The sequence below is a fragment of the Glycine max genome, chromosome 7 (genome assembly GCF_000004515.6).
Source record: "Glycine max cultivar Williams 82 chromosome 7, Glycine_max_v4.0, whole genome shotgun sequence".
In the NCBI taxonomy this organism is placed as follows: domain Eukaryota; kingdom Viridiplantae; phylum Streptophyta; class Magnoliopsida; order Fabales; family Fabaceae; genus Glycine; species Glycine max.
In genome coordinates this window covers 39,881,756-39,953,844 of record NC_038243.2, presented here as the reverse complement: position 1 = coordinate 39,953,844, position 72,089 = coordinate 39,881,756, and the positions used below count along the sequence as shown (strand labels likewise).

Genomic DNA, 72,089 nt, shown 5'->3' with positions numbered 1-72,089 from the left:
TAGAATTAATATTTATTACGGGATAATTTTATTAAAATATCATTTTTTCTCTTAATTTTAATAAATATATTATTAAGTCTTTCTATAATATTATTTATCATAGAATAAAATTAGAATGGATATTTAAATAATTCATTAAAAAGTGAGAACATCAGTAATTTTAAAATTTTGTTCAAGAGCTAAAATTAAAGTTACTTTGAGAGTTGAGACGGAACAAGTATGTTGGAAAGAATTACTAGTAACCATTTTTTTTATACAACACGTGCTTTTACTTTTCTCTAAACCTAACTTATTTTTCAATCCTCTCTATTTAACCGATTTTCATCCAAACAATCTAGAAAATGGACAGTTTAGCAACAGTACGTTCTACTGGAAAACAATACAAACCTAACTTATTTTTCAATCCTAACCGATTTTCCTCCAAACAATCTAGACTATGCACAGTTCAGCAGTTCTTTTTACCTAGAAAACAATAACGGAAGTAAATTTTTTCTTTGTGTGAGATTGTAAATCATCCTTCTAAATCTTTTTATTGGGACACCGACTTTTGTATTAACCAAACTAAAACGCTACTCATCAAGTTTGTACTTGTATTTTCTTGATTTTAGAAGAGTTGTAATCAGTCGTGGATCCATAAATTGTTCTCAGTAGAGGTAAAAAATAATTTCTAATATTTTCAAAAAAGTAAAATATCACACTGTACGACAAAATATATAATATTATAATAAAAGAAATCTAAAGTATTTAAGTTTTTATAAATTACAATTGTCCTCTACTCATTTTTATACTTTGAAAATATTCTATGATTTTTTCATTGTCAATACTAATTTAATTTGTGAAATGTAACACCCTTAATTAAAATAATCAACCATAAAACACTATTAATCCTGATTTCTTTATATCAAGAACATAGTAAAAGAAAAATACTCTTAAAAGAATTATATCATAGAAATTTTAAAAATATATGTGTTTTACTCACATCTTGAAATAAATAATTCGAGTTTTTTGTTATCTTTATCTCAATAGAATTTCTCCATTTTCTTCATTCTTTTCGATCCTTGAGAAACTCATTAATGCCAAGAGACTGTTTATTTGTGTAATTCTAGAAAAAATAACTATATATCCTTATATAAACATGATACATAATTTGAAATTATATTTTTTAAGATTTGTTTAACCAATATTTCTTTATCTCTTATTTTTATTATCTTTATCCAATCTAATATATTATTATACTAATATCTTTTAAAAAATATAACAATCTAATATATTAAAATAATTTAATCTATCTTTTTTTTATTAAAAGATATATTTAGATAATCTTTATCTAAATAATTATTAGATTATTAGATAATCTTTAACAATAATCTATCTGTTCTCTACAATGTGTCGTGTATTTCTCTTTTGTTATTTCACCGATAATGAGAATTGGGCTAAATAATTTTGGCTTGATCATGTAATTTTTGTATTGAATGTCTTATATTTATTTGGATTTTGGGTTAAAAAAATCTTTTATATATAATTTTTTATGAGAGCAATTTTTTTTATATATATTAACAAATAAAAAAAATCTAATTGTGACAATTGCCCCACAGCATATAAGGTGATTCCAGTAGTGGTTGCAATCTATATTTAGTAGTGGTTACAATCTATATATGACAAATGCATCTTGTTTCAACTTTCTACTACTGTCAACTGCCCCTACTCCTTTTAGCACTTTATTAATTAGCCTTGATAGTTAATATATTAGAATGTTGTGTGTTCCGTGCTCATGATTGAGAACTGTTAACTTTTTTATTTTATTTTTAATCATGATAACGTTACAAAATAGTCATTATCAGAAGAAATGATTAATTTTCATTAGAAATTACGAGATATATAAAATATATATATATTTTTTCAATAGGACTTATTTCATATCTGATAACCAACCATAATCCAATGAATTATTAGAAATTTGTTGAAGATAAATACTATTATAAAAACAGGAAGATATGGGAGGTTTTATCGGACTTCAGACACGTGGCCTTCTTTTTCATGATGAACAATGCTTAGTTCCTCAAGATTATCAATGTTTCTTGGGCACAAAAGTATTGTGATTTAGATATACAATATAGAGGAAAGTTATTTAGGCATCAAATTATTTCTTAAAACAAATTATACAAAGAAGAAGAGATTGGAAAGAAAAAAGAGAGAAGAAAATGGGTAATAGATAAGTGATTTGATAAAGATAAAGAAAAAATGTAAATATATAAATAAAAGTATAATTTATGAGTTTAAATTTTATGTACCATTAATTAGTATAAATAAATTTATATTATCAACCAGTTGTTAGTATGAATTTTAAAATAATTATTATAAAAATTAATAAATTATTATATATGACAATTTGTTATTGAAATAGAGTAAGAACATTTACATTATGAGTACATAAACTATTTACTCATCTTCTTATTAATAATTAATAATTATAAGGTTTAATTGTAATTTTAACTTCTTTTAATTTTTTATCTGCGATTTTAGTCTTTTGTTTTTTTTTTCAATTTTAATCTCAACATTTAAAAAAATTTATAATTTTGATCAAATTCTCAACTTAGCATACATTTATTCATTTTATTTTTATATTTTAATTAATTAAATTATTTCTTGATAGCATCTTAAATAAATATGTTTATCTATGATTGAGTTGCAGATGTTTAATATATACAAAATTGATAATTGAATCAAAATTGTAGATTTTTTTTTTATATGAGTAGACTCAAATAACCAAAAAAATAGGAAAACAAAAATGCAACAGAATTAAAGAGAATAAAATTTCAAACAATCATATATCACAAAGTGAACTAATCGTATAATCCAGTTTTATAATGAAACCAAAATTACCATTGAAGAACTCATGTTGTGCATTCTTTACAAGACCAAGCTTTCAAACCTCACGTGTGGTAGAGGTAGAGTTCTTTCCCTTATTTTCAGTTATTTGATGTTATGTTATTGTAAAAGGTTTAACAAAGAAAGCAAAATGTGGCAATGATAAGACTAATACAACGGAAACAAGGTTAAAATACAGGATTCATGGGTACCAGAGAGACCCTATAAAATCTAGTCTCACAAGGAAAAGACGATGGGTGATGTTGGAAGAAGTTCCCATGCTAAATTATTTTCTGATTAACTAAATGGTAAAAATCAAGTTGTAGAGGGTGGTTCATGTGCGGCTCTTGTAGAATCCAATGTCTTCTTATTTACTAATTGAGCCACTAATTTGTTTCCTCTATATAGTACAATATTATATACTCTATTATAGGGAAAAAAAATTATGAGTGCAACTTTTTTTAATATATGCAAATACAATAAACTAGACAGGATATAGTTTCTAATATATCTTTTCGACCCACTTTGTATTATTAATTAATTTTATTAAAAACATAAAATTATAATTTAAGTAAAAATGTATTAAATAAGAAGTAATATATACTCACACAATTTTTTCACTTTTTGTGATTCTTAATAAATTTGGTAATTAATAAAAATATATTTAAAAGAGTGTCTTGCTAATATTTAGCTAAAATATAAAAGGGAAAATACGAAGTTAAATAATCCCGAAGGATTGTGTCAAACAAAATATGATGCATATGATAAGAAAAAAGGCGACCTAATAAGTTACTATGTTTGCTAGTGAAAACTGTACGAGTTTATTGGAGTTAAGCTATTTAAAGTCCTATTTCAAATGAATGATCTTGTGTGTGTGGACAAATGTTACTAAGATATTTTTTAATATATTTTCTAGAGCAAATTACAAATATCTCTGTTGAGGTTTACTCATATTAAACATGTATTCTTTCCTTTTTTTCGTATTATTTTGGCCTTCCCTCCCCTAACGCCCTTAATTAATGTTTACATCTTTTTTTCCAAATCGAAAACTGCCATTCTCTATTGTCAACAGACTATGGAACAACCAAACATTGATGCTCTTTACACAAGGAAGAGTCGAGCCATGCCACACTATGACAGAACCCTTGTCAGCAGTCAGCACTTGCTTCTTGATCTTACCCAAGGGTGAAGGTGTCGTTAGGGTTGAAGAATTGTCGAAGGAGCCGAGGGTGACCCCGATGGTGCCACGTAGGACGAGAATGGTGACGAAACCGCAAAGGAAGGTGATCTTGATGTTGTTGAAGGTCTTATGGATCTTGCAGCTATAGGGAAGCGCATTGCCGCGGCTTCGTGTGTTTGAGGTTGACAAACCTGCACTAGTGTTGTGCTTGTAGTGGTTGTCTTGCCCCATCGAAGTTGAGATAGACAGGAAACTCTCGCTCCTATGATCTAGACAATATATATTTTTTTCCTTTTAATTCATTAATCAATATCTTAAAAATACTAGTTATTAGCAAAACCTTTACAGTGTGTTTGGATAGAGCAATTCAGTAGGGGAATTCATTTTTTCAAAGAATTTAAAAGGATTCATGATAAAATAGTTTATTTGGATAGAATATTTGAAAGGAGATTTAATTTTTGGTATTTTTATGAATCATTTTGATTGACTTAAACAGTCAGATTTCAAATTCTCTGAAAAAATATAGAATTTGAAATTCTTTTTTCGGAGATATTCACTCTAACTCACGTTCTTGCTCGCGACTCTTTCTTGTTCAACACTCTCAACTACGGGTGACCAAAGTCTTTAAGGCCGACATCGACATAAGTTGTTTTTCAATGACGTTGGCCGATGTTTTTTCGGTCAGAATTTTTTTGTATGATGTCAACCAAAACTATTTTTTGCTGATATCGATTAAGATTTTTTTTAGATTATGTTGGTTAGGGTTATTTTCTCATTGACGTCAGTCATGGGAATTTTTTGTTGACGTCGGCCAAATATTTTTTTGCCGTTGTCATCCAGGTTTTTTTAGTTGATATTGACCAATGATTTTTTTGGCTGACGTTGGCTAGATTTTTTCTATTGACATTGATCATGACTAACTTTTGAGTAGATACCTGCTAGGGTTTTTCAGTCGACGTCAGCTAGGTTTTTCCAGCCAACATCAATCAAAACTATTTTTTAGCCAACATCGACTAGGGTTATTTTTCAGTCAATGTTAGCTAGGTTATTTTGGCTGATGTCAACTAGATTTTCTTAGTCGACGTCGGTTAGGATTTTTTTTGCGGACATCAATTAGGGTTTTCTGGCTGACATTAGCCATAGTTATTTCTTAACCACATTGGCTAGGTTTTTTGGTTGATGTTAGCTAGGGTTTTTTTTGCTAACACCAGCTAGGTATTTTTTACCGATATCGAACATGACTATTTTTAGTCGACATTGACTAGGTTCTTACAGTCGACATCCACTAGAATTTTTTTGGTCGACATCGATTAGAGCTATTTTTTAGCCAACATTAGCTAAGACTATTTTATAGTCGATGTTGGGTAGGTTTTTTGTTTGAGATTGGTCAAGGCTATTTTTTGGCCAACTTAGACTAGGGATTTTTCGGCCAACCTTGACCAATGATGTTTTTCGATCGACATTGGGTAGGTTCTATTGGTCGGCATCGATCAAGTTATTTTTTAGCCGATATTGGGTAGATTTTTTTGTCAACATCTGCTAGGATTTTTTAGGTTGACGTTGGCTAAAAATATCCTTAGTCAATGTCGTTCAAAAAGACCCTAGCCAGTGTCGGTCAAACAAACCCTAGCTGACGTTGGTAAAGAAACCTAGCCAACATCAGCTGAAAAATAGACTCAACCAACGTTAGCCGAAAAATAGTCCCGACTTACATTAGCTAACAAATATTCTCGACATACTTTGACAAAAAACCCTATTTGATGTCGACCGAAAAATAGTCTTGGTTGATGTCGGTCTCTAAACATCACTGGTTGTGGTCAAGCAAAACAACCCTAGTTAAAATTATCAATATTTTGTATTTTTAAATTATTAAAAATTGAAAAATATTTTTTAATTAATATTTCAAAATTAGATTGTGTTTGTTTTCTATAAAGTTTAATATTAAAATTTCATCTATTTAAAATATAAAATTAAAATTTTGCATATGGAGGAAATTGAATTGTCCTATCCAAACAAAGAATTTAAAATTGAAGAAATTTGAATTGATTTATCCAAACAAAGCATTTGAAAAATAAAGGAAATTAAAATCAAAACAATTCAAATTCCCTGAAATTTTGAAATTCCTGATCCAAACACAAGGTTAATATATTGATATAAATTATTACACCTATTCTTAAATTCTTTTTTGTAGTCCTCTCATTTGACAAGTGAAGCATTTCAAGGAATCAGCTTGAAATCTCTCATTCCGTCACACCCTTTGTGAGGGGCTCAACAATTTCTATTATGCTTGGACTCACTGCCTCCCTCAGCTCTCTATCCTTGTTTTAGCTGATGGAAGAGATGCAGTTCATCTTAGATCCTAGTTTCCCTTTCTGTTTTGTGTTTTTCCTTCCCACACATAAAAAAGAAAATCTTTCCTTTAATTCACACATGTGTATAAGTAGAAAAATGATGTATGTGTGACACAAGAATAAAGATTTTAAGAAATGAAAACATAAAGGATTAAACATGCATTTAAACCATTAAATTAGTCTCACTGTAGGACTAGGACATTCGAAGAAATGAAAATTATTGACTAAACACACTAAATACTTGACGTACGTACCACATTTGATAGAGAGAAAAAACTTTTGATTAATAAATGAAATGATATTTTTCTTTTTTGGTATTTAGAAATGAAATGATATTGGCTTGATGTGCAAGCCAAGTATGCTAATCAATGGCAGAAATAAATGCTTCAAAGATACAACACTTGGCTTCAAAGTATCAAATATTTCCCATCACACTAATCACAATCGTCCCAGTAGGCACTACCCTATGATTCATATTAGATATTTGTATTAAAAAAACACATTATGTGACACTACATAGGGGTGTCAAACGTCTGGCCTGGCCTGGTCCATTCTCCAAAAAAATTGGATTGGGTTGGAATTTGAGACCCGCAAACCGTTTAGGCCCGTCCCATTTAGCCCGCAAGCCTGGCGGGCTAGAGGCGGGCCAAGGTGGGCCAGCTCGCAGGCTAGTGTTTTTTTTTTAAAAATAGATTATGAAAAATTCAAGGTCTTTTGATGAGTTGTGTAAGAGATGAGGATGAAGTTATTAAGAGAATGGTTGAAGACATGATGACATGATGTTGAAATTTGATAAATATTGGGATGAGTATAGTGTTGTACTTGCATTTGGTGTAGTTTTTGACCCTAGGATATGTTAGTAAATATTTGTGTTATAATTTAAAATTTATAAATATATATATATATATATATATATTAATTATATTAATTCTATTTTATAAAATAAAATATTTATTTTAGAATCTGTTATGTAAAATTAGATTTTTTATCTTTCTAATATTTTGTTTTAATGAGTCAATAATTTGTTACGTTTGTTTTGACACCTGTAAGTTGGTTTCCAACGGTCATATTTGGTTTCCAATGGTTATATTTTATCATTGCATAAAGGGGTTTATGTCTGTATATATCTCTTTCCTCCTCTCTAAAAAAAAAACAAAACAAGCAGACATTTCTTTCTTCCTAAAATTTTCTCTTCCTTCTCTTATAAAAATTATTTTTGAGAGCAAGAGCATTGGTGTTCAGAAGGTTCGGGGATCCTTTCGGTGCACACAATCGGAACCAACGGGTTGTCGTATCTTGGGAGATGAGCACAATCAGATTTTTCTACCAGTGCAGTGGGGACGTTTTCTCTCTAAGGATAGCATTTGCGCGCTTCAACCTAGGCTAATTATTTCTTCCCCTAATTTATTTTTTCCTTGTGTTTATTGTATGATATAGTGCATTGTTGATTCATGTGGTGTCAATTAAAATTATTTTCTACTGTTATTTTGTCATTTAATTGAAGGCTTTGCATTTTTCTTCTTATTTATTTCTTTCATTTTATTTTATTTTCCAACAGGATAAAGTTTGAATCATTGGGTTTTTGCTATAAAAAGATTGATCCACTTACATGGGAAATGAAGGTTGAGAAAGTCAAGAGAAAGTTGTATGAACCAAATTTGGACAATTATTTGTCACTTCTCACTTTTTATTTTTTTATTTTTTTTATAGATGATGATGATTTGTTTGATGAAGATTCAATTGTGAAGACAACTTCTTCCAAGGGTGCATCCAATGTTGTTGATGTGGATTAGAGGCACACAAGGTGACAAGGTCATCTATATTCTAGATATTGAAGTTTGTGATAGGTTTTATTCTTTTATTGCTTACTACTAGTATATTATTATTTTTAGTTATAAAAACTTATAAAGAGACAAGAGTTAGATTCAAAATTGATGTTATCAACAACGATAAAGGACAATGCTAAATTGATGTTACCAACAACGATAAAGGACAATACAAAAATTTGGAAAAAAATAAAAATAAATTGGTGGGTGGCCCGCGGGCTAACTTGAAACGGGCTAAGCTAGGAAAGGTAGCCCGTTTTGCTTAACGGGGTGGACCGGATTGACCCGTTTTGTAGAAGCAAGCTTCATGATGATGAACCAAGGAATTTTGATGATGCCAAAAGCCCAAGTAAATTGATTCAAGACTTCAAGATCAAGCATCAAGAATCCAATCCAAGATTCAAGATTCAAGAGAAGAAATCAAGAAGCAACAAGTCAAGACTTCATATAGGATAAGTATTAAAAGATTTTTTCAAAAACCATATAGCACAGTTTTGTTTTACAAAAGAATTTTCTTAAATTTTCTAAGTTACCAGAGTGATTACTCTCTAGTAATCGATTACCAGTTGGTAGTAATTGATTACCAGTGACCAGTTTGGTTTTCAAAATGTTTTCAAATGGTTTACAATTTTACAAAATGATTTTCAAATAGTGTAATCGATTACACTATATTAGTAATTGATTACAAGTGAATCTGAATGTTGGAACTCAAATCCAATTGTGAAGAGTCACAACTTTTCATAAAATGAATTGTGTAATCGATTACACCTTTGTGGTAATCGATTACCAGTGAACAGTTTTGAAGAAAAAGTTAAGAGTTATAACTCTTAGCATGGTTTTCTCAAAAGTCATTACTTTCCAATGGTTTCTTTGACCAGACATGAAGAGTCTATAAAAGCATGACTTTGGCACACATTCAAAAAAGACATATGATATTCTTCCAAACAATTCTTTTTCACAATCTTTCTCTAACCATTGCCCATTGCTTTTTCTTTGCCAAAAAGCTTTCTAAACTTTGTTTTTATGCAAGTGGAAATTCTGCAGAAAACAAAAGTGTGCTATCTTTTCATCCCTTCTTTCTCTTGCCAAAAGATTCAAAGGACTAATCGCTTGAGAATTCTTTTGATTCTTCCTTCTTCCTCTTGCCAAAAGATTCAAAGGACTAACCGCCTGAGAATTCTTTTGATTCTCCTTTCCCCCTCTTGACAAAAGATTCAAAGGACTAACCGCCTGAGAATTCTTTTGATTCGTCCCTTTCCCTTTAAACAAAAGATTTCAAAGGACTAACCGCCTGAGATATCTTTTGATTCCCCTTACAAAGATTCAAGGGACTAACTGCCTAAGAATTCTTTGTCTTAACACATTGGAGCGTACATCCTTTGTGGTATAAGTAGAGCGTACATCTACTTGGGTTGTTATACTGAGAACAAGAGAAGGTACATCTCTTGTGGATCAGTTCAAGTGGAGCGTAGATCCACTTGGATGTTCAAAGAAAACAAGGGAGGGTACATCCCTTATTGATCTTTGCTTGTAAATCATTTTACAAGGTTATTGGAAATCTCAAGAACCGGTGGTTGCTTGGGGACTGAATGTAGGCACGAGTTGTTACCGAACCAGTATAAATCTTATGTTTGTCTTCTTCTTCCCTACACTGTTTAATTTCCGCTGTGTACTTTTTATTTCCACTTTACTTTTTGTCTAAGTTACTGTTTCTGCTATTTACTTTCTCATAACTTAGTAGTAAAGCCTAATTGAATCTAGTAATATTAAGAAGGATAATTTTTTAATTAGTCAAGACACATTAATAATTAATTCAACCCCCTCTTTTTAATTATTCCGAGACCACTTGATCCAACACGTTTATGGTGGGCCAAAAGTGGACCGGGCCAAAATGGGCTGGGACGACCCTTATTGACAACCCTAATGCTACATATCATTATTGTTCTGTAAAGATGGTTCCACCCACTATCCCTTACAATTTATTGTATGTGCCAGGATAGCAATGGCATGGCTTGGCAGAAGCATTATATATGGAACCAAAAAATTAAGATAGATTAATTTATGTATTCTTATTAAAATATTTTTAGTACAACGGTTCCATGACCCACCAATAATCTACATATACCTCGTACTGTGGATGTCACTGGATGCAATGGCGTGGTTATTACTCTCTTTTTAACCATCATATATAGCATTGCTGATATTGGGTGATATATTTTTGAGTCTATGCAACATAATTATGAAGCCTATAAACAATTGAGTTTCTGTTTAATCCTAACAATACAATTAATTATAACTACTACTACTATTATTATTATTATAAAATACAAAAATTTTAATGATATTTTAGGGTGTTAATCTCCCCTTCCTATTCAGCCAAAAAATATATGATATTTTTGTCATGTAAATAAAGTGAGACTATCCATATAACATTTGAGTGCTTTAAAATATAGATTCACTTTAATAAATATTATATAGTGAATGTATATGCACCATGTGATGCCCCTAGTAAGTGTGTCTTATGGGAATATGTCAAGCAGCTCAAATATCTTGACCTTGGTGGACTTTGGTGTATCCTGGGAGATTTTAACAGCATCAGACATCCATCTGAGAGAGTGAGTGTCACTCAGAGGGAGGCGGATGACAACAATATCACTGAGTTCAATGATTGGATAGCGGACTTAGAAGTCGAAGAAGTATCGTGTGTGGGGAGAAAATTTACATGGTACAAACCAAATGGGGCTGCAAAGAGAAAACTTGATAGATTCTTTGTTTCTGATGAATGGATATCTAAATGGCCTGGTGTTACTCGATGAATACGACTAACTTTTGTGTAAGAAATCAGTGAAAATTGTATCTAACTCCTCCCGTTTATGGTTATTTTGTAGTGTTGTAATTACTTTTTGTTAAATATAGGTAATGAGTACTTAGTACTCCCATTTTGTGTATTTAATAATCATTTCCTTTCAATTTTAGGTTAATTAGGAAAGTTTATGAAGTGCTTATTTTCAGCTTCTCGCTAAGCCAATCTGTCAGCTTAGCGAGCCATCCACTGAGCGCACCACTCTTGCGGCTGAGCACGAGGAAGAATCTGGAAGAAGGATGAGCTGGACACACATGCTTACTGAGGGCTCATCCCACTAAGTGTACTGCTTGCATGCATCCGCTAAGCGAAAAGACGAGCGCCAAGCCGAAATTCACTTATGCGCGCTAAGCGAGCCGGAGTTGCGCTAAGCGCGCAAGCACCAACAAGGCCACCTATTTAAGCCTGAAATCAAAAATGGAGATGGAGTTTGGGCAATTCTCAAAGCTTCTGCATGTTTAGAGATTTCTAGACAAAGAAAGATCCAAGTTCCAGAGAGTTTTGATAGCGTTTGCTCTGCGAAGACTGGCAGAGAACTGAGCTTGAAGAGAAAGCCATCCTGAGAGCATGAGATGAGTTTGTGAGTGATTGTGAGGTTCTAGAGGTGGAGGAGACATCCCCACTACTTGTATTTATTCAATCCTTCATTTTTCTCTTCTCTTTGTTGTAAAGGAAGCTTCCCAGATATGGAAAGTTAAATCCTCTGTTGGTTCTTCCTTGTAGGTACTTGATGTAAATACCCGTATATCTATTTAATGATGTTTTATGTGTTCTCTGTGTTATCAATACGTCATTTTAGTGTGCTTTTGCCTCGATCACGTAGATGCATGCTTTGTTAGGATCATTCAACAATGGGAACTGGTTTGATTCTTAGAACTTGATAGGACAAGGCTAGTTTATCGTATTATCATGAGGGATCGGGGTACGGTAACCTAGTTGTTTGTATGTTTGTCTTAATGCGGTTCTGGTCGAGTTTAGTCCAACAAGAGGAATATGGGAATGATGCTTGATCAAGAGTAGGCTAGACTATCACGAGGGATCGGGGTTTAGCATTTCAGGAGATACCATAGAACACATGGAAGTCAATGTGTTTTTAGAAAAAAAAAATTCCGCATGATTTTATTTTCTTTTATTCGTTATTTGTGAGGGTAGAAAGTGTCACAAGGGTAGCATATTGCAATGCACCCACCACAGATCTGTATAGAGTAGGATCATCAAAACCACCAGTACCATGTCTAGATAGTTTGCAGTTAGAGACCATTAGAGAAGAAATGGAGTGAGCCTCAACTATGTTAGTTTTATGAAGTAAATCTCGAATGTATTTGCTTTGAGTCATCAAGATAGAATTGTTGGACAGATGCTTGATTTCTAGGCCTAAGAAATAGTCTAAATGACCAAACTGCTTAAGGGAAAAACAGTATTAGGTCTGTCTATAAGCTGCTAAATCAGAGAGGTTGAGCTGCCTGTCAGAATTATATCATCCACATAGACTAACAGATAAACAGTGTACTTAAGTTTGTACTGAGAGTGCCTGTCACTCTTGCTTCCAACAAAACCAAGTTGTAGTAGAGTGGACTTAAGTTTGTCAAACCACTGCTTGCGAGCCTGCTTTAAACCATAGATGGCTTTATTGAGTTTGCATATCAGTGACTTGTCTGTAACTTCAAAGCTAGGAGGTTGTTTCATAAAAACATTTTCTTCAAGAGTCCCATTTAAAAAGGCATTATTCACATCAAGTTGAAACAATTTTCGCCCATAGGACAAAGCAAGAGTAAGAATAATTCGAATGGTGACAGGTTTGATTACAGGAGAAAATGTTTCATGAAAATCAAAACTATGAACTTGATGGAACCCCTTGGCTACCAATCTTGCTTTAAATCTGTTAATAGAACCATTAGCATTTTCCTTTACCCTGTACACCCATTTACAGCTAATGGCCTGCCTATTAGGAGGTAATGGTACCAAGTATCAAGTATTATTCTTCATCAAGGCATCATACTCTTGCTGCATAGCAGAGAGCCAATCATGATTTGCTAGAGCTTGTTTGACAGTCTTAGGATCAGAATGAGTGAGAAATAGTGAAGGGTGGAGTTTAGGATTGTGAATACCAAATTTAGACCTTGTTTGCATGGGTGAGTGTTAATTGGGAGAGAGGTGGGTGCAGTAACAACCTCTGAAGTGGATGTAGGAAGGGTAGTGGACTCAGAATTTTGAGGTTTGGCACAAATGGATGTAGAAGAAGTATATGGTGGAGAGAGTAGCGATGGGAGAATGAGTAGGCAAAGGTGAAAACCCAGGGGGAATAAGTGGAACAGAACCTGAATTAGCAGGTGATGCTTGAGTTACCTGGGGAATAGTTGCAACACAAGGTAGAGAGAGGTTAGGACTGAGACTAAAGTAAGAATCCAGACTTTTTGTGGAACTAGAGGAAGAGGGGAAAAGATCAAGGTAAGGAAACCTTAACTCATTAAATAAAACATCCTTAGAAATGTAAACTCTTCTAAAAGATGACAAGCACTTGTAGCCTTTGTGAGAAGAAGATTAACCCAGAAACAAGCACTCTTGAGACCTAAAAGTGAGCTTGTGTATGATATGGTCTTAGCAAAGGAAAACAAGCACACCCATAGGTTTTAAGAAAGTGATAATCAAGCTCTTTATTAAACAAGGTAACAAAAGGAACAACAAATTTAAGAGTAGTAGTAGGTAGCCTGTTAATTAGGTAAGCAACTGTTGTAAAGGCATAATCCAAAAGCTCTAGTGGCAACGAAGCAAGATGCAATAAAGTTAAACCCAAATCAATTATGTGTCTTTGTTTTCTCTCAACCACATCATTTTGATGATGAGTGTGAGGACAAATTAGTCCTATGAGAGATACCAAAGGAAGCTAGGAGATTAGAGAAAGGTTTGTATTCACTTCCCCAGTCTGACTGAATACTCTTGATCTTAGTATTAAGCTGTAACTCAACCCTGGACTTGAAATTTTGGAAAGCATCTATGAAGGAAACATAATATGTATAACCAGCATATGAGGGAACATGTGAAGGTCCACACAAGTCAGTGAAAATAAGTTCTAAAGGTGAATATACAAACGTAGAATTGTGAGAAGGTAATCTATGAGCTTTACCCATACAACAAGAGGAACAAAATTTTGTGAAGCTTTTATTCAAATTGGAAATGTTACAATGATTAAGAACAATTTTCATAACATGATCATTTGGATGCCCTAACATAGCATGCCAAAGATTTAGCCAAATTGGAAGAAGAAACAACAGATTTTGAGCCTATGTTAGACTATTATTGACATTAGGAGTTGAATAAGAGAGGTCAGTATTCGTAACAGGGACAAAAGTAGACATCAGCAGGGAAGGATTGCCTTGAAGTTGAAGATTTTGAAATGAATAAAGGCCATCAGCACCCACAACTCCTTGAAGGAGGACCTTATGTGTCTCTTGAGATTTGACAAGACAGATATGAGGATGAAATTCAAAAAACAGAGTTATCTTTGGCATACTGACTCACACTTAACATGTTTTATGAAATAGAAGGAACATGTAACTATTTCTGAAGTTTAAAGGTTATACCAGTGTCATTAGGAGAAATAAAGGTTAAGGAACCAGTTTTAGAGAATACTTAAATCTCAACATCAAGTTGCTCATCAGATGAAATTGGGACTCCAATGGAACCAAGAGAATCAACTATAGTCTGTAGGATTCTGAATGGTGGAGGTATTGTAGGATTGACCAGAAAGTGATGAAGGCAATGACCTTTCAACACAGGTTCAACTTGCTGACACCACAGCAAGTAGTTTGAGTTTGTGAGTTTCGAAGACGCAGCTGTCGGAATCGCCGTCGGAGTAGGGAACAACTGAAGCGGTGTTGCAACCACTGGAGTCACCGTCGAAGTGAACAAAGGAACTGCCATTGAAATGAAAGGAGGGACTTCTGTCGGAATGAATGGAGGCATCGCTGTCAATGTGATCAGTGGATCCGCTGTTGGAGTGAACGGAGGAACTGTTGTCGTCGTCGGAGTAGCTGAGGAATCGCTGACACCGTCGGAATCAGCACCGGAATAGAAGGAATCGAAGACTCTGTTACCGGAGCTGAAGAACTCGGTGGTGGAGGGGGAGGGTGAGGTTAAAAATTTTTTGTGGAAGCCATTGAAACTCAGGATTGAAACAAGAGCTTTATGATAGCATAAAAGGATTTAAGAAATGAAAAGAGAGAAAAATCTCAGAATTCAGAAATGTTGTTTTTGATATTAACTATAGTTATCTCTAGTATTTATACTAGAGCTAAACAGTTGTTACAACTAACATTAGTAACTGTCAACTAACCTAACGTTAGTTGAGGTCAACTAACTCAACTAACATAGCTAACTATAGTTACAACAGAATAGGGAGTAATTCTACTCATTTACTCTAATATCTGACATCTTCCACTTGCAGGGACTAAATAGTCGAAGTTTAGCTTAAACTTTCCAGTGATTTGGGGCTGTAAGAACGGTTTGGGTTTTTCAGGTTTGAAACCTGGGAACCCGAAGACTGAACTAAACAGTATTGGATTGGCTAACATTAAACTGAATTGATCAAGTGATCCAAACCAAACCGAGTTCTTATTTGGGTCAGGTCAATTGGGTTCATGGTTTGAGTTGTTCCCCTCTTAAATGCCTGATTTAGAGGGTCAAAGTGCGTATAATATTCACCTATTGAAAAATTCAAGAAGTAGATTGGCACATATTCATGATCTCTTCCCGATGTTTATATTTTATAAAATTATTAAGTTATTGATTATCTCGTCAATGGTCATCAATGCTGCACTTTACACTTGAAGTGCACTACTCAATTTTGAGGATCCAGTTCCAACATTAGTCGCTGTTCAAGTAATGAATCAGTGCACGAAACTCAAGTCTTGTGACTTATATGCATCCACTCCCACTATACCAAATTGTACTGTTTCTGAACCAAATATCATTCATTCTGTCATTGTTTTAACACATCAAGCTATTTGTGCAGTACATGAGAGAATGCATTCTTGGCAACTTCAGAAGAAGATTGCTTGGTGTTCTGAAAACTGATAATGATCTTCAACGGCCAACTGTTCTGGAATCACTGATTAAGAGACATATTAGCATTGTGCATCTTGCAGAGCAGCACATCAGCATGGACATTACTCAGGGAATTCGGGAAGTTTTGCTTTCAGAAGCCTTTCCAGGACCAGTTTCTTCTCTGCACTTGTTTGAGAAGCCAACAGATCAACATACAGGATTGGCTACTGAATCTGTATGCAATTGGTACATTGAAAACATAATCAAGGATGTTTCAGGTGCTGGGATTTTGTTTGTTCCAATTCATAAATGCTTCAGGAGTACAAGGCCAGTTGGTGGATATTTTGCAGAATCAGTCACTGATCTCAGGGAATTACAGGCTTTTGTACGTATTTTTGGTGGCTATGGTGTGGACAGGTTAGACCGAATGCTAAAAGAACACACAGATGCTCTTTTAAATTGCATTGACACTTCACTACGCTCAAACCGAGATGTGATAGAAGCAGTTGCTACCAGTCTGCATGCTGGTGATAGAATTGAAAGAGAAGCTTCTGTGAAGCAAATAGTTGATCTGGAAACTGGGATTGGTTTTTGTGTTCAGGCTGGCCTTGCACTGGCTTTTGATCAGCTACTAGCTGAGGCTTCTGGTGCTATACTCGAAGAAGGTGCTCCCTTGATACATTCGTTGCTAGATGGGGTTGTTAAGCATCTACCCGATGGAGTACCAGAAAAGGAAGAAATCAGGAGAATGAGAACAGTGGCAAATACTGTAGGTGTTAATAATCATGATTCAGTTTGGGTAAGATCAATTTTGGAGGAAGTTGGTGGTGCAAGTGATGGATCATGGGGCTTGTTACCATACTTATTTGCCACATTCATGACATCTAATATTTGGTCCACCACGGCATTTAACGTTGACACAGAGGGTTTTAGTAACAATATCCATTGCTTGGCAAGGTCAGTATGGTTATATTTTGGCTGAAATTACTTGGTATCTGTAAACACTATGGAGTTTAATACTTCACAATATGTTTGCATGCTTATAACTTGGTCCAATGCCAGTGGCTTAACTTCCATGCAGTAATTCTGTAGGGTTGGATTTGGTATCTGTGTAGTATTTTGGTTCCATTGTGTAAACTAATATTACTTCCGGTCTTACATATAAGTAATAAATTGACTTTTTCTTTGGTCCTAATTATAAGAAATAATGACTAGTTTTCAAACTTATTTAGGATTAATAATTTATTGTTAACTTTATTTACTAGACACTCATTCATTGGATTATAAGTACTAACATTAAATGTAACCATCTCTTACAACATTTAAACTTAAGGGTATTTTTGAAATGAAATTGAAATTTATGATAATATTAAATGTGAATACGACTTTCCTTGGCCTGGATGATTTGTCCTATGTTTCTTATATATTTGACCCAAAGTAGTATTTGAGAAGCCAAACTACTTATTTCCATTGGCATATACTGATTTCCATATTTTCACACTCTAACCACATAATACCGTGCAGGTGCATTTCTGCAGTGATTGCCGGAAGTGAGTTTGCTAGATTGGAACGGGAACATCAGCATCGACAGTCTTTAACAAATGGACATGCTAGTGACAGAATGGATCCTGAATTATCAAGTCATATGTCAGCCGAAGCAAGTATTAAGTCCACACTGCAGTTATTTGTGAAACTCTCTGCAGATATCATACAGGATTCTTGGAGCGAAACACACAGGTAAATATATATATATATATATATATATATATATATATATATATATATATATATATATATATATATATATGTACAGATCTCATCTCGTAGCACAGCTTATCTTCTTAGACCAACTTTGAGAGATTTCACCTTACCTTCGAAGAAGCTCGCTGGAAACCCACGTTCCATATGCCATTCTCCGTTCAGTATACAGCCAATACTACGCGGATACTCAATCCACTCCATTGGCAATACTAAACACATCACTGATCACCCCGTCATTCACCTGCCGTGTTGCTCGCACATGCTTCTCCTGTCTTAAGGCATCCTCGTGGTGGAGACTCACCACAGTATTATGGGCACGAATCAGGGTACTTCGAAGGATCATCGTCACATAGCCAGGAGCACCTCTATGAAGCTGATATTGGCAGCTTGAGGAGCATGGACAACAAGCAAAGGAACGTTCGCTGTTCTGGGCCTTAGGATTACAGTGCCAGCCGTAGTAGGGTAAAATCTGTTGAAGGCTCAACTTCAGGAAGCACTGGCCCCAGTCCACTTCCTAGGTTTGCAGTGTCTAGATCTGGTCCATTAGCGTACAAGTAGTGAGTTGTTTGATATAATATCCAACACAAGCTGATAAGTTATTCACCTTCTGGTAGTGATCAGTTGTCTCTATAAGCACAAATCGTTGAAGATTTGCATAAATTTTAGCAAATGTATATCGCACTAAAGCGTCCTTTTGTAATCGCCTGGATAGTTTAAATCAATGTCATATTAAGTCCTTGCTGCTGTTTTAGCAAGAACCAGGTGTTCATTCTATTTATTGCTAGTATAATCTTGACATCTCGCAGCTTGAAGTCTGTTGGCCTGGATCTTATTAAGCTATCGCTATTCAGTAATGATATTTGCTCGTAAATTTATTTTATACAACCCTATCTTTTAGATAACAAAACAACAAAGGCATACATTTATAAACACATCTTTCAATCGTTTTTTCTGTTAAGCAAAGGTCGCTCGTGTTTGGTTACACGTTAGTGACGTGATTTCTCGTGTTTTCTGTGAAGCTAGAGGGTACAGTTTTCCATGTTTCCAAATAATACGGGAAATCGAATTGAGTAACTTTTCGTTCTTGAAATTATAAGTAGAGTTTAATATCAATTAAAAAGAGAGAAAGATTTGTATTAACTTCATCCAATAACAAACCATGTTGACTTTGATTACAACTATATTAAAAGTTATATTAAATATAATTTTTAATTATTTGACAGTATAAAAACTTCTATACTATTAGTATATACTTATTAAACTTTTTTAAAAATCTTCAAATACTTACTGAATTCTTTTTAAAAAATCTTCAAAATGTCGCTAGTTGATGTAATATGTTTAGATATATATTATATTATCACTAAATATTAATAAGAACCACCTTTTTAAAAGTAAATGAGTACCAAAACCTAGAGACCAAAACCAAAATTTATATTTTTTATATGAATATAATTGCGGTTGCAATTCAATTAAGACTTTAAAAACTGCAATTTGGCCTATCCTTGTATGAGAAGGATCACATACATTACTTTTCTTTTTATTTGTTCACAAACCAATAAGTTATCCCTTTTGACCATTATAAACAATAAAGAAAACAAACATGATAAATACTCGGTAAAATATTCTAAAAGCTTCGCAGCCTAAGTGATCCTAACTCTTTGGGAGACTGCTTAATCCGTTTAATCCTATCCCTCTCCCCAAGCCAGATGACAAGAGGATAGAGCTCCAGTTTGTGTGATTAAAAAAATACCATATGGTAACCACTGTTTCTGGCAAGCTAAGTAAAATAAAATGTGAAAGATAACTATCTATCTTCAAATGGTAATCACAGTAATTACTAATTAGCATCCTTGGCTCAACAAGTTAATACGTTCTGCAGGTATTCAGTTAAAGACAAGTAAGAAACAAGTTCCGGGAAACAAGTTGTGGGAAACAAGTCTGATATCCTTCTAACAAATTAATCAACCTCCTCGCATATGTGCACCAAGCTCGCCAAACTGATCATCAGCCTCCACTGTATCTTCAGATAGCCTCACAGCATCCAGCTTCTGCTTGAGAATTTCTATGGCATTTAGAACCAATTGAGAAGCTTTAACCGCTCCAGTAGACTCCACAGTGAATATGAAGCTATCCTGCCTCGCAATGATTTCTACAAGCCCAGGCTTGCCCATAGCTTCTGCTTTCTTAAGCACCTCATCATCATATGTGTATGCCTCAGCATCAACCACCATCACCTAATAAAAGCCAAAAAAAACATAGTATGATAAATTACCTCAAGACAACACATGATTTTGAAGGGTAGCAAAATTTAAAATTTTTGTTCAACAATACATAATATCAAAGAACTCGTAATAACAAATCAAATGTGTATCGCATATGGGACAATACATAATAGAGCCTATAAAAGGGTATTATTTTAACTATCAAGTACCACTACCACATATCAACAATTCAAAATAGACAAAAATATGTATGCCACTAAGTGGTTGACAGAATCAGCCAGATTGATCAGAATGGTTTTTGAGACTGATTGCAGCTACAACAGCCACAAAGGTAAAACACAGCACAAATCAATTCTATGCTTCAATAGCACACTATTAATAACTGTGCTTGAGTTATGCAAAGTCTTTTCCACAATCAAGTACAAGAGGTTGTAAACACCTTCAGAATGATTCTGTATGAAGTTGTTCACTTTCCCACTGATTTTCAGGGTTGACAGAAGAATTTTGCTTTTAAACTACCTTGAGATTGCAAGTGAGGGAGGCTACATTACCTTGACATTAGGAGTGATGAAGGCTACCTAAAACAAATTCCCTCTGATTCCAAAAGATTAATGATAAAAGGCATAAAGTTTAAGGGATATATGAGTGCTAACGTCATGTATATTTGAATAACATCCTTACACCAAGATAAACCAGAAACTTTACAAAACATTGTCACTCTAATGCTTATTTTCTGGAAGGAGATATATATTATTTTCCAGGTGGCCACAACCAAAATATGAAGAATAGTTGTCTCTTAGTTTTACTGCATGTTCATTCTCTCTGTGATTCTGCAAAGCCTATGAGACTTCCGTTTCTATAAACAACTAAAATACCAATATCAAGGATTGCTTACGTTGTTCACAAGAATTATGCTTTCAAAACATCAAATTATCAGTGCCCATCATTGAACACAGAAATAAAACAAGCAGAAGTACCTCTAATTGCACTTTCTACTCCACTTCAATCCAAAAGGTTAAAGGGACAGCATACAATGTGCAGGATTAGGGAATTAGCACAAAATTGAAAAGGAAGTAACTGGCATGCAAATTTTTAAGATAAATTCCAAAGAGTAATGTCCAGTAAACAAACTACCAGAAGACATGCTAGGTAATTATTAATTCTGCACAGAATATGGATCAGATAACACTAGCGAAAAGTGCATAACCAAATCACGAGAACAAATGAGAAAAACCGAACCTGTTGTGTCACTGGATCAATTTCAAAGACACGGGTTGGACTACTGTCAACCCATTCTCTTTTCTCTTCCAGAGTCAAGGTTTCCATCAAATCCTCATTTATATGAATCTCCGGTTCATACATGAAAGTGACAGTTGCAGCAGGTGACCATTTAGCATGATCCTTCCCAATCCCCTTCCTAGCTATCGCTCTCAGCTTCAGCTCTTGTCCGCGCCGCAACTTCACAATGATAATCCCCCTGAGTACACAGTTGAAAACCAAGAACACCCATAAGAAAAAACCAAATACCCAATTGAAAACAAAGAACACCCATTAGAAGAAAAAAAAACAAATACCCAATTCAAAACGAAGAAGACCCATTTCAAAAAGCCAAATACCCAGTTGAAAACTAAGAATACCCATTCGAGAAGGCAAAAAACCCAGTTGAAATCATGAAGACCCATTTGAAATAACCAAATACGCAATTGAAATCGATGACGACCCATTTCAAAAAACCTAATACCCGATTGAAATCGATAAAAAAAAAACCCATTTCAAAAAAGCAAATACCGAGTTGAAGACAAAGAATACCCATTCGAGAAAACCAAATACTCAGTTGAAAACAAAGAAGAGCCGTTTCAAAAAAACAAATACCCAGTTGAAATCGATGACGACCCATTTGAAATAACCAAATACCCGATTGAAATCGATGGCGACCCATTTGAAAAAACCAAATGCCCAGTTGAAATCGATAAAAACCCATTAAAAAAAACTAGGTTTTCCTTTTAAAAAAAGTTGAAGAAACGCACCTGTTGTTGTCGGAGTCAGTGGCAGAGGGGTCAGAGAAATCAACGGGACTGACAGTAGGGTCAGAACTGTAGAGGTCCTTGCTCGTAACATCGAGGGTCTGATCAGTCATGCACTTAACCCTAAGATGAAACTCGACGGAGCAAAACTCGCACTGTCCGTCACCGTCGCACGCGTCGCAGTCACGTGAGAAGCGCATGGACATGGCGCGCTCGCTAGTGAGGGGGATGAGGCCCAGCCTGTGAGCGATAAACTCGTCATTGAGCACCGAGGAGTTGACCTCGATCTCCACGAGGTCGATGGCGACCGTCGGCACCTCCGCGATCATCACGCGCCGCAGCGCGTTGGCGATGCTCGCGTCGGTGTCGCGGAGCTCGAACTTGGCGTAGTCGTCCTTCAGCTCGCGGATTTTGACCCGAGGCATGCGCGCGTAGGATACTCCTCCCTCCATCGTGAGAAGCGTCTCACTCTGTCTTCTGTGTGTTTCTGTTTCTCACCGGAGAACGAATAAAATGTAAAACCCTTTTCCAAACCCCAAGCGTTCGGGCTCTTAATTTAAATGATAAATACTCAATTTCGTTAATTTGGTACTTTTTGAAAGACGAAAAAAATATTTAATTTTTAAATATGTAAAAATAATGACATAATAATCTTATCATTAGTTTCTTTTGTTATGTCAGTCTAATGTGATGGAGACTCAAATGTCATGGAAAAATAATATCACATGGGATTGATGAATTGATTGGATCAATTTATTATCAAAATATTATTTACCTTTAGATTTATTATTAAAATATTTGAATGGTTAAGATCAAATTAAATAATAATAAAATAAATTAATCATAAAACTAAAATGGCAACCTTGTTTCTATCACTTTCATTTCTTGACAAATTTGTCCCCCACTCTTTCAACCCACTCCATCACAAGTTATTGGTCATCTGCCGGAAGCTAAAAATTTATACGAGTCATTGATGGAAAATTAGAAATTTAACTTTTATCATCAGCAATATCAATTTACACCATTACTATATTAATCAAGTACCACGATTTTTTAAAATTGCAAAATGGTATGCAAAATTCGTAGCTTCTTTAATTTTCATAAAGAGATGTTGTTTATACTTTTTTTCATATTGTGTCTTTTTTTCCTGAAAGTGAAGGCTAAAGGATTATTAGTGTTTGATCATTGAACTCATTGCATCAACACAGAACTGCATGAACTTAATCTATTATTCACACCCATTTCAAATAATTGTAAAAAAAAAGTCAATAATAAGGATTTTAATCAACCTTAAATCAACCATTGTCAAGATCATTGCAGCCATGAAAATAAATATAATTTTAAAAAAAAAACAAAGCAATATTTGCACATATATGAAGTTACAAATCGTGTCTTGGTGAGAACAAGAAAACAAAAACCACAAATATGTCGCCCTCTTCCAACTAGTGTGCAACAAACAACACCAAATGTCAGATGAAAATGCAGCCAAAAGCATTATTAGCATTGTAATGCATCTAATTAGGAATGAAGAAAACCCCCCTCAAAATGGAAGAACATGTTCAAGAAATAAAATTGAAGAACAAATCTGAGAAAAAAATTAATAGATAAAAAAAATCAAGTACAAAACTCATGTTTGGGGACCTTGCTACCTCTTTGGCTTTAGAGAAACTCACGTGATTCCCAAACAAGTTACGACAGTGACCACCTTCAAGCACTGTTAATGGCTGAGCTTGTGGACGAGGGTGGAGAGTGTGAAAATGATTTTGGCCTTAGATGTGACGAGTTGCTTGAAGATTTCAAGGACAGCGTAAAAGGGGTTAGTGGTGGCGGCCACGATGCCAAGATGGAGGCCACCATGTGGAAGGGGTCAACCTCATCGGTGTCGTCGATGGCAAGATCCACAACAAGGTGGGCGTTGAGATCAGAGATAGAGATCCCGAGGAAGAGCTACTATTCGTGAGTTTGCCTTGTCGAAGATGTTCATCAAAGAAGTTGACGACGTGCTTGGTGGTGGGGTGTGAAAAGGATGACGAACAAGGAGGATGGGAAAAGGAACACAATGTTCAAAAATGACAAAATAATCCATCAAAATTTTCATGACAAATTGGGTCTGTCGAGTCAGCATCCCATTTGACAATCTTTTCAAATGATATTTCAATCCTCACATGTCACGTTAGTAGAGATATTACACTTGACAAACAAAAGTAATGTGAGGACTAAAATGTTGGCATTTTTACACATTCAGGGACAAAAAATAATTTTTCATCTTTCAGGGACTCATGTTAGCCAATTACACTTTCAAGGCTAATTTGGATATTTACCCTAATTTAAATGATTTTCTTTTCAAATGTAAATAAAATATGTAAGGCAATGATAGATTGGTCCCTCAATTTTGCAACTTATGTCAAATTGGTCCTTGAATGGCAATTTAATAGATCCAAAATATAAAAAGTGCAACAAATTGGTCATGCAGATAATTTAATGACAAATTGGTCCCTAAATTTGACAATCTTTTCAAATGATATTTCAATCCTCACATGTCACGTTAGTAGAGATATTACACTTGACAAACAAAAGTAATGTGAGGACTAAAATGTTGGCATTTTTACACATTTAGGGACAAAAAATAATTTTTCATCTTTCAGGGACTCATGTTAGCCAATTACACTTTCAAGGCTAATTTGGATATTTACCCTAATTTAAATGATTTTCTTTTCAAATGTAAATAAAAATATGTAAGGCAATGATAGATTGGTCCCTCAATTTTGCAACTTATGTCAAATTGGTCCTTGAATGGCAATTTAATAGATCCAAAATATAAAAAGTGCGACAAATTGGTCATGCAGATAATTTAATGACAAATTGGTCTCTAAATTTTGCAACTTATGTCAAATTGATCCTTGGAAAATACTACTTATTGTTAAATTGTTCCTTGAACATTACAATTTAATAACAAAATGGTCTCACAAAGTTAACTACAACATTAGGGACTAAATTTGTATTTTTTTTATCTTTTAAAGACCAAAATGGGTATTTATCCTAAAAATATTTAAATATAAAAGTATGTATGGTTAATTTAATTAAAATAAAAAAATAAGTAAATAATTTAAATATAGGATTAATTATCAATTTGACCATTTCTTTATTCAAACACTAATTGATTATTTCATTTTACGTTTGTTTTTGTTCTACCACCCACTATTTGTTTCTTGTTTGGTTACATGGCTATAGAGGAGCCAACTCTTGATGATCCCCACCTAGATGATGATACACCTGAAGTCGAAATACCTATGGAAGCTATTACCCATGTTGATTTTGACCCAAGCCTATGCTTGATTAGGAGATTCTTGACAGATAGACTTATGAGGGCCTATATCAAGAAAGAGAAAATTTCTCTCATTTGGAGGCTTCTTCAAAGAGTAGCAATCAATGAGATCAACCAAGATACTTTCCATTTTCAATTCTTTTAATAGGTTGACCTTTAGAAAGTTCTCAGGGGAGGGCCATGGAGCTTTGACAAGCATTTTCTTATTTCGAGAGTAATTAAGGGAGGAGAAAACCCAGGAAGCATCCCATTGTTCAATGTTCCCTTCTGGATATAGATACACAAACTACCTATTGGTTTCATGTCCAATGCAGTTGGTCAAAATATTGGAAATCATCTTGTAAAATTCCTAGAGTATGATGATAAGAACAACTCTAGCTATTGGAGGTCATTCATGAGGATTCGTGTGATGCTTGAAGTGCAAAAATACCTGAAGAAATCAACTGAAATAAAAAATCCCGAAGGAGAATAATTAGAAGTCAACCTCATATATGAAAGACTAGGCCTTTTCTATTATCTATGTTGACTCATGGCCACACAAATGATGGTTGCAAAAAGCTATTGATTATCATTGATGATGAAAGTGTACACAAGTGAGGACCTGGGTTATGTGCTGAACATAGAAACACCATGACGACAAGTGCCTCTCAATAACTCCAACAAGGTAATCTCGGCGATGCATTCAATGCAATAAATCAAAATGCAAATGTTAACGATGATGGGGGATAATGCCTTAACGACGCAGGGAGCAACATAATAATTGTTGATTTAGAGGAACAAGAAAAATAAACAAAATCGATGGTTGTCATTTTTCAAAATCCTAATCTAATTGCACCCTAATCAGTGAGACAATCATAAACAATAAGTGACCCTCATCAAGACTCAATTATTATGAAGGTTTAAAATGTGCCTAAAATCATTGTTGAAGAGAAGAAACGACGTATGACACATAATGACACTATCTCTACACCAACCAACCTTACACCCAAAAATGTTAACTATAACCCTAAACATATCTCTATACAACCCAACCCTAAGCCCACAAATATCCTAACCAATTAGCCAACACACCCAACACCAATTCAAACATAAACCACGTTCAAACACCCAAAATACACCTAAACCTTAATCTTAACCAAGCATTATCCACCAACCTTAGCTATATACCATTAAAAACCCAAAACACATATGCACTTACCAACAATTTCAACTTTGTTTATTGGCAGACCGTGATAAAGAGGCCTGCCAGGGAAAATGAGTATCCTTAGTTGGAATTGTTAGGGCTTGGGCAACCGGAATGCAATTCCTATCCTTTGTGACCTAATATGCACTCTCTGTTTAGATATGATCTTCCTATGTGAAACCTTAGTGAACTCCCGCCGCATTGAAGAAATCAAAAACCTCATCAGCTTCAACTCTTGTCTTGCTGTTGATGTTAATGGCAAGAGTGAAGGCTTAGCTCTTTTTTGGAAACACCCCTTCCAATGCCACCTCCTAAATTCCTCTCCTAACTTCATAAGCGTTGAGGTCCAAAAAAATGGCTTCCCATCCAAAAAAATGGCGTTAAGATCAAGCCTTGCTGCAAAAAATAAGGCTGATACGGATCAAGTTGATCTGTATGTTGATATTAAACATACAGATCAACTTGATCCGTAAGGCTTATATGGATTTTGAATTTGTAACATTTATTTAATTTTATAATTTTTTTTAATTATTACTTTGTTTGTATTGTCATTTTAAAAAATAATTTAATTGTTTATATGTATAATTGATTAAAATCGTATGTAGAATGATATAGGGTTTTTGCATTTTACTAATCATGAGTTATTGTGACTGACAGTAAAAGATTATGTAGAGTTTTGTATGATATGTATAGTTCGGTTAGGTGTTGTATGTCTGTGTTGAAATTTATGATTTATTGTTAAGATGGACGAAAATCAATGGATGTATGATAGTATAATGTTTCAAGATGTTGATATGGATGATCAAAATGAACAAGAATGTGGTGTGAATGAACCACATGTTGATTGTTCGGATGCGTTCAATATTTCTCAGGTAATAATGTTCATTATTATGAGTGATTTAATAAAATGAATGTGTTGTAGAAAACTAAAATTGTTTGTGTTGCGTTGTAGATGTTTGACAGCCGAGATGATGTTTTGCAGTGGGCTCGATCCGTTGCTCATGAAAACATATTTGTGGCGGTCATTATAAGGTCTAACACAAACACTGGTAGTAGAGGAAGGACTTCGTTTGTGTTAATTGGCTGTGAAATGAGTGGTGAGTATAGGTGTAGGAAGAAAGAATTTGTTAGAAGAGATACAGGGACTAGAAAATTTGGGTGTCCCTTCAAGCTTCATGGCAAACTAGTGGTTGGAGGGCAAGGTAGGATGGTGAAGTTGATGTGTGGGATTCATAATCATGAATTGGCCAAGTCATGAGTTGGACATTCATACCCTAGGCGATTGACTAAAGCTGAAAAGACACTTATTGATGATATGACCAAGTCAATGGTGAAACCAAGAAACATTCTGCTAACTTTGAAGAAACACAATGCCAATAGTTGTACAACCATCAAACAAATATACAATGCAAGAAGTGCATACCGTTCTTTCATTAGAGGAAGTGATACTGAAATGCAACATCTAATGAAGCTTCTTGAACGGGATCAATATATTCATTGACATAGATTAAAGGATGAAGACATGGTACGTGATATCTTTTGGTGTCACCCTGATGCAATGAAGTTAGTCAATGCATGTAATTTGGTATTTTTCATAGATAGTACCTACAAAACAAACAGGTACAGACTCCCACTGCCTGATTTTGTTGGGGTGACACCAACATGGATGACATTCTCTGCTAGTTTTGCATATCTGGAGGGTGAACATCTTAATATTGTGGTATGGGCTTTAGAAGTTCCGAGGTATATTTTTAAGACGTGATGCCCTCCCTGGAGTTATTGTGACTGACAGATACCTAGCATTGATGAATGTAGTGAAAACTGTATTTCCTGAGTGTACAAATTTGTTGTACAACTTTCACATAAACAAGAATGTCAAGGTCAAATGTAAATCATTAATTGGTCAAAAAAAATGCTTGGGAGTATGTCATGGATGCTTGGGGAACTCTGGTTGATTGTCCTTTGGAGCAGTAGTTCGATGAATGCCTGAAGAAGTTTGAAATGGTTTGTTCACCTTGGCCAATGTTTGTTGACTATGTCAATGAAACATGAATAATCCCACACAATGATAAATTTGTTACTGCCTGGACGAATAAGGTGATGCACTTAGGAAACACAAAAACAAACATGTATGAAAATGTTCAATTATTTCTATTAACGTTGATGAATTGATGGAATTTTATTGTTGTATATGTTTATTGTTATTTGTGTATTTGATATGTAGGGTTGAATCTGCTCTCTAGGCTTTAAAAAGAGTGTTACAGAATAGCCTTGGATGTGAATGTATGAATACATGAATTTTGATGATGTCAAAGAAGAATCAAACAAGGTTGCTACAAAGGATAAGTATTGCTTCAAGATTAATACAAGATTGCTTCAACAAACAAAGCCTTGCTTCAAGATCACTTTAAGATCAAGCCTTGCTTCAAAACAAAGTGTTTCCAAGACATGCAAGGATCTGGTAATCAATTACCAGGCAGTGTAATCGATTACCAATAGACAAGTTTGAAAAATAGTTGTTAAAAAGGGTTTTGAATTTGAATTTTGAACCTATAATTGATTACGAGATGTTTGTAATCGATTACCAGCAACAGAACTCTGGAAATTCAAATTCAAAAGTCATGACCCTTCAAAATATAACTGTGTAATCAATTACCAGAAACCTGTGTCATACCCTAATTTCGTTCGGGGACCATTGTTTGGTGGCATGCAACCTTCGCTTGACCGCCTCGATGTACTTAACACCCATTGTTAGGTAATCCGTAAAGTTCCGCGATATTCCAAAAGTCAAAAAGTAGCATTGTTGCGCAATCCGTCAAGTTCCGAAACATTCCGGAAGTCAAAAAGGGCATTGTTGCATAATCCGTAAAGTTTCGCAACATTCCGGAAAGAAAATGGGTGTCGTTACGTAATCTGTAGAGTTTCGTAACGTTTCGGAAAGAAAACAGCCAAAAACACAAAAATGGGGGGGGGGGTGAACTTATCAAGATATGTGTGTAAATAGCAATTCGAGTCTAGGTCCTTCCGGAACATTATGGAAGTTGGGTTGCTTAAGGAGGAAGCAACTGGGCGACAAGCTCCTCCACGTTTTTGAAAAATGGTTTCCAAGGCTTCCGTGGCTTCTGTAAAATTTCCGAAAACCTTGGATAAGCATATTTCACTTAAAATTGGTGAAAGGGAAGAGAAAAAAAAGATGAAAATCAAATCCGAAACACTTTCGTAAGGCTTCCGTAAATTTTCCGTAAAATACGAAAAGAGGGGTGAACTTAGTAATTGGGGTGCGCTTAGAAATCTTCTTCATTAAGTCTCTGGGCAGCAAACACCTCTCTTTTTCCTATAAATAGGGGAGGGGGGCTGTTTCAAAAATATTCATGACCCCTAAGCTATGCATTTCGACTATTTTGGGCAAAAAACACGTTTTCGTGAAGAAAAATCGAGTCGAAGTGCTTCTGTAACGCTTCCGTAAGCGATTCTGTGGAAATTCTTCATCTTTCTTCACCGTTCTTCGTCGTTCTTCAGTCTTCAACCGGTAAGTTCCCGAAATCAAATCTTTCAATTCATTCTATCCACCCTTAGTGGTCCCTACTTGTTTTGTGTACTTTCACTTTAATTTCGCTTACTTTCAGTTTTCTTTTCTTTTGCTTTAACGAGCTTTTTACCGTTTATTTAAGCCGTTTTCTCACCTAATAAATGATAAAATGAATTTCAACCGATCATTTGTGTTGTAATCTGAGGGCGAGCCCTGGTGCAGCGGTAAAGTTGTGCCTTGGTGACTTGTTGGTCATGGGTTCGAATCCGGAAACAACCTCTTTGCATATGCAAGGGTAAGGCTGGATACAATATCCCTCCCCCATACCTTCGCATAGCGAAGAGCCTCTGGGCAATGGGGTACGAAGTTTTTATTTGTGTTGTAATCTCATTTAATCACTGTTAAAACGAAATCTAACTGATCGTTCACGCTGTAATCACGGTTAAAAAAAAAAAAGCAAAATAATAATAAAATAATCAAAATATCTTGAAAAATAATAATAAAATAATCAAAATATCTTGAAAAATAATAATAAAATAATCAAAATATCTTTGAATAAAATAATCAAAAAAATCAATCGGACGTTTTTTTTGGAAGTTTCCTTGAATGAATTAACTAATAACCAAAGTGAAACTAAGGCTAAAATTGACTCTTAAATCAAGCTTCGTCCGCAAAAGTCACTCAAAACTGTTTTAAGGTCCAACGCCTTAAACGGTCCACTTTACTTTTATCGGTTAACATGGACCGTTCAAAAGCATAAAATCAACATGTCTTTACTGCTTTTGCAAGAACTACGTAGGTCCGAGTTCCTCATCGCAATTAAGGATACGTAGGAGCAAAAGTCCCGCTTTTATCGACCACCCCAAGAGATCGTTAATGGTCCAACGCCTTAACGTTTCTCTCCTTTCAAAAACAAGATATCATTAATGATCCAACGCCTTAACGTTTCTCTCCTTTTAAAAACAATAGATCGTTAATGGTCCAACGCCTTAACGTTTCTCTCCTTTCAAAATAAAAAAGATCGTTTAATGGTCCAACGCCTTAAATGACCTTTGTTCGGTTAAAAATGATCTTGCGGAAAAAGATCAAAACAACTTAGCCAGCGTTTAGTTCTGAAAGAACTACATAGATTTGATTTCCTCATCGCAATTGAGGATACATAGGAGCGAGGGAAACACCCTTGTCGACCACACCAAAATTAAAAACATAAAAAGCATAAAAACTCAAAAAGACATAAAAAAGGGAAAATAAAACATTTTGAAGTCATATTTGCACACTTGATTAAAGGCTGTCGTCCCTTGTGATGGACGCGTGGGGTGCTAATACCTTCCCAGTGCGTAAAAATAACTCCCGAACCTTTCACGATTAAAGTTTGTAGACCACATCTTTCCGGTTTTTCCAACGTTTTCCTCAAATAAACGTTGGTGGCGACTCCGCGCATTTTCCTTTCTGGGAAGACGCACCCGTGAGGCCTGCGTCGCCCTCCCGCCAAAGGGTAGGTTGCAACAACCAATAATCGATTACCAGTGAAAAAATTCAGAATTTTTTTTTGAAAAGACACATCTCTGCAAACCATTTTGAAAAGGCACGAAGGACCTATATATATGTGTGTCTTATTTCAAAAAGCAAGAGAGAGATATTCCAAGAGAACTTCATTGCCAAATTCTCTCTTAACAACTCTTGGGAAAACACTTGCAAATCCATTAAGAGTTCATCCAGGAACTTCAATTGTAATATCCTTCTCTTAAAGAGAGAATTCTTCTTCTTTCGCTTCTTATTCGAAGAGATTGATTAAGGGACCGAGGGTCTCTTAAGTTGTAAGGATTCCTGAACACAAGGGAAGGGTTGTCCCTATGTGGTTCAGACTTTGTAAAAGGATTTTTACAAAGAGAGTGGAAAATCTCAAGTGGGTTACTTAAGGACTGGACGTAGGCATGGGAAGTGGCCGAACCAGTATAAATCGAGTTTGCATTTCTCTCTTCCCTTATCTCTTTTATTTTATTGCAATGAATTTTGTCTTGCATGTTTAAAGAACATTATTAAATTGATTACTGCTTCTTCTTCTGCATTCTGAGCCTATCACTTAGAAGGAGGGTTAAAAGTTTGTTAGTGGGAAATTAATTCACCCCCTCTTAAGTTATTGAAGCCGCTGGTCCAACATTGGAGACTTATGCAATGTCTAGGATGCCATGAACAACATGATGATGCTACAGTACACGAAAATTAAAGCATTCTTTGAAACAAGTAAACATGTGGTTGGACATGTCTTTAAAAAAATCTTATACAAGAGGCTTCTTGGAATGGTTTCAACGTATGCTTTAAATCAGATTGCTGCTAAATTTGAGCGTGTACATTATCCTGGCAAGAATCCTTCCACTTGTGGTTGTGTCATGAGAACCACGCGCGGTCTTCCTTGTGCATGTGAGCTATCTAAATATGTTGTTAGTTTCATCCCACTAGATTCAATCCATATGTTCTGGAGGAGACTTAGTTTTTCAGACCAAGGGTTATCTGAGCCCGAAGTGACCATCAAGGAAGAGATGGAAACCATATATAAAAGATTTGAAGAACTTGATGTTTGTGGTAAGTTTACTCTAAAAAGTAAACTTCGGGAAATTGTATACCCTGCTCAAAATTCTATGTGTCCTCCTCCAGCAAAGGTTAACACAAAAGGTGCATCGAAGAAACCGATGAACAGAAACCCAAGGTCAACAAAGCGTGATCCATCTTACTGGGAGTATGTATATGCTTTTCATTCTGTGCAAAATAGCAATGCGTTAGTGAGACGTAGTGCATCATCTTCTGACTAGCCCAATCCAAGAAGGATGATGCCAATGTTGGATCAATTTCAGTCATTTATCCACGACTTCATTGACAACATTGTGGATGTCAAAGTTGATGGAAACTGTGGATATCGACCGATTGCCGGTTTATTAGGTATGGGTGAAGACTCTTGGTCGTTGGTCCGCAACCATCTGCTTAAAGAACTTGTCAAATTCTCATATGACTATATCAAGCTCTTCGGTGGCACAGACATATTTGAGGAATTAAGGATGTCACTACTTGTTGATGGGTTAACCAAGGTATGTAGTTTATGTTTTTCTTTTTAAGAGTTAACTTTAAAATTAACTTTGACGTCTATATTTGTTTCATTCAGGTGAATATGGATAAGTGGATGGATATAACTGACATGGGATATGTCATTGCATCAAGGTATAACGCAATCCTTGTATCGTTGTCTCAACAACAAAACATGACGTTCTTTCCTCTTAGAAGTCAACCACCAACAGATTGTTCAGTGCATCGCATTATTTGTATCGGTCACGTCTATGACAATCATTTTGTTTAGGTACATTCTAGATATAAAGTGTTTCTTTTATATTTATGCAATTAGTTGTGGACGGTTGAGTTAATATTGTTTTTGCATGTACAATAGGTTTATTTAAAAGACCGTTGTCCTTTACCGCCTGTAGCATTGTTATGGTCTAGCAATTGTCATCCTTAGGCAAAGTAGTGGGCAACTCCATATATTAGTAGAATGCAGAATTACAAAAGCTTCATGATTTTCAAAAGAGACTATGTTGACATAAATGATGACTGAACATGTACCTTTTAATGGTTGATCGTTATGAATTTTAATCTCACATTAGAGTTATCTGTCTTTGTATATTTGTTGAATTAAGTTTGAACACATTAATTTTTAATTGGGTTTGCTTACATGGACAAAGACTTGCCACATAGACATATGACTAACAGGAAAATTGGATTTTAACGGTAAGGACTTATTTGCATAATGGATGTAAAGATAGAGACTATTTTTTACATTTAAAAAAGATAAGGACTAATTTGCAAAAGGGGCCTAAAGTTAGGGACCAAACTGCCTATTTACTCTTATTAAAAATATTGAATTTAATCAGCTTTTTTTAGAGAAATTTAACGAGTTTTTTTCTTTTTTTTTTTGAAGGAAAAAATTTAATGAGTTTTAAGAATACTAAAATTGTAGTTAAAATGTTGTAAGTAGTTAAGAAATATTTAAAGTTGCGTTAAGAAAAAATTATTACCTAATTGTTGCGTTAAGAAAAAAAATTAATTGGTGCAACTAAAATAAAGTACGCATGTATGATAAATCGTTGTCTGAGTTGACAACACATTGTGAAATGCATGTTTAATTAATAGCCTAAATACTTAAAATATGTGGTTCGGTATTCTCATGAAATTCTCCATAACTACTTATAGGATAAGTAATTGAAAAGGTAAGAAGATTGAGTTCCTCCTATCCTCGAAAATCAACTTATGCCCTTAAGGTTTTCACTTAACCCATGGTTTGGCTTTAGGCATGCTCTTAATTAAAGTCATTTGGCTTAACTCAGATTTCATACTTCTAGGAACCAAGAGTAGAAATGGAAAAGATGTTGGGATAGGAAGTCATTTGGCTTAATCCTCGTATGCCGTGACTGGAAAAGATGCTGGGACAGGAAGCTTCTTGGCAGCCCTAGCTGAAGCTGGCTTCCTAATTGGACTGAAAAAGAACAGGTTTACACTTATTATGAAGTTTTCATTAAGTATTTTATCTAGGGCTAGGTTTGAAATTTTGCACTTTTGCCCAAACCACATATGTAAGAGATTTTTATATATTATATGGGCAAGTTACCCTTCTAAGTTCTAACTAAGTTTGGCTAGGCCATAAACAAAGCCCAAACAGGCAACATATGAGCTTAAGTAAATCAAGTTAGTTATGAGTGTTGCTAAGCAAGCTTGACTTATCTGTTAAACAAGATTCACTTCAAGTTTTATGGTCACTTTTCTTTCAAATGAATTTTTTGTTCTAGTGCCTTTACTGATTTGAGCTTAGCAAGTTTGACTTATCTGTTAAACAAGATTCCATTTATATTCTTGGCTTAAGGTTTTCCACTGAAGTCAAAAGTAATACAAACTAAACAAATTTCAAACCAATATCAACATGTTCATGTTCAAACAAATCAAACAGTACAATACAAACCAAACAATGTAGCATAATCAAATTTCAAAGCAATATTAACATCATTAAACAATTACAGCATAATTTGAAATTTATTTCATCATTCATTCGTATTCTACTTCAGCCTAAAACCCTCAAAACTAACCCTAGACCCTAATAAAAAAACATTTTTCATAAATTTAAACCTATTTGACATTTTTTTAAAATTAAAATAGGGTAATACAAATCAAGTTGATCCGCAAGAAGCATATGGATCAACTTGATCCATATGCAACTTATTTCATCTGTAACCTATGCGGATCATCTAAATCCTAACCTATCTCTATTGCGGATCAACTAAATCCCTATGCGGATCAAATAAATCCATACACACTACACTACACTAGCAAAAATGGAACTAGAAACGCAAACGACACCACAGGGAGGGAGAAAAGGGCTTACCTCGACAATGCCAACAAAACCCGAACGAGAAGAAGCTCCAAAGCACAACGAACACGGCTCAAGAAGAAGAAGACACCACGGGGCGTGCACAACGAACGGGGCTGAAGAAGAAGACAGGGGCGCTGGGGCTCAAGAAGAAGAAGGGGTTGTTGAAGAAGAAGAATCGGAGTCGCAGCGTGAAAAATGGTTGGGTGCACAAAACTTTTTAAAAAAAGGTCAAGAGTATTTTTGTCTTTTACCTTTAAGTGCTGAATGCACCTACATCACCCAATTTTGTATCATTTGTCCCACGGATCTAATACTAACCCGATTGTCCAATCTAATCTAACTTATGCTGAATAATTTAATTTAACTTTCAACTAATTATTTTTCTGCACGTACAATAATTCATAATTTTTTTTTCTATTAAATAACATTTCTAACAATTGCGTATGCTAATTTTATTTTAATTCATACACATTTTTGATGGAGGGAATTTTTAATTTCCCAAGAATCATAGGTTGGAAAACTTATTCCTATGTTTGGTATGAATTTTTTTAAAAATATTTTTAGGAAACTATGTTTTCCATGAATCATTTTTATCTCACTTTTCCACAAAAACATTTCCATCAAGGAAGAGGGATCGGGAATCTAACTTTCCCATAGGGGGAATGTTTTAATAACATAAAAACACTATATAATCCCTTTTCCACATATAAATTATCCTTAATTAGGGTTCATCTTTATCCAAAAATCCATTCTCCATTGTTGAATGTTGCACACACTCAACTACGAGGTCTTTCTTGTCAAAACCCCTGGTTTGTGTTTATTTATTTTTCTACCATTTTTCATCTCTTGTTTATGTTCCTTTGTCTTTCTTGTCAAAATAAATCAGAACATTTTCTTAATTCAAAAAAGTGAATCAAAATATTAAAACACCGCACATTGACGCTTTTTTTTAAAAAAATAAAAACAATGCCCATATTATGTCAAAATAGCAAAATTTGACGAAAAACATGATTGCATATTGCGAATACAAAGCCAAAAAAAAAAACTAACTTTTTATAATGATATACCAATTTTGATGAGAGCATTCAATCATTAGCTTGCATAATGTGATTCTATGAATATGAAGTCAAAAAATAAAATAAAAAAATGTGAATGTTGATAAGGAGAGAATATACCCAAAAAATAAAATAAAATAAAATTTGAGTAAAAATATTTAGTGAAGTTATGTTAATGAAAGGTATATCTATAAAAAAATTTATATACCCAAAAAAGTTTTAATATAACCAAACATAAAAATCTTTAATTCATAGGAAACATACTATCATTAACCAAAAATATTTTAATCATTCCCACGTACGAGAAAATTTCTTCCCAACCAAATGATTCCTAAATGTCTTTCTTAGGCTTAAGGTGTTATTATTAGGCCACTCACATTTCCCACGTTCAAGATATCTAGTCCCGAACATGAAAAGTACTACCTTCTTTCCTATATATAAAACCCTTTAAACTAATTCACACCCTCTAAAAAAATAATTTAGTTAATCATTTAAATTTATCAAATATTTATATTATGCTAAAATTATTTTTCATTTCTCTCTCCAGTTAATTGTTTCTCACCAAGTAATTATATTTGGAGAGAGAATACTAAGATTAATTAATTAAGGATATTATAAGATAAAAATAATTAATGCATGAGACTTTTAGAAAAGAATCTTATAAAAAAAACAAACAATTGAGTAAAAATAATCTTATACATAAGATAGTAGGTAGTATATTAAGATCTCAACTAGAAATAAAGTTAATATAATCCTTATAAAACTAAACCAATCCTAGAAGCCAGTTTTTTTGAGATTGATTAATCCATAAACTCATTCTAAGAGCACAATCCATTTTTGTCTTTGTGAACATAAAATTAATCAAGAATATCATGCAAGCGATAGATATTTTAACCATAAAAAGTTGCTACCCAAGAAGCTTGGCCAATTAGAAATGAATGTCAATATTATTGACAAAGTAAAACATCAACAATACAATTATTATAACTACGCAAATGTTGATTCTCCTACAAATAATGTCTCACCAGTCACCATGTTTTACCGTTTGTCATTCTATTTATAATCTCACATGGTACACTAGTCATGATGCAGGGATTATTTCTCCTGAACACGATCCTGCATCTCTACTTTTACAGTTTACTTACCAACTCGTTTATCTCTTTAAATCAAAATAAATTGCACTAAGTCAAAGCACTATAAAAAAAATTGCAACATGAAATACAGAAATACCCGATAAACTCATGCATATTGAAGAACATGCTAAATAAGTTCTAGGATTAGCAAGTTAATGAAGATTCAAAATTTTATGTAATATATTGAAAAACAACTCTTATTGTACAAAAGGAATCCCGCATTCTGGACCGCATTGAATGGTCGGAAAAAATATAACCACTGAAATACATCTTCCCAGGAAATCCAATTTTCCCGCATTCTGCTGCAAATTATCTGCAGTCGGCAACAGAATAGATGAACACTATTGGGCTAAACTTCTAAGCTTGCAGGGATATTAGCTTAAAATGCTTACAATTAGTAGACCAAGGAATTATGATTTAGGCTTTTTTGGGGTATCCGAGCTTGATGGTTCAGCTTTCCTCTTAATTCCCAGAAAATGCTCTACCTGAATCAATTAAAAAAAAAAGATTTTAACAGAAAAATGCAAAGCTATTCCACGAAAGCACTTTTTCTAAAGCTTAAACACGTCCTAAATTACCTTTCGATCACCAAGCATAGGTGTCAAGCCCCCAGGAAGATCCTTCTCAACAGTTGCAAAACCACTTTTTGGGTCACTAGTTTGTCTGCCAATAAAAAAAGTCACATACATTGGTATATCAACTAAACAAAAGGAAAGAAGAGAAGATAGAAGAAACTACACAGAGCCATGCTTGCTATATTTATTCAATTCTTTTGATATTTTCAAAGACTTGCACAATTTAGTACAAAACCTATAATTTTTACTGGCATAATATCATAAGGAGAAAAAAAGGTTTTGTTATGCAACTCCTAACACAATACAATGTTCCTACTTCCACAGTAGTTATAATCTGGATAGGAATGCAAAATGGCCAACCCCAAATGCTATGAAGGATCACAAAGCAGCTGCTATACTTAAGATGGTGAATACAGTGCAAAAGGTCACCCACCTTGGCCACAATCAGCATCATATGACAGTCCTATGGTGGCCAAACCTAAGCAGTTTTAACATTATTAGCATTAACCATAGTTACTTACTTCTTAGCATGCCAAAATCACTTTTTGCCATAATCAATTTAATTTTTTTTAAAATAGGTTCTGAATGCTGCCGTTAGGAGAAGAATTAGACTTGTTTTTTGACAAAAGTAGGAAGGGAATTGTTTTAAGTGGAAATTTTACTGTATATTGGAATTCAAACACAAAATATCACTTTTATAGCCTTTGATGAAAACTGATTTTATCTAAGAATACCCAAATAGAAATGAAGGCAGGCAGGGGAATAATAAGATGTAAATGAAATGACAAGAAATGGACTGGATGTCCCATCATGACACTGATGTAAGATAAAAAGAATTAGTTAAAATTATTAAAGAACCAAGTTATGCCAAATATGTAGCTATTATAGATAACAGTCCAAGATACAGATAACAACATGCACCTGCACCAACTGGTGTCGGATGCTTCAATATTAGAATCAAGAATCTTTACTCCAAAATGTAGACATGAATCAAAAGAAAGTACAATGCTTTAAGAAGAGGGAAAAGAAACAGTCTTGGTTTAAAAAGTGTGTCCCTCATTGCAACAATAAATTCAATCAGCAAATAATGAAATGATGCATGCTCCTAGTTTCTCATTTTATTACATGTAAACAGTTTTTAAATTAAAACTTCAGGAATTATTAGTCTGTAAAGTTAAAATCATACCCTGGTTTAACATGACCACTAAGAACAAGATATGGTGTCTGCAAACGAGCTTGAGCTTCCCTCATTCTCTCAACAGACAGTGATGGTGTATCTGAGCTCTTCATTTGCTTCATCTTCAATTCTTCGTGATATTGCTTCATACGCTTTTCTTGCTTCATTTTTCCAGGTCCTTTACCATGGAACTTATGAGAAATCATCCGAAAGGCTTCCTTGGGAGTCAACTGGAAGCAACAAAAGAATAATTCAAACAAGGATAAGTGATGCACTGTGGTTTAAGCTACATACTAATAGTGTAATAGGTGCCTGGATTCGGTTCCTATCCAGATTTAATTTAATCTGTTAAGGAACCAAATCTCAGAAACCAAACAGCTGTATTAAAGTACCTCTGGTACTCTTTTCATATATATGAATATATTTATCTTTGTTGACCAAAAAAAAAAATATTAAAACTGATTAAAATATTGCATATATGGAGGGATCAACTTACTCCAAGAATAACTCTTTTCATCTTCACCATTCATTTTCTTCAAATTAATAAGTCACTAATTTTATCTGTTAGATTCCAAGAAAATGAATGGCAAGGATGAGGAGTAACCCTAAAAAAGTTACTATTGGTGTAAGTTGATCCCTCTCCCCTCTCTATATATACATATCACAAGTCACAAGCATGCAAAACAAATCTTCAGACACAATGGTGTGGTACTTTTCTATTCCAAAGCACAATACATTACAGATCATCTTTTCTTCTGGCATTTAAAAGAAAACACACCATACCGTACCACCAAATGTTGTGAAACACACCATACCGTAAGAGGATCAAAAGGGAGGGTAAAAGATAGTAACTTGAGGATTGTAACTCAGATCGTAGAACTTATATGCATATGTAAAATTATATTTATACACTGTAAAAATAGGAGAAACTGAGGGAAATTTGGGTGAAAAACGTGTTATTGAATTACACAGTGGTGCCTCTTTATATATATTAATTACAATTAATACAATCAATTATAGGAGATATTGTTCCTATAATTCTGATATGATAATAAAGAAAGAATATGAAACTAACCCTATTCTAATAATATTCTGATTCTCAACACTCCCCCTCAAGGAAGCTTACTAAGCTCTCAGCTTGTTACAAGAAAATTTTATTCCCAATCAAAAACATAAAACATGGTGAGACATTTCTTAAAACCAGGGATGTTGGTGAAGGCGGAGAATATTGCTAGAAAGAGAGAGCTGGAATATCCATCGGTCTAAGAAAAGAAAGTTCCGACTTTCTTAAAACTAACATTTGGAAGTTTCAAAAAAATATTTTGAAGACAACAACTCAGGGATCTTGGTGAAATCAGAGAATATTGCTAGAAAAAGAGAGAGCTGAAAAACACATCAGCCTCAGAAGGTTCAAAGCAAGTTCCGACTTTCTTAATACCAAGATTTGGAAGCTTTAGAACCAATTGTGGAGACCCACCAGGGGGGTAGAGAAGAAAAGAACATCAGAAATGGAATCGGCAGGTGAAAAGAACCAAAAACAGTCAAACAGTGAAATCTCCAGCGGCGGCGATGGTGACTGACTACATGGTCAGACTTGTCGGAGGAAGACGAGCACCATGGTGGTAGTGGGTGCACCTAGATTGCACCGGAGAGGAGTAGATCTGACAAAACGTGAAAACGATTAAAAGAGATGGCCGGAGAAGGTGCCAACGTGTGGCAGCTCCAATGGCGCCGGAGAAAGGTGGGCTTGACTGGGCGACGAGGACACAAATCAGGTGGTGCTAGCAGTGACAGCTTCTGCACAGCAGAGTATGGTTCACCGGATAAGAACACTAGCCAGAAAACATACACAGTTTGCCAGAAGAAGGGCAACGAGTGGAATGGTCCACCGGAAACTGGAAAAAGAATGATAAAAGAAAGGCAGCGACCAAAAGGGCTCAGTGGAGACAGTGGGTCCCCGGTGAGGAACGATTTTTCCTTATTCCCTCAGCCTAGCTCTAGATATCATGTAAGAATATGATAAAACTAAGGAAAATTTGGGTGAAAGCCGTGTGATTGAATTACACAACAATGCCTCTTTATATAGATTAATTACAATTAATTATAGGAGATATTGTTCCTATAATTCTGATATGATAATAAAGAAAGAATATGAAACTAATCCTATTCTAATAATATTCTGATTCTCAACATACACATACACATACTTAAAAAATAATGTAGACAATAAAAATAATGCATAACTCATAACAAATCATAAAGATTAAGATCCAACACATAACACAACTCAAAATTGAGCACGTTGTTTTTTTTAATCAGCAAAAATAGTATTGTATTATATATTAAACAGTACAAGTTGTACTGAAGGGGTTACACAGTGGCCAGTTTGAGTAGGACTATGGTGTCCTAATACATAGTTTACAACATGAATTAAGAAACCATAGTTCTGAAATTATACTTATCTCACAGTTACCCCCACTTATATAATTATCCCACCCTAATCACATAAAGGCCTCCTTCATGTTGCTGGACCAGTGATGAAATGGCATGTCAAATCCTTTATCCAGATTTTTTAGCCAAGTCCAGCTGAGAAATATAGCATCCTCCAACAGCTTACTATCATTAAAATTTTCCTCTTCAAAAACAATCATATTCCGATGCTGCCAAATACTCCAAGTCAAGGAAATCCACCAGCATTTCCATTTTTGAAAGCTGTTACCATTTTCTTTCCCAACCACATGCTGGAGGAAGTGCATTTTCGGGTTTTGTGGAAGTGGTGCTGAGATGTTTGTCCATGATGATGATTCCCACCAAAGCGGCATGATTTTTCTGCAACTAAAGAAGAGATGTGCTACATCCTCTTCTTTATTTTTGCAGAATGGGCATGTGGGATCATGTATATCCATATTTCTCCTGTGCAGGTTGATTTTAGTTAGTAATCTGTCCCTGATTAGTCTCCACACGAAGAAAGCAACTTTACTAGGAACCTTGACCTTCCACAGCTCTGTAAAAGCACCATCCTGATTTTCATTCGTTTGATCTGACATGAGCAACCTGTACCCATTCCCGGCTGTGTATACACCCGATGTATCTTCCTTCCAAATCCACTTATCTTCTCGATCCAGGTGAATGCTGGTGCCTTCTAAATCTTCTAAGAACCTCACAGCCATATCCATCTCGCCATCAAAGAGTTCGTGTCTCCATTTGAAGTCCCATTCCCATCCTTCATCTATGAAACTGCCCATTTGCTGAATGACATGATTTTGCTGCTTTGATATGGAAAAAAGTGTAGGGTATTTCTGCTTAAGTGATACTCCATCCTCCTTCCATCCATCCTCCCAGAATTTAACCTTTGCTTCACACCCCACTTTCCATTTTATCCCTTTAACTAAACAACTGCCATCTACGCCAGCAGAAGCTATGCCGTTTATATCCTTCCACCATGCTGATACTCTACTGCCCCTTCTTTCCCCCTCCAAATTACACTAGTCACCATATTTTGAAATCAGTATTTTAGCCCACAATTCTCCTTGGTTATGGAAGAGGTTCCACTTCCACTTTCCGAGAAGATCATAATTAAACTTCCTAAGGTTCCTAATTCCAATTCCTCCTTTCTCCTTTGGTAGACACACCGACTCCCACTTCACCCACGCTATCTTCTTATGCTTCATACCTCCACCCCACAGAAAACGCCTCTGTATCCACACCAGTTTGTCCAGAATGCTGTTTAGAGCCCTGAAAAAAAAAATATAGGAATAGAATTTATGACAAACTTTATGAGTGTTACCCTTCCTCCAAATGATAGTAGTTTTTGTTTCCATTTTGCCAATTTTCTCTCACATTTCTTGACGATAGAATCCCACAACTTGGAACACCTTGGGTTTGCCCCAATCGAGATACCCAAGTATAGAAAAGGTATGACCAATAGCCTACAATTTAAGTAACTAGCAGCAACCACCTTCCAACTCTCCGACATCCCAATTGTCCCAAAACTACTCTTTGAGAAGTTAATTTTGAGGCCTGAGACTAGTTCAAAACTTCTCAAAATCACCTTATCGCTTTCACATTTTCCATGGATGCTTTCCCAAGAAAAAGTGTATCATCTACATACTGCAATATGCTAACTTTGACCTCATTTCTGGCCACAAGGAAGCCTTGAAACAAGTTTTTGTCCATTGCTTCTCTCACCAATCCATTTAGTCCCTCCACAACAATGTTAAATAAGAATGGAGCTAAAGGGTCCCCTTGTCTTAGAGCTCTTTGGGGGGTGAACTCAGACGTAGGACTACCATTAATCAGTATGGATATAGAAGCGGATTTTAGACAGCCTTTAATCCATGATATCCATTTTGCACAAAACCCCATCATCTTAAACATTTACAACAAGAATTCCCAAGATACTAAATCATAAGCCTTTTCGTAATCTACTTTGAAAACCAGACACGACTTGTTCCTTATCTTTGCATCGTGGATCACTTCATTTGCAATGAGAGTGTTGTGTAGCAAGTGTCGACCTTCTATAAATGTTTATTGTGTCTCATCTATTAATATTGGCAGCAACCCCTTCAACCTCCTTGCTAACACCTTGGCCACAATTTTGTATATGCTACCTATAAGAGAAATAGGTCTGCATTCATTTAAGTTCTACGGGTCGTTTACCTTGGGGATGAGGGCTATGAAAGATGCATTACACCTCTTCGGGAAAGTTCCATGAACATAAAACTCATCCATGAAGCGAAGCACTTCAACCTTGATAACTTCCCAAAATTCCTTAATGAATTTGAAATTAAGGCCGTCTAGACCGTGGGTCTTATCACTCCCACACCGCATCCTTAATTTCTTTTTCGGTGAATGGCCCTAACAATCTGTCATTGTGTTGTTGTCCAATGACTTTAAAGCTGGCACCATCTAGTTTGGGCCTCACCCACTCTTCCTCCTGAAATCTGTTCTTGAAGAACAAGTGTGTCTCCTCCTTCACCCTTCCAGGTTCGTCAACCCGGACACCATTTACAAACATTCCTCTCGTTTACAGCTCTATGAAAAAACTTGGAATTACCATCTCCCTCTTCGATCCATCTTGACCTTGCTTTCTGCCTCAATAAGGACTCGTGAGATTGGGCAGCTGACCACAACTCCTCCTAAAGCTTTTTCCTACATAGTAATTCTTGGGCAGATAGCTGTCTTACATCACCTTCAGCTTCTAGCTTATTTAACTCCTTCTCAATGGTTACTAGCTTTTGCAGGGAATCTCCAAAATGATCCTTATTCCATGCTTAGGGTGGCCTTGATTCCTTTTATTTTTTCTTTGAGTACAAAACCCCCCATCCCCTTAATTGATTATTCAATCAAGATTCTTGAACTGCCCTTCAAAAATATTTATCATGGAACCAACAATTTAGGATCTGGAAAGGTTGGGGTCCCCAATCAGCAATTTCAGATTTCAGCACGACTAGGCAATGGTCCGAGAAGTTTCTTTCCAAAATAAATTGTGCCGTGCCTTGCCATTTCCAAAACCAATTAGCAGAGACAAGAAATTTGTCCAATCTGCTCTTTGTTGTTCCATTTGGCTTGTATCAAGTGAATTTTCTCCCCACACAGGGCACATCTTCAACCTGAAGGTCCTCTATCCATTCGTTGAAATCATCCATATTGGTATCATTTACCCTCCTTTGACTCAGCCGTACTCTCTCCTCTGCTGTTCGAATGCTGTTAAAATCTTCAAGTATGCACCACAACGCTCCTGGTTTAAATCTCTCAGTTATCTGATTTGGTTCCACAAATTTCTCTTTTGAATCATGTCACATGGCGTGTATGTGTTGACTATAGACATCTTCTGCCCATCAGGGACCCATATCCCCTCTAGATAGACGAAGCCTTGCCCACATAACTTCCTATCCAATCTGAAAGAGCTTTCGTTCCACAAACATAGTAGTCCTCCTGCTCTATTGATGGCTGATTGCATTTCCCACTTGACGTCTATATCTCCCCACAGAGCATGACAAATATAATTATCTAAATGTTCCTTCTTAGCCTCTTGTATACACAACATGTTTGCTCTCTTCTTTTTTACCATTCTTATGATTCCCATTTTACCCCTCTCCCTAGCCCCCTTATGTTATACGTAATGATCTTCATTATCCAGACCCCCTATTTCCCAACTTGTCGGCCTCCTCCTTATCCCTCTCCTCAATATTCATTAACTTTGTGACACTGTTGCATCTCTTGTCGCACATGTAACTCCCAGATTCTGCACCATGTTCCATTGTGATGTGGCTTCCCTTACTTTAACACATGTTTCATGGCTATTTTTTTGCAGTGGAGCTTGTGTTGGAGGCTGCTCTTTGTTCAGTGCTTTCCATTCTGCCACTTCTTTCAACCCACTACCTCTCATTTCTGGTGAGAGATTATCATGGTTCTCAATTACGCTGTTGACTTCATTATGGGTGTTGTTGTTTATTTTTTTAAAGAGTCCAACAATGTGCCCATGACCCAGTTTCTTTCTACACCCTCTGCTTCTTGAGTATACCTTCTCCATGTGCCTTGGGCCTTTTTGATCACAATTGACATTGTTTTTTGCAACTCCTGTTTTGTCATGAAGAGTATCTTTTGAGAGGCCCATTGAGGGTCCACCACCCTCGACATTTTGTAAACCAACGCATGGATCTGTGGCCACTAATTCAAAATTTGTTGGCGTCACTAGGTCCACCTCACTCCCACTACCCTCCTTACAATTTTCCCATTCCAGTGCATGTTCCCTTTCCGCAATTACTGCTGCTACCATTTCTGTCTCCTTTATTAATCCCTTCTCTGTCTTATCTTCATTGATTTTGACCTCATTTCCTTTACGGCTACTTGGGGTGCGATTAGACTCATCAACAGTCTCTTGTGCCTGTATTTTTTCACTTTTATCAGGCCTAAGGTTGCTTCGGTCAGCTTCTCTTTGATCACTGCAAGTGTCTAGTATGACCCACTCATGTGCTCGTGTCAGTAACCTCTGATTATTGATCTGTGGTTTGTTGGACTGGTATTGTCCATCAGTCCGTTGTGCCACCGTGACTCCTTGACCCTGCCCACCGCCCGCGGCACTCGGCAGAGAATCCTCCTCCGACAGTTTTGTTTCTGACATTACATCTTCGTTCATCGTTTGCGTCCCTATTTCGCTGTCGCTGTCATCGGAGCTTATTTCCTCCGAAGACCCTATGAATCTTCTCCCCCAACATTTGCATTTATCCTGGTTGTAACATTTTTCTTCAACCATATGCACGGTGTATTCTACCCCATTAATCCATGCTGAGACCTTGTGTTGTATTAATGGTTGTCGTGGTGTCTTAACAGTTATCCGCCCCTTATCCAGCCTGTGGAGTTCGTCCATGTCGTCGTCCACCTCCACCACTTCTCCTACCGCCGTCGCATATCTGTTTAATGTGCTCCAAGTCCCAGGCATGCAATGGTATACCCCAGCATAAAAGCCAGACCAGATAGTATCCAGTTCTCAGTTGAGGAGTCCACTTTTCCAATGAGTAGAATAAGGACGAGCCTTGTTCATTTACTTCCTTCGCCATTTGTGCAGCTCTGGTCTTTGTAAGGCCCATTAGCAATACCATGTCATCTCCGATATATTTTGGCGTAATGCCATCTCACCCATGCCACATGAGATCATCTTCCATCCTATCAAACAGTGCGAGGTTCTTCAGTCTTCCCACCCATGTATTATTTAGCCATGTCTTTTCTTCCACAGATATGTTCAGCTGCACCGACGGATGAGATACAGATCCAGTTGAACTCGGGTTTGTGGGATTTCTCCCTCGTGTCAGGTTCTTGCTGTCCGTCATCAGGACCTTCGCATACGAGACTGCCTCTTTCATCTGTTAGAGTTGTTTCCCCTTTTCCTGTCGTCCTCCTCTACTAGCTTCTCCATGTGCCGTCGTCTCTTTCATGCTTTGGTACATTGACATGCATCTTTAATCCTCCTACTACCATGTTATCCAGCTTTCTCTCCAACCATGTAACATCCTTCACCCCCTTAAATCTAACAAATCCATATCTCTTGCCCCTCTTATTACGGTTTCTTGCGATGAATACCTCTCGAACGTCCCCCTATCTTTTAAACTCGTACCACAAATCAGTTTCATTCATATCTTCAGGAAATCTTGTGAAATAGAACGAGTGAACATCAGATGTATCCCACCAATTTGTTTTCCTCATTTCTCACTGCTGCCCATACCCATTTCCGTTGGGGTTCCGTCGGGATCCTACGCTCACCCACTCTCTATTTCTCTCACCCACCCAGACTCTCTGTTTCTCTCTCTCATCTCTCTCTGGTTAAACTTCTGGATGATCATTCCTCAAAACTACCTATGGTCATGTCTTCTAATTGAGCACACATTACTCTGCACCCAAACACAGAACAGAGAACACCCAAACAACTAACACCTGACACCCCTCAGGCAAGCAAGAACACACAACCACCCGAAGCACTCCTCTCAGCCAACAAAACACTGAATGGTGAACATCTAATAGAGCACACAATGCACAGCTGCAGTAGGCAAGCAAGAAAAGAAGCTGCAAGCAACAAGAAGCAAAAAATCAACCAAGAACAGAGAATAGAGAAACAGATTTTTTCAAACAGAAAGAAGAGCATGGCAAGATGTGCCAACGTCAGAAGGAGACGGAAAAGGAAGTGAGCACGATTTTGGTTTTCATTTTGGGAAGCCTAACAGAGGGCTTTACATGTTTTCAAACTGGGCCAGGCCAAACTCGAACCGGAAAGCGCATCTCATTGAAACTCATTCAGGATCGACAATCCTGCGAGTTGAAGAAAAAATTCACGATCGGATGTGATCCGCTTTGCAAGCGACCCTCCATGAGATTAAGCTCGTTGGACCCCAAAAAATTGCAGGATCATGAGTAAACTCGCAGTCCTGAACACACACACACACACACACAACATATTTATACACCCTTAACAATTTGAATTTCTTACTCAGAATCAAAAGATTGATTTGTTATCAGTGGACCTAAAAGGTTAAACTCAGTCTCAGTAATTCACATAATATACAAAATTACCATCAGCGCATTCAGAGCCTAACAATTACAATAAGAGTATTCATTACACGATGTGTATTTTTTTGTTTGGCTGTTATTCTAACTTCTCTAGTTAGTAGTTAGTTAGTTATAGTTAGTTGTTTAGTCTGTTAGTGCTGACAGCTTTGGGACAGCTGTATCAACTAACTCTAGTTAGTTGACAGTTATGATAGTGGGTTGTTATCCTACTATATAATCACCTTTGTAATCTGTTGTTAGTTGGGTTGAATAATAACAGTTTCTCAATCTCAATTTTCCTCTCTCTTCTATCATTCTAATACAACTAAATCAATCCAAACAAAAAAAATGAAAAACAATACAAAAGTAAAAAATTAAATAGGAGATTAGGGGAAATGATGACAGGTAAATAAAATTGGCGAACCATAGTTTTATGGGGAAGAATCTACTTACACCGGGAGAAAGTTTGGCAAACTTGCTCCACTTAACTAATTCTAGAATACAAATTTGAAAAACCCAACTGATGAATTATGTGATATTATCTTGATGATCATGCATGTCAAATTTTGGATAAATTGAACATTCACATGTAGTCTTATAACTAACACTTATAATTTGAAACGTGTATTATCATTAAATTATAGTGGCTTAATGAATTATCAAATAATTTATAAATTGAAATTGTGTATACTTGACTTAATTATAGTGAACTCTCAAACAAGCAGTTGAATTAATGAAATTCAATGTGTATAAGATTATTAAGTGATCATAAAGTGTCTCTAAAAATTATTGTTCAAGGCAAAAATGTCAATGCAGTGATTAAAAAAAACAACATAATATGATCTTAGTGCCATAAAAAAACAAAAATACGAGGTGAAGAATGTGGAAAACTTACAATTCTCCCAAATTCATCTGTCCTTTCTATGCGAATCTCCCTTGTCTTCTGTGCTTCCTTCTCTTCATCATCTACAATGCCAACCAATTTACTTTTCTTCTTGTCCATGCTTCTGCCACCCCATTCGATGCTTTCTTTAAGTGTTCCTCGCTCTTTAAGCAGTTTCAAAGCACCTGACAATCCTTTCCCTACTGCAACTTCATGGATAGTTTCATCAGGAACTATTTCCTCTTTGTCTTCTGTATTGTGTTGTTCATCTTCATTAGTTTCTTGAACTTCAGTCCATCCACCAGCCTCGTTACTGTTTTCTTCATCAGGAACATTAGTCTCTTCATCATCATGCATGAAAACATCTTCACTTTCTGGTTTACGTGCTTCTAAAATGTAAGAGCAACATACCTAAGTTATATCTACCAGCTTCACCATTATATACTTTATGGACTAACAACAAGCTAACAAAGCATTTCTTTGTCAGAACACCTACTATATTCAACATAAAAAGAATGATTAAATCACAAACATTCAAATTATTATTGCGTCATTGACATAGATGCCAATAACAAGAGCACAATGGAAGTAAAGATTAAATAGAAGATTGCCAAAAGAAACAACGGAATCCCAACAATCCAAATGGAAATAAAAAGAAAACTGATCCACTTTTACATTTAATACGGACAGTCATACTTATAATACTCTAGTATGAAATTCATTATTTAGACAACCACATATATAAAAATTACCTTCATCAATGTGGAGACCCCAGACAAATTCTTCCATCTCTGTGAAGACCACCTTGTTTTCTCGTGACTCTCCAGCTGTAGGGTTTTGATCATCAGTCTCATTATTATGATTTGAGGTGGCAAGCAACGCAATAGCTTGAGGACCAGATGCCCCTTCTCCCTCCTTTTTAAGGGCTAATCTTCTCGCTTTCTCTAAGGACTTACAAAGATCCTCATCATCATCTACAAAAACTGGAGTTTCATCTTCCTCTTTAACATTGAGAGTTTGTTCCAGACGCAGCAATTTGGAGGCTTCGTCTGCTTTAGCATAAGCAGACTGGTAAGCATTACTTCTCGTCTCAGCCTCCAATCTTTCTTGCTCATCTTTGATGGCTTGCCTCCTTACATCTTTCCGAGAACCAAGGTCACCAACACCCAATCCTGAAGAGACAGCTTCAGCTTCAAGGGCATTGATGTCCAGCCTATCTTTCTTCCGCAAAGATTTTTTCTTCTTGGGCTTCTTAAACTTTAGCATTTCTTCATGAGTATAGTAATCTGATGATACCTTTCCAGATGAAGTTAGATCTTCAAAGGTATTCGTGGAAACACCTGTTAACCTTCTTCGCAGCTGATAATAGGTAGAAAAAAGATACCTCAGGAAAAAAAAAGCAAAACACAGACATGCCATTCATGTGACCAACTTAATGGCAGTCACAAACAATATGACACAATATTCTGATCACAGAAAACTCAAACATGAAAAATTGGAAACTCATTACTTTCTAGGAACATTATCTCATAAAGTAAAAGAAAAGCATAACTAACCTCTTCAAGTTTCTTCTCAGCTTCACCTGAGAATCGTCCCTTTTCATCCAAAGTTAAACCCTGAAAAAATGAATCTAATGAGTGCAAGCATTCACAAAACCTACCTTACTCATCATCTGTTTTTCAAAATGTAACAAGAAAAATCAGCAAACCTCTTCTGCAGCTGGATCATCATACTGTTGAAGCATTTTCTTCTCAGTGGAGGGGTCATCAGTGAACCTGAAATTGAGAGCACAGGCTTCATATGATTTCTTTCTATTCCATTAGTTCATGTTAGTTAATGTTTTCCATTATTTCTATAACACATTGAAAACAGTAATGCATCTTACTTATCATCATATACGCCAGTTTTCTTTTTTGCAGCTTTATAAGCCTCATCTCGTCGTTTCTGTTCTCCAATTTCAATGTTCTCAAGCATGTCAACATCTGCCATGTGAGAACAAAAGCTGTTACAAAGATGTGTCACTCACAGACTTCAAACTTGAATAATATAACAAGTTCAGCAAGCAGTTGTACCTTCATTAACATCACCATCAGCAAGTATGGGCTGATCTTTAATAGTTAGAACTACTGTTCCGCCTTCCATAACTTTATCGAGGCCATGAAGAACTTTCACCCCCGCCAAGTTATCTGTCAGATATTCAATATACAAGTATATTTTACCAACCAGATTATCATACAATCAAACAAAGATTCATAACCCCCAAGAAATAACTTAAATGCCCTAAACAGCTGGATAAAGTTTAGGTTTTTAACATCAGTTTTTCAGGTGGCATTGGATAGCAATGTCAATCAGGTGTATAGCAGGATGTCCACACTATATAAAATATAATGGATGTATTTATACTTGTATTTGTTGAGAATCAGGAATTTAATGTATAATGATTTGATAGGATATGATATCTGATTTAGAGGAAACTGAATATCCTCTAATTATGTGTAATTAATACTACCTGTCCATATAAACAAGCTCCGTAGGGTCTTTTAGACATACGGTTTACACACAAATATCCCTAAGTTTTATCTCATTTTACATGGTATTAGAGCTAGGTTGAGGGAATAACGAAAACCTGTCCCTCACCGTGGGACCATTGCTCCCAGTGAGCCCCTTTTGCTCGCTACCCTTCTTCTGATAACCCTATCTCCTTTTCTGGAAACTTCTTTCACATTTCTCCCTGCTTGTGGCGCCACTTCTCCTTTTCCGATGACATTTTTAGTTTTTCCAGTGCATTTTCTGGCGACCACTGCTGTCTGCTGCCGTCTTCCAGTGACCTTACAGACCGGTGACTACACCATCAGACTCGCCGTTTGCCAATCTATACGTTGGTCGTCACGGCATCGTCAAACGACAAGCCACGCTCACACACAAACCCATATTTTTTTATTGTAACAAGCTAAAAGCATAGTAGGCTTTTAGCTTGAGGGGCAGTCTGTTGGTTGTGTCTCCTAATCAGTACTAGTCTTCTTGAAGGCCAGTCCCATTGTGTTGTTATCTGAATTTGAGGATCCCACCTTGTTTCGGTCTGAGGAAGTATCAGAGGAAGTTCACCATGGCTCAGCATGAGTTTCAATCATGGGTTTCAATCAAGCAATCAAGCTTCACCAAAGCATCTAATTTAGAAGAAGAATCTTCAACCCACACTGGAGTTCTCTAGCTTGGAGTTGTTTTTTTACTTTCTGATTCTTTGGCTCATATGTTCCAAGCTTGGAGCATTTAATTTATATGCTCCAGCTTGAGGGGGAGCATTAGAATATAAGCTAGTTGTATCTTTGTAAGAGTAGTCTTGACAGGTTTAGAAAAGGCTGTTTTTAAGTGTATTCTGAAAAGCCTAAGTAGGAGCAGGTTCCCTAGTCTGAACCTGTCTTTTCTTCTTTCTTATTGTACTCTTTCGGTGTCATATAAAAATATATACAATGTGTGGCTGAGTAAAGTAACTCAACACTTCTCTAACGTAATGTGTATCTCAAACCCTTCAACAATGTAGTTCTTAACTTTAACAGCTTGGATATGCCAACAGATCATCCAGTCAATTGAATGAGTTCCACCAAACATGCTGACAAGTCTCACTATACACAAAAATAGCTTTATTTATGCAATAATGCTGTTTCCCAAAGTTTAACAAAAAACAAAAAAACAAAAAGAGATGCCTCACAAGAGAGAGCGAGAGAGGGAAAAAGAGCAAAGAACAATCAAAAGATAAGAAAGAGGATTTATAATATTGTTGAACTGTTGATCAATCAATCAGTCCAACTCCAACAATAACTTTTATGCAAAACTAGTAAAGACTTTCCTTATTTTTTTACCCTGTAGTTCTTCCCTGGTTAGAAATGTGGCATATAAAGATCAAGATGTTGATTTTGAAAGAAAAAAGAAATTACAATGAAATGAAGGGAAGAATTCACATTTCTGAAAGCATTTGCTCTTTGCCATTCCCAGCAATTTTGGGTACTTCATTAGTCCCAGATTTGAAGGAAGCATTCCCTTTCCCAAGGTATTTAGGTATTTGGAAACAAATGACTTTGGATAATAAGCTCATGTGAAAAAACAAGAGGGACAAGGCAAAGATGGGATGGAGGAAAAAGGCAAGAGGTTGCCACATTAAAAATACAATGTAAATTGTAAACAATAGTTAATGGAAGTTTAATAGTGTTAGCTTTTACGGAGTTAATTATAAAACTTTAAACTACAAGGACTTCAATAAAAGTTTTTAAACAATAGGGACCTAATTAAAATTCTAATGAAATTACAAGGAGCTACCTATTGATTAAATGGCTTAATTTGATTGGGAATATAATTAGCATAATGACGATAAAAGTAATTGTTCTTAGTGAGAAGTAGTAAAACTTATTTATTTATTCTTCTCATTTTATTTTCACAAGAAAACCATCTTTAATTAAAATATGTCATGAGGTTTAAATTAATTCTCCTAGGATAATATAATGAACCTATAATGTTTTACTTAATGCGCATATACATCTATTGTATAATCTTTCATATTATTATGCATGACACAGGAGTAAGGTTAATAACATTTAGTAACCCCAAAAGTTTCCAACTGTTCCTAAGAGTTATCCCGAAAACCTCTAAAAATAAATTGGGTATTCAAAAGTAAATTTCTTTGGCCAATAGGTGGAAGGGAGAAAAAAGAAACAAAGAAGTTTACCAGTGTGTTGGGCTGTATCCTCATTGTCACTTCCCTCTACTGCAATGTTGTCCTGTGAAAATTTTGATCATGTATTAATTACATATTTAAATTGGGAGATATCTTACAAAACATATTGTAGGTTCGAGTAAAGGTGGAAAAAACCTGCTCCTCAAAAATCTTTGAGAGCTGAAATGCTCTTTTCTTTTCTATCTTGCGGCTTTTATTAACCCATGTTGAGATTTCAGAATCAGCTTCAGGCTGTTTCTTTGTCCTTGATTCTTTCATCCTTATCCAAAATAAAAAGAATATTGTCACAACATTAAGTCTCATACTTTTAAGTTTTAAACCTAGAAATATAATATTAAGAACACGATCATCAAAATAAGTCAATAAGTTGATAGCAGAAATGCTAGCATAAAAAATGCCTAAAATTAAAGAGCATTATGCTATGTTTGGATGGGAGGGGGAGGGGGGAATGTAACTAAAATCCTTGTCTAGAAGATTTGTAAGGAGGCAAAGGGAGAAAGATGTGTTCCTCCTCCTTCCACCTAAGGGGAAGGGTGTATTTTTATTTAAGATCCATTTGTTTGTGCTTTACAAATATAATGTTTAAATTTATTTAAAATAATCAGATGTTTTCTAAAATAAAAACTGAAAAGTGAAAACATTGTTTTTCTCAGAAGCTAGAGAGAGAATCTTATGGAAGAAGAAAAAAAAAAGGTCCAAAAATAAAATATAACATAATGGCACTTCATTTTTAAAAATATCCAAACGCTACCTAAATAATAGAACCAGATGCTTTCCTTGCATAAACTGATAAACATCCAAACAATGGGAAGTAATTCTCTCTCCATGCCCTCCACTTCCCTTCCCCCTCTGCTATAAAACTTCCAAACATACTGGTTTACATATGGTTACTTATGAGGCTGATTGTCATATTTCATAGATCTGGCTGATTCACATTTATTGGCATTGCTACTCTTAATTATTTTTAATTTTCGAAATTCCCATATTTCCTGGTCTTGGGTTGTATTAGGCATAGGTCCTTATTCTATAGGTGTTAATGGGTCTTTCATGTCATATTTTCCTTCTGATTAGTTGTAGAATACGCATCCTTATAGGATTAGAAAATATTCCTGGTAGGATCAGTAAGGGCAGGCCAATTTAAACAGTTTCAATCCTTGATATAGAAAATGATTATGAGAATTATTAATCGTGGCAACGATTGCTTCTTGGTTTTGTGGTACAATTGCCTAGGTGTGATGCCTATCTAAGGTGTCCTATAGGGTGAAATTGGGGTTTCTTTTTATTCTTATTATCTTCTATCCTATATTCTTCTAACCCATTCTTGCAGGAAATGTTTACAGCACCCAATTAATGTTTAACTTGAACCTTAGAACCATCCCATGGTGTCCGAAATCTCCTCACCACAAATACACTCAGTGAACCTTCAATTACTTTCTACCAATAATCCACCCAAGGAAATCTTTAACCCCCATTAACTCAGCCTTTCAACATCCTACATCATATCTTAAATTTACAAGATGCTAACAGAAAAAGTACATACAATTCAGTTACTACAAAATTAAAAAAAAAAAAAAAAATATATATATATATATATATATATATATATATATATATATCTAACAAAAAAAAATGATGCTGTAATGAATCAAAGGTTAATACTACAATCAAGAGCACAGAGATTCTGTATCCTGGTCAATATAAAGGTTAGATGGCTAATAAGCAAGCAACATATCAATATAATGTTTGGCCAATGCATACAATATGTGAAGTAACATATATTACAATGTGACTAGCCCGAATCATAACAGTAATACTAACAACAAAGAAATAATTCCACAAAAGATTCTCAACTTTCAAGCATTCAGAAATTATGTGATACTGATACCTAGTAGTCACATACTACTCCCTCTAGATTTAAAAAATAAAAATGATATATAAAATCATTCACAATTAGAATCAAGGTTAAAAAGATTGGGATCATCCAATCATTCATCTTATCTTATAAGAAATAATGAAGTAGTTTTGACCGAATTTTAAGAAAGAGCCCTCAACATTATAAGCAGGTCCCCAACAACCTACGAAGACTGAAGCATAAGTAATAAATGAACGGCTTCAAATTGACATTGGAGAGTCCAGTAGTTAATAATATTACAAAAGTATAAGTAAGGATAAATTACTTACTTCAAGATGCGTTCTTCAAGTTCTGTTGATGACAGATGTGCTGATGTTTGGCCATCTTGATTATCATTGTCAAGCTTTGAATCCTTTGCCTGCTTGCCAATCTCCTCATCTCTCTTGTCATGGTAGTCTACTTTATCATCAACATTATCCAGTTCATAATCTTCCTCGTGAGTCTTTCTGTTCACTCTATCTCTTGTCCTTTCTTTATCTCGATCCGTCTCCCTCTCCTTTTCTCTAATTTTATCTTTCCCCTTATCCTTGTCCCCGTCTCTATAGCTTTCTCTCTCCTTCTCTCTATCTCTATACTTCTCCCTCTCTCTTTCCTTTGCTTTATCCCTTTCTTTCTCCCTTTCCCTTTCCCTATCCCTATCCCTGCTCTTCTCTTTACCCCTCTCTTTCTCTCGCACTCTATCACTGTCTTTCTCCACCTCTCTCTCCTTCTCACGCTCTTTATCCTTACTCCGGTCCTTCTTATCCCTATCCCTCTCACGCTCCTTCTCCCTATATTTCTCCCTATCATAATCCTTCTCCCTTGCCTTATCTTTACCATGGTCCTTTTCACGCTCATCCCTGTCTTCCTTCTTCCATTCCCTTCCTTCTTTCGAAGCATCCTTTGGCTGTTCCCGACGGTGTTCCTTCTTCCTGTTCTTGCCTCTATGCTTGCTAGATTTCTCCGCCCCATCATCGTCATATTGCTCCCTCACCGGGGAATCCTCCTTATCATTTCTACCATCGTACCGTGAATCAGACCACTCCACATCCATCAAAACACTAACAAACCAAAACCATTAAACTAAATCAGAAATAAACTAATTAACAAACAAACAAACACCATACCATGATCAAATAACTAATTAACCCTAATCAAATAAACACTAACTAACATACCAAAACCATCGCACCCTGATCAAATAACTAATTAGCTACTAATTAACAATAAAACCAGAAACCTATATCATCCTCACAGTGAAAAAATAAATAAATTGAACTAAAGAAACAACTCCTTTATTACAAACCTAAATTCGAAAATTCTGAAGCTGAGATTTGAATACAAATCAAAGCAATGAAAACATTTATCAGACACCTTAAGGGTAGACACCTAATTTAGAGGTGCAACGTAATGATGGGAAACCTAACTTAGAGGTGCAGCATAATGTTGGGACGAACAAAGCCAGTACTGGAGGCGATGACAAGGATCATAGGAGGAAGGAGATGGCATACAAGGCAAGGGAAGCAGGGTCGTGGAACCAATACCCACAACAGCGAACAAAACCAATGACGTACGCGAATGTAGTGGCATTAGGTAACAAAAGGGTGGGGAGGAGGGGCGTGCAAGGCTATGCGCATCATATAGCAACAACATCCCAATCATCATCGCAGCTGAACATTCCCATGGAAAAGGCGAAGTGGCTCAACGACGTGTGGGTAGGGAGACAGAAAAACTATCAATGTTAGGCAGAATAGAAGATGAGATCATGTGGGAGGGAGGACAGGAATTTAAACCAAAGTACCTTGGGGATAATATGATCCTATTGTTGGGCCTTAATGATTCCAGAGTAGAAGGATAGTGTAGCGAGGACGTTGAAAATGGATGGTCCTTGTTCCATTCATTGGAGAAGTGGAGCCTGGGATGGCGTACTGGATATAGGTTGGCATGGATCATGTGCTGGGGAATCCCATTGCACGCATGGGATGTCGATAATATTTCGAAGATTGCGGTGGCGGTAGGGGAAGTGGTGGAGGTGGATGACGATGTGGAGGAATTATTGAGGCTTGATAGGGCAAGGGTGCTCATAAAAACTCCACCAAAACCATCCATTCAGCACAAGGTGGCGGTATCGATTAATAGGGAAGTCTTCACGATTCACTAGGTCAAGGAGACATGCTACAACCCATGTAGGCACAAATGCCTAACAAGGTGTTCACTTGGGTCCTCCAACAAGGTAAGATCTATCGAGAGTGACATGGCATCACCGACATGGTTTGAATATGCCTCGTTGGAGGCGGAGATCCATCTAGAAAACTGACAACCTAACGACGATGGTGGAAACCAGACAGGAAGGGATAGTGAGCGGCAGAAGATCGATGGACCAAGAAATATGTGCGGACCGAAGGACAATAACCTACAGATTCAGCCAACAGCCACTCACTCAACTACTAACGGTCAAAAAAACGCAGCCAGGACAGCTATGTCTCAAAGCCAAACATCGTCACAGTAGACTACAGGTTATCGAAAGACAGAATAGGTGGTAGCCAGGAGATGGTGGCAGGTACGGGTATGGTGGAAATGGGAAACGCAACTGGAATAAGGTAAGAGGAAAGGAACAACAATATCAAGAGTGGAAGAAAGGGACTTGAAGTGGGCCCATCCACGTCAACAAATTTTGAATTAAAGGGGAGGGGATCACGTGTTGCACCACATGTAGAGGAGAGTGACATGTCAGCAATGGGCTTTGCTAATGACACCAATGTGGAGTCTCACATAAAGCAAAAATAATGATATTGGGCCTAAAACAAATGGGCCTTCCCTTACCTGGAAGGTATATTCCAGACATACATGGTGTAGAAAGCAAAAGGACAACTCAAATGCTGCTAGGCCTGAACATGGAAAGGAGGACGGAATAAATAGCGTGGAAATAAGCCAGCCCATTGATGAGTCAGGCCAATTTGAGACTTCACCAATTATATGAAAGGGCAGTGGATTGAAGGAACTAATTGACTGGGAAGAGCAGAGTAGTGAAAGGTTGGACTCGGGGGTTTCAACAAAAAATAAAAGCTCAACAACATTGGAGCATACCAGACAAGCAGTAATGTGTTGGGACTCAGCCAAGAGTATGGGTGTAATATGCCACTTCCAGGAAGGTTCAGTGATTTCAAAGCTGATAGAAATGGAAGAGACAAGGAGGAGGCAAAAAGGTTGGGAATTAGGGAAGGGGATCATGAAGATATACTTGAATTTAAATGTGTGAGGAAATTTCACTCACGGGGCATATGGTATTCATGTTTCAGCTTACAATTTATAGAGTACAAAGCATAAGAGAGAGAAAGGGGGAAAGGATAGCCTAGCCTAGTCTATGTGACAGCCTAGTCTAGCCTATGTCTGCTGACTTCTAAAACAAGGAAAAAATATTTAGTAATGATGCATACAAATCTAATTCAGAAACCCAAAAGATATTCAACAGATATTATCATATAATATTAGAAGATTGGGGAAGGGGGTCAAGTGGGCAGCAATAAGAAAATTAATAAGAAAAGAAGGAATCGAAATGTTGTGCCTACAAGAAACTAAAAAGGAACAAGTAGATAAGGTTTTGTGCCAAACATTGTGGGGAGATTCTGAAATTAGCTGGGAAGTGCAACCAGCAATTAATAAAGCAGGAGGACTCGTATGTATATGGAGAGAACAAGCTTTCAGAATAGAAAAGAAGTGCAGGGGTTGTAGCTTTATCTACCTAGAAGGGACATGGATTGCAAATGGTGTTAGGGTCTGTATTGTGAATATATACTCACCAAGTGATGTGGCTATGAAGAGAAATCTGTGGGATCAAATCAGAACTCTGAGAAATGCCAATTTGGGAGGCTTATGGTGTATTCTAGGTGACTTTAACAGCTGAAGAACAGCATTTGAAAGAGTGGGCACCATCAAAGACAACAAGATGAGAGGAATATCAAGGAGTTTAATGATTGGATTGCTGATTTAGAAGTTGATGATGTGCCTTGTACGGGGAGAAAATATACTTGGTATAGACCAAATGGGACAGCTAAGAGTAGGCTTGACAGAATTCAAGTCTCTGCAGATTGGTTTGATAAATGACAAGGCAGCACTCAGTTCATCTTGGAAAGGAACTTCTCAGACCATTGCCCTATCTTGTTGTCATCCTCATCTGTGGATTGGGGACCAAAACCTTGTCGAGTAATGGACTGCTGGTTCCATGATAAGTCGTTTAGAAAAATGGTCAGCAAATGGTGGTCAACAAATTCCATAGGGGCTGGGGTGGTTATGTGCTACAAGAAAAAATAAAGGGCATCAAACAAAGATTGAAAATCTGGAACAAAGAGAAATTCGGTGACATTCAGAGGAAGATGACAAGGACTGAGAGGGAGCTGAACTTGCTGGAAAAAGGAGACGAAAGACAATTGAGTGCTCAAGAAATTAGACGAAAGCAGCAACTGCAGGAAGAATTATGGGTGGCAGCCAACTCTCATGAATCCTTGCTTCGACAGAAGTCAAGGACCAAATGGCAAAGAAGGGGACTGCAGCTCCCACTTTAGGGTAGAAGATCCTAACAGGGTAAAAGAAAAGGTCCTAACAGGGTACAAGATCCTAACAGGGTAAAAGAAAAGGTCCTCAGTTCTATATGAAGAGATTTCAGGAGATGGAGTGAGTCAGACCAAGGCTGGATGAGGTCAGATTTCAGACAATTGACCAGCAGCAAAACGAATATTTGGTAGAGAGGTTTCATGAGAAAGAAATAAGGGACACAGTGTGGGAATGTGGGAACGACAAGTGCCCTGGACCGGATTGTTTAAACTTCAAATTTATTAAGGAGTTCTGGGATGTAATTAAACCTAATTTGTTCCACTTCTTGGATGAATTTTATGTAAATGGACGATTTCCGAAGGGAAGCAATGCCTCATTCATTGCATTGATCCCCAAAGTGCAGGATCCACAAAACCCCAACCAATATAGCCTATTTCACTAATAGGCAGTATCTACAAGATTGAGGCCAAGTTGTTAGCAAGGAGATTGAAGAAGGTACTACCGAGTGTTATTGATGAGCGACAATCAGCATTTATTGAAGGCAGGCACATGCTTCATAGTGTGCTTATTGCAAATGAAGTGGTAGAGGAAGCGAAAAAAGGTAACAAGAGTTGTTTGGTGTTCAAAGTCAACTATGAGAAGGCCTATGATTCAGTGAATTGGGACTTTTTGGTGTATATGCTCAGGAGAATGGGATTCTGTTCTAAGGGGGTTCCTTGGATTGTAGGCTGCCTTAACTCAGCCTTTATCTCGATATTGATCAATGGGATCCCATCAGCTGAACTCATCCCCCAAAAGGGACTTAGACAAGGGGACCCATTAGCCCCACTTTTGTTTAATATTGTGGCAGAGGGCCTATCGGGTCTGATGAGAGAAGCGTTGCATAACACCCAGTTTAAGGGATTCATGGTTGAAAGAAATTTGGTGAAGATCAACATCCTTCAATACGCAGACGATATGATTTTCTTCGGGAAAGCATTATGGAAAACGTAAGAGCCATTAAAGTGATGCTAAGCAGTTTTGAGCCGGTTTTAGGGATAAAAATAAACTTTGCAAAAAGTCATTTTGGGGTAATGGGGATGTCATTGCAATGGATGAGAAACGCCGCATCATATCTAAACTGCAGCTTGCTACCTGTACCTTTCTCATACTTGGGTATACACCTTCAATCACAAAAACAACCAATATATGCCCCCATCAAGTGCTTTATGTAGGGGAAAATCCAAGAAGTTGTATGACGTGGGATCCCATTATCAAAAAGTGAGAGAAAATTGGCGAAGTGAGAGCAAAAGCATCTTTCATTTGGGGGAAGGGTGACTTTCATAAAGTCTGCCCTGAATTCAATTCCTATTTATTTTCTTTCATTTTTCAGGATCGCAAAGAAGGTAGTCAACAAGCTGGTGAAGTTGCAGTGGTGTTTCCTCTGGGGTGGAGGAGTAGAGCAAAAGAAAATCACTTGGATAAGCTGGGAATCAGTATTCCTATCAAAGGAGAAAAGAGATTTGGGAATTAGGGATTTGAACAAATTTAACTATGCTCTTCTAGGAAAATGGAGATGGAACTTGTTTAATTATCAAAAAGAATTGTGGGCTAGAGTGTTGGACTCAAAGTACGGGGGATGGAGGAGTCTGGATGTAGAAAGGAGGAATTCCACTTAATTTGTGTGGTGGAAGGACCTTCGTGATATGTGCCATGGGTCGGGGGAGGATAACTGGTTTAAATCCGGTATAAGATGGAATGTAGGATGTGGTTCAAAAGTCAGATTCTGGGAAGATGGGTGGAAAGATGATGGAATTCCGTTAATGATAAAATATCCTAGGCTCTACCTAAATTCAAACCAGCACAACACATACATTCAACAAATGGGGAGCAGTGTAGAGGGAGCATGGGAATGGTCTCTACAGTGGAAAAGATTACTATTCGAAACTGAGATAGGTATGGGTGCAAATTTTTTGGAAGAAATCCAAGGAGTCACCATAAATGCCCACCAACAAGACAAGTGGGTGTGGCTGAATGATCCAAGTGGGATACATACTGTCCGTAGTGCATACAACCTGCTGGACAATGGCTCGAGAGATGAGAATCTGGATGGGGTATTTAAAGACATGGAAGTTAAAAATCCCAAGCAAAGCTTCCTTTTTTGCATGGAGACTGATAAGAGACAGATTGCACACTGAGTCCAACTTGTGCAGGAGAAATGTTGACATAAATGACAAAATGTGCCCATTCTGCAGGGATAAGGAAGAGGAGGCAGCTCATTTATTTTTCCGCTGTCCTAAAATTCAACCGATTTGGTGGGAATCATTGTCTTGGATTAACATGGTCAGGCCTTTGCCGAGTAACCAAAGACGGCACTTTCTTCAGCAATCATTTTGTAGCAGCTTTTCTGGTATTAGAATTCAGCATTGGCTCACCTGGTGGACTTCCCTAACTTGGTGTGCATGGCACCACAGGAATAGGATGATCTTCTCAAATGACAGCCTAAATGTTAATTGTTAACAAGTTGATGGAGGATGCTATTTTTTTCTGCTGGACTTGGTTGAGAAACCTAGAAAAGGTTTCGATATACCTTTTCACCATTGGTCCAATAATATCAGGGAGGGATTTGTAATCAGGGGAAATTAGGATTAGGTGTTGGGTGGATTTACGAAATCTCCGTAGTCAGATTTATGGTCCCTTAATGCCTGCTAGGTAGTGTATTAGGGAACCATACTTCTGCTTGGGAGAGTATTGACATGTATATATATCAGTACCACTGGTCCTGTTTTATCATATTAATATATACTATTATTTTTACTGATAAAAAAAACCTTAAGGGCAGACACAAAACCCTAAAAGAGAACACAACCTCGGATGATTGAAGAACTGAATTTGCGAATTTGAATAATCAAAAAAAAAATACGGTGAATTGAAATTGAAAATGTGGAAAAATAAAGTTTTGAGAATGCCCTAAAAATATTGGAGAGGAATAGCAAAGAGAAAAACTCAAAAATTAGGATTGTTGACACATTGCTTGAAATGCATATAATTTTTTTAAACTCAAAATTATAGAAGAAGACATTTGTATCCTGATTGCTCTGCTTTTCTTATGCTACTGCTATTTGTGAAGATTATCCAACATATACTACAGTTCCAACATTTCCAGTTAAATATCTACAGTAAATATAGTATTTGTAAGAGAATTGTAACCTCAACAACTGGGCTTCTAGGTGATCTGTGGTCAGTAACTTTAGGGCTTCTTTCCTTTGATGATTTAGTAGCCTAACTTGAAGAAGATGCAAAGTCAATGTCTTTTGATAAACTGAGAGGAAAATAGAGAGAAAAACAAAGCTGATTTTTATTGATCTGAAAAATCAAGTTAGAGATAGTTACAATCCAGGTATTTATAAATCTCTATACAATAGAACTAACTATGCTAACTAACTCTAACAGCTAGCTAACTAACTCTAGAGAAGCCCTTGTACTCCCTGAATTACTAACTACCACGAAATGGGTGCTGTTAGCAAAAGCTAACAGTCCTTAAAGTAGATATTCAGTACAGAATGGGAGCTGTTAGCAAAGGCTAACAGCCCTTATAGACAAAATACAAAACTGTTTTTACAGTTATATATTGACATATACTGATACCCCCCCCTCCCCTTAAACTCAAGGGGGAGAGTTTTCACTGGAAATATTCTTCACATTGAGTTTGTCTCTCAAAGCCTCAAATCTTGATGCAGACAGGGGTTTAATTAGAATATCAGCCCACTGATCCAGAGCTAGAATATGAACAATTGAGAGCTACTTGGCCAAAATCTTTTCCCTTACAAAAAACACATCAATCTCCATGTGTTTTGTTCGACTGTGAAAAACTGGATTGTGAGCAATAGAAACAGCACTCTGATTATCACAAAATATTATTGGAGTAGTGAAAGAAACTTGTAACTCTATCAGCAAAGTATAAATCCAAGTGAATTCAATGGAAGTTTGAGCAATGCTACGATATTCAGCTTCAATACTAGACCTAGCAGTAACCTTTTGTTTGTGAGACCACCAAGAGATTAAGTTTGGACCAAGAAAAATGACAGTTCTTGAGGTGGCCAAGGGATTTTTAGTAGAAGCAGACTGCAGGAGCAGACCATGAAACAGCATACCTTTAAGATATCTTAGAATCCTTTTCACCACTGTCCAGTGAGAAACCAAAGGAGCAGCCATAAATTGACAAACCTTATTGACAGCAAAACTAATTTCAGATCTAGTGAGAGTAGCATATTATAATGCACCAACTACAGACCTATAGAGAGAAGGATCATGAAAAATATCAACACCATGTTTAGACAACTTGTAGTAGAAACCATGGGAGAAGAGATTGAACGAGCTTCAGCCATGTGAGTTTTGTGAAGCAAATCATGATTAAGATAGCACTGTTGGACAAATATTTGATTTTCAGACCCAAGAAATAATCCAGATGACCAAGCTATTTGAGAGAAAAAGCAGTATTCAATCTGTTTGTGAGCTGCTGAATCAAAGTGGCTGAGCTACCTGTGAGAATTATATCATCCACATATACCAACAGATAAACAACATCCACTTGATGCCGATAGATAAATAAGGAAGAATCATTTTTGCTGCCAACAAACCCAAACTGTAACAAAGTAGACTTGAGTCTGTCAAACCATTGCCTTGGAGTTTGTTTTAACCCATAGATGGCTTTATTTAGCCGACAGACTAGTGATTTGTCTGCAACTTCAAAACCAGGAGATTGTATCATAAAAATAGTTTCTTCAAGAGTATCATTTAAAAAGGCATTATTCACTTCAAATTGGAACAGTTTCCATCCATAGGATAGAGCAAGAGTAAGAATAATTCGAATAGTGACAGACTTGATCACAAGAGAGAAAGTTTCATGGAAATCAAAACCATGAACTTGATGAAATCCCTTAGCTACCAATTTTGCTTTGAACCTATTAATTGATCCATCAGAATTTTCCTTCACCCTGTAAACCCATTTACAGCCAATGGCCTGTCTATTAGGAGGTAAAGATACCAAGTCCCAAGTATGATTTTTCAGCAAGGCATCATACTCCTGTTGCATAACAGTGAGCCAATCTTTGTTTGCTAGAGCTCGTTTCACAGTTTTAGTCTCAGAATGAGTGAGAAAAGGTGAAGGGCAAAGTCTAGGATTGTGAATACCAGATTTAGACCTTGTTTGCATAGGGTGGGTATTGACTAGGATAGAGTTGGGTATAGACACAGACTCTGAAGCAGATGAAGTAAGGTTAGTAGACTCGGAATGTTGTGGCTGAATGGGGATGGATGCAGAAGAGGTGGAGGGACAAGGTACAGAAACAGTAGTGATGGAGGAATGAGCAGGTAAGGGTGAAAACCCTAGAGGAATAAGAGGAACAAAGCTTGAATTAACAAGTGATGCTTGAGATGTCTGAGGAATAGGGACAACAAAGGTGGAGAAAGGTTAGGACTTAGGCTAAAATAAGAATCAAGATTTTTTGTGGAATTAGAGGAAGAAGGAAAAAGATCAGTATAGGGAAATCTCAACTCATTAAATAAAACATCCTTAGATATGTAAATTCAACCAGAGGATGACAAGCACTTGTAACCCTTGTGAGACAAGGAATAACCCAGAAACAAACACTCTTGAGATCGAAAATTGAGCTTGTGTGTATGATATGGCCTTAGTAAAGGAAAACATGCACACCCAAAAGTTCGAAGAAAATGATAATCAGGCTTTTTATTAAACAAAGTAACAAAAGGAAAAGAAAACTTGAGACAAGCAGTGGGAAGCCTGTTAATAAGATAAACAGTTGTAGTAAAGGCATAATCCCAAAATTGCAAGGATAAAGAAGCATGATGCAGCAAGGTTAAACCCAAATCAACTATGTGTCTATGTTTTCTCTCAACCACACCATTTTGGTGATGAGTATGGGATCAAATAAGTCTATGAGAAATACCAAAGGAAGCTAGAAGTCTGGAGAAAGGTTTGTATTCACCTCCCCAATCCGACTGAATACTCTTGATTTTGGTGTTAAGTTGTAACTCAATCATGGACTTAAAGTTTTGAAAACAAAAATGGTTTCAGCCTTGGACTTTATAGGAAATATCTATGTATACCTAGAGAAAGCATCAATGAAGGAAACATAATATGTATAGCCAGCATAAGAGGTAACATGAGAGGGTCCCCACAGGTCAATGAAAATGAGTTCTAAAGGTGAATAAACAGAAGTTGAGCTGTGAGAGGGTAACCTATGAGCTTTACCATACAACAAGAGGAACAAAACTCTATGATGTTTTTATTCAATTGAGAAATATTACACTGTTTGAGAACAATTTTTATTACATGATCATTAGGATGTCCTAACCTAGCATGCCAAAGATTAACACTACTAGAAGAGGTAACATCAGAATTTGAAACAATATTAGAAGTATTATTGATAGTAGTAGCTGAAGTAGGAAACTCAACATTTGGAACAGATGCAGATGTGGACATCAGCATAGAAGGATTGCCTTGAAGCTTGAGGTTGTGAAAAGAATAGAGGCCATCAGCACCAACCACTCCTTGTAGGAGAATTTTATTGGTCTCCTGAGATTTCACAAGACACAAATGAGGGTGAAACTCAAAGAAAACAGAGTTGTCTTTAGCAATTTGACTCACTTAACAAATTTTTCGAAATTGAAGGAACATGTAACAACTTATGAAGCTTAAAGGTTATGATAGTATCATTAGGAGAAACAAAAACTAAGGAACCAGTGTTGGAGATACTTAAACCTTCACCATTACCTATGAAAATCTTCTCAGGTCCATCAAAATGAGTAAATTGTTTAATATTTTGAGAATCACCAGTAACGTGAAAACTGGCTCCAGAATCTGATATCCAAGTGGAGCCAGATGCACCATTACCATGAGAGGAGAAGTTTGAGAGCATGGCACTGTGCGGACTGGGACCAGAAACAGTGGACTTAGCATTGGGATTAACCCAAGTATTGGAGGATCTAGTTGAAACCAGTGGAATAGGGGATAGGTTTGCAGCGTGGTGGGATCAAAAAATGTTAGAGACTCATGTGGCTGAAAACCAATATCAGTTCTGAAATGACAGACATTGGCAGTGTGCCCATACTTAAGACAGATTTGGCACTGAAAATTGGCAAACCGGCCACCTCCACGGCCTTTGCTGGAACCACCGCCACCAAGTCCAGAATTTCAATCAAAAAAGGTGTCGCAACCACTGCCACAACCATACGAGCCTCGAGAGCCACCAGAATCACTGTTTTTGTAAGTGTTTGGCTGCGCATAACCTTGGGTAGTTCAACGACGCAGAACTGACAAATTGAGTATCTCAATTGTATCGTGTGAGCCTAGTTTCATGACCATAGAGAAGAGCTTCGATTTCTGCAATTAATGGAGTGCGTTTCTTACTCTCAATGACAAAAATTATCGGTGCATAATCAGACCGTAATCCTTCAAGGAGCGCATCAACATACTCCTCATGCCGAACAGGAACACCTACACCAGCTAGTTCATCTACGTATCCTTTGATCTTGCGAAAAATATTCATCAATTGATTTTCTATCAAGAGTGACTGCACACAACGCAGTGCAGAGTTGACACACACAGGATTTAGTGTGGAGACTGAAATATTCATGGATTTTGTCCCAAACCTGATAGGAATGGTTGGAACCTAGAACTCTTGACAACACAGACTTCGAAAGCGTAGATTGCAGCCAAACAAGAAGCGTTTGGTCTTGAACTTCTCAAGTTTCATACTCTGGATGGACGTGATCAGCAATACGATCATCCTCGGTGAGATAACGAGGCGAAACGACGGAATTAACGACAAATCGCTGCAGCTTGTGCGATTTGATCATTGGTTCGATGTGTTGTCGCCAATGGAGATAATTTGAATCATCAAGCTTCTCTCCAACAGAGTTAGGAAACGATTGAGAAATGAGATTTGACAGAGCGGAAGTCATGAAAGCTCATAACAGGACCTTGAAGAAGCACAGAATTATGAAAAAATGGCTCTAGATACCATTTTGATAAACTGAAGGGAAAATAGAGAGAGAACAGAGAAGAAAACGGATCAAGTTGATCCATAAAAGGCTTACAGATCAAGGGTATTTTCGTCATTTCATCTTAAGTGTTGGGTGTTCTAGCAATAATGTTGGGTGCACCTAGCAACACCCGAAGAACAAAGTTGATTTTTATTGATTCTAAAAACCAAGTTAGAGATAGTTACAATCCAGGTATTTATAAACCTCTATACAACAGAACTAACTATAACTAACTCTAACAAAAAGCTAACTAACTCTAGAGAAGCCCTTGTACTCCCTGAATTACTAACTACCACGAAATGGGTGCTGTTAGCAAAAGCTAACAGCCCTTACAGTAGATATTCAGTACAGAATGGGTGCTGTTAGCAAAGGCTAATAGCCCTTATAGACAAAATACAAAATTGTTTTCTCAGTTATACATTGACATATACTGATAATGTCTAGAGTAGTAGGCTTGAGTTGGCGCATGACAAGTGGAGACACCTTCTGAGGCACTTCAGAGGACCAACTTCTGAAATCAGAATATACAAATGTAAACAAGTGAATTCCGTTGTGAGGAATGGAAACCCGCATCTCTCAATTCTAGCAACAAATACCTAGCAGCCATATTAAACATTATCCTCACTCACATTGCTGCAAAAATTCTTTTAGGTGATATATAGAATTGAGAATAGATAAGTCGAACCATTCTTCAAGCCAAATTTAAACATACACAAATAAACATATTGCAACAAGAATCTCTATTAGATAAGTTGTCTTTCATTGTACCATACTTACCCAAACAAGAAAATAAACAATCTGAATAGAAAATCAACCAGGGATTTGAAAGGCAATTCTTGAAGAAAACAAAGAAATTTTCTAGACTACCATATTACAACATACACTGTACAATTGTAGCATTGACAATCTACAAGCTTTCTGGACTTGAAACCTCTACTATTGACTTCAGGTCTTGAAACAAACATAACTGGCATGCATAATTTTATTAAAAATGTTAAAGTCTTGCCTGAAAATGCAGCAACTAGGCCTTGGAGTTCCTAAGTCCAATCAAAGCCAACACTTCCGCAGAAAGCATGCACTATTGCTGAATAATCACAGCAACACTTTGAGATTCATATATAAACATAAAGAATCAATTAATAGTGAAATGGGATTTATTTATTTCAGTACCAACATGAGAATAAAGTAATATTATATTTATGGATAAGAAATAGTGAATGGCATACCTGAAATTCAAGCAACGGTGAGGGTTTGCTACTTGGAGGGTTAAATACCCTTGTTTCGTCTATTTTGATCGGAAGCAGAGAGGAAATTTTCGAGGTTAAACCTGAATATAGTTCAGATACAGACCCAATTATGTCTAGAGTTCCTGAAATAAAGAGCCAAGGAAAAAAGACGTTTGATGTCAATTTCAAACTACACTGAGGTTTGAAATTTGGCTAGAAAGACATTGAACATTTCACACACTAGGAGTGGGGAGGAACTCAAATAAGAAAAAGGGGTCAATCCAATAACAAATCATCTTAACTCAGACATACTCATTAGCCAAATGAATATAGAAACCCAATGATAAATTAAACTAATTATACTTCAACAAAAAAAGTAAATAATTAAGTCAGAGACAGCAAACAATCCTGAAGCCAATGAAAGTGTGTTCAATCCTCAAATGAATATGTTCAACGCATGAAAAATTTTACGTACAATTAATGTGCTCAAGCTTCAAGCAGCTAATACAAAGGGACAGGGACTATACAATATCCTGTCTTTAGATGAGTCAAAGTAACAGTAATGACATACAGTCATACAACACAATACCCATAAACCCAATTTGCACAACCCCATTTTTTAAATCACCAACATCACAAGTTCACAACACAACACAGCTATGCAGAATTAGAAAGGAGAATCGCAGAGATCAATGCAAATCAATTTAGAACACATAAACACAGAGAACTTAGCATTAGGCACTAAACCAATTGAAACTGAAGTTCAAGTTCTCCTTATAATCACATTCTTCGACGCAAACGAACCAAACGCGACCAATGCAAATCATAACTCAAAAGGGTCTTCGAACAATATAAAAACACAATCAGAAAAAGGGTCTTCGAACATTACCATCGTGAATTCATAAAAAAGGGTCAATATCTGTTGGAGGCTTGAATACATCACACGAACATTACGAAATCAGAAAAAGGGTCTTCGTGAATCCGCAATTAGGGTTCGCTCACTGTGAGATTGAGAGAGTGAGCGTCGCTACTGGTTGTGGTTGAGAGATATTGCGTCGCAGACTCGCAGTTCGTGAATCCGCAATTGAGAAATGAGTAGTTATAGACAGACCGCTCATAAGTAACAGTCCCCATACTAGGCATGTGGCATATTTTAAAGAGTAATATTTTTTTAATAATTAAAAGAGCATTAATACATTAATACATAGCCCACCCAATATTACCACACCCTTGTGCAACTTGCTTGCGACCTTTAATATAATTAGTGGAGAGAGACTGTGTCTTTTATTTTATCTATTTTAACTAAAAATGAAAAAGAAAAATAAATAAAAAACTAACAACATGAGTAATAATTAGGAGAGAAGTAATAAAATTTAAAAACTCACAAAGGATAAAATGGTCTAATGAAATGTATACACCAAATGAAAGTATTTTCTTTATTATTAGTATAGATATTTTATCATTTAATATTTAATAAAAAAAGAAATTAAAATAAAAGAATAATTTGAAATATAAAAGTAAATTTGGAGAGAATTAGGTTACAAATGTTTTATAGATTGTGTATTTCTTCTTCCTTCTCTTTCTTTTACTCTCCCTCTTCCTCCATCCACTTCATGCTTCCACTTCCACAAGTTTCACTTTTAATATTTTGAACCATTGAAGAACTTCATCTACAAGTTTTGGCTTCTTCTTCGTTTTTGTTTGGATTTATTTCTACTTTGTCTTTCTTTCATTTTTCTTCTTCTTGTTTAGTGTGGTATTGGTTGCTATTATTCTTCTCAATTGACATTTTTGTACCATTTAATAAAGGTTTTGCTTATTGTTTGAGAGTAGTTGTAATAGCATCTGATAGACTACATTTCCCCCATTTGAACATTGAAACCCAAAACCAATATTAGGTGTGCATCAACCTCAGAAGTGAGGGGCTAGTGTCTTATTATGAATGTTCTCAAGAAAACAATGTTATGCTTGAACCAATGTTTCTTTTGTCCCCTTCACACATGCTACCACACATTCAATCGCTAAGATTATTCAAGCAATGATTGAAATTAAGATTCTTTGTTACTTCCATGCAAATATGTTGGATGGTAATAATCACCTAGTTGCTGCCCACCTCTTGTTTCTAATTGATAATTATTAGAAGATTTATTACATTTATAAATTGTTTTAAACTTACTTTTTTTCCTGTTTTTTAGGCAT

The 72,089-nt window shown here is 36.2% G+C and overlaps 2 protein-coding genes and 1 pseudogene across 5 annotated transcripts; 1 reads left to right on the top strand and 2 right to left on the bottom strand.

Annotated features, from left to right (window-relative positions):
• Positions 1-15,037: 15,037 nt before the first annotated feature.
• On the top strand, positions 15,038-18,709 carry LOC100793095 (protein NAP1-like; annotated as a pseudogene).
• A 965-nt stretch (positions 18,710-19,674) lies between these two features.
• Positions 19,675-22,701, bottom strand: LOC100792565 (DNA-directed RNA polymerases II, IV and V subunit 3). Its single transcript, XM_003529377.5, has 3 exons — positions 22,142-22,701; positions 21,354-21,591; positions 19,675-20,126 (listed from the first exon to the last, which is right to left on the bottom strand). Exons 1-3 carry the CDS (start codon positions 22,588-22,590, stop codon positions 19,854-19,856), a joined length of 960 nt encoding a protein of 319 aa, XP_003529425.1. The 5' UTR covers positions 22,591-22,701; the 3' UTR covers positions 19,675-19,853.
• A 14,864-nt stretch (positions 22,702-37,565) lies between these two features.
• Positions 37,566-71,008, bottom strand: LOC100785682 (SART-1 family protein DOT2). Of its 4 annotated transcripts, XM_041017383.1 has the most exons (18): positions 70,780-71,007; positions 69,891-70,033; positions 69,671-69,748; positions 69,084-69,175; positions 63,808-63,879; positions 56,358-57,128; positions 54,312-54,435; positions 54,168-54,219; positions 51,520-51,633; positions 51,333-51,429; positions 51,156-51,222; positions 51,004-51,063; positions 50,200-50,806; positions 49,460-49,836; positions 39,532-39,752; positions 38,349-38,433; positions 38,163-38,255; positions 37,566-38,083 (listed from the first exon to the last, which is right to left on the bottom strand). In XM_041017383.1, the coding sequence occupies exons 4-17, from the start codon at positions 69,089-69,091 to the stop codon at positions 38,181-38,183; spliced, it is 2,730 nt and encodes a 909-aa protein (XP_040873317.1). In that variant the 5' UTR covers positions 69,092-69,175; positions 69,671-69,748; positions 69,891-70,033; positions 70,780-71,007; the 3' UTR covers positions 37,566-38,083; positions 38,163-38,180. The 4 variants fall into 4 exon arrangements, with proteins under 4 accessions (XP_040873317.1, XP_040873318.1, XP_040873316.1 ...); XM_041017384.1 differs by having other exon boundaries at positions 37,566-38,255; positions 49,460-49,833; positions 70,780-71,008; XM_041017382.1 differs by having other exon boundaries at positions 37,566-38,255.
• Between the last annotated feature and the right edge of the window lie 1,081 nt (positions 71,009-72,089).

Coding starts and splice junctions, on each gene's coding strand:
- LOC100792565 (XM_003529377.5), bottom strand. CDS start 22,590: ATGGAGGGAGGAGTATCCTACGCGCGCATGCCTCGGGTCAAAATCCGC. Junction 21,592..22,141: donor ACTGACTCCGACAACAACAG/GTGCGTTTCTTC, acceptor CTGTGTACTCAG/GGGGATTATCATTGTGAAGT. Junction 20,127..21,353: donor TTGATCCAGTGACACAACAG/GTTCGGTTTTTC, acceptor GGCTTTTATTAG/GTGATGGTGGTTGATGCTGA.
- LOC100785682 (XM_041017382.1), bottom strand. Junction 57,129..63,807: donor CTAGAAGCCCAGTTGTTGAG/GTTACAATTCTC, acceptor TTGGTTTGTTAG/TGTTTTGATGGATGTGGAGT. Junction 54,436..56,357: donor CTTGAAGAACGCATCTTGAA/GTAAGTAATTTA, acceptor ATTTTGGATAAG/GATGAAAGAATCAAGGACAA.